Source organism: Malaclemys terrapin, chromosome 16, assembly GCF_027887155.1.
Source record: "Malaclemys terrapin pileata isolate rMalTer1 chromosome 16, rMalTer1.hap1, whole genome shotgun sequence".
NCBI classification, from domain to species: Eukaryota; Metazoa; Chordata; order Testudines; family Emydidae; genus Malaclemys; species Malaclemys terrapin.
Genome location: NC_071520.1, coordinates 6,161,733 through 6,222,680, shown reverse-complemented (window position 1 = coordinate 6,222,680; position 60,948 = coordinate 6,161,733). Strand labels below are relative to the sequence as shown.

At 54.8% G+C, this 60,948-nt stretch overlaps 1 protein-coding gene across 2 annotated transcripts; it reads left to right on the top strand.

Annotated features, from left to right (window-relative positions):
• The first annotated feature begins 13,320 nt into the window (after positions 1-13,320).
• Positions 13,321-31,252, top strand: SLC7A4 (solute carrier family 7 member 4). Of its 2 annotated transcripts, none has more exons than XM_054006600.1 (5): positions 13,321-13,456; positions 22,108-23,180; positions 23,903-24,579; positions 26,280-26,388; positions 27,402-31,252. In XM_054006600.1, exons 2-5 carry the CDS (start codon positions 22,199-22,201, stop codon positions 27,593-27,595), a joined length of 1,962 nt encoding a protein of 653 aa, XP_053862575.1. In that variant the 5' UTR covers positions 13,321-13,456; positions 22,108-22,198; the 3' UTR covers positions 27,596-31,252. The 2 variants fall into 2 exon arrangements, with proteins under 2 accessions (XP_053862575.1, XP_053862576.1); XM_054006601.1 differs by lacking the exon at positions 13,321-13,456 and adding an exon at positions 13,498-13,556.
• The last annotated feature ends 29,696 nt before the right edge of the window (positions 31,253-60,948 follow it).

The following is a 60,948-nucleotide window of genomic DNA, read 5'->3' as shown; positions in this document are numbered from 1 at the left end:
GCCTATAGTGATCCTCGGGGACCCAGCCTACCCGCTAATGCCCTGGCTCATGAAGCCCTATACAGGCGCCCTGGACACTGAAAAAGAACTCTTCAACTACCGGCTGAGCAAGTGCAGAATGGTGGTGGAGTGTGCTTTTGGCCGTCTCAAGAGGAGATGGAGAAGCTTACTGACTCGCTCTGATCTCAGCGAAACCAATATCCCCATTGTTATAGCAGCTTGCTGTGTGCTCCACAATCTCTGTGAGAGCAAGGGGGAGACCTTTATGGCGGGGTGGGGGGTTGAGGCAAATAGCCTGGCTGCTGATTACGCCCAGCCAGACAGCCGGGCGATTAGAAGAGCCCAGCGGGACGCGCTGTGCATCCGGGAGGCTTTGAAAGCTAGTGAGCAGGGTAACCTGTGACTATTAAGTTTGTTTAAAGAGAAGCTGAACCTGCCCCCGTTTCTTTACCCAGTTAATGTTGACTATCCTCTCCAGTTACATACCCCGTTCCCCCCCTTCCAACACACGTTTAAAAATCAAATAAATGGAACTTTGTTAATGAACACCATTTTCTTTATTACTTTTCGGGATTCTGTGTGTGGGGGCTATGACTTTGTGGCGGGCGAGGACGGTTACAAATCCCCTGCTGCGTGGCTCTGTGATCCAGGCTAAGGACCGCTGCATAAGATCTCTAACCGCCCTCCCCCGCCACAAAGTCACATAGCCCCCCCTCTCCCCCCCAAACATGAAAACCACCTCCCAGACTGACCAGGGTGCCTAGTGACAATGTGTGTGTGACCTTGTGCTGAACCTGCCCCCATGTTTGTACCCTGGTAAAGGTGACTGTCCTCTCCAATTACCAATCCCCTTCCCCCCCTTCAAACACACTCTCCTCTAAAAGAACATGACGGAAACAGTAATGAACAGAAACGTATTCTTTATTAGCAACTACACAGTTAGGGGATGACACTGGGACGGGGGCTTGGGTGAGGTGATTTTGGAGTCCTTAAGGAAAGGACTTATCAAAACTTTGGGAACGAGAGCCGTCTGGTACTTGAGCAGTCTGCAGGGGTGGAGTGACAGTTTTCACGGCCCCTGCCGCCCCTCCTTCTTGGGACTTTGGGTGACGGGGGTATGGGACTTTGTGGCGGGGGAGGGCGGTTAGAGAGAGACTGCAGCGGGGCTCTGTCCTCCTGCCTCCGGTCCTGCAGAACATCCACAAGGCACCGGAGCGTGTCCGTTTGCTCCCTCATTAGTCCAAGCAGCGTTTGAGTCGCCTGGTCTTCCTGCCGCCACCTGTCCTCCCGTTCGCTGTGTGATCGCTGGTATTGCGACATGTTCTCCCTCCACTGGGTCTGCTGGGCCGCCTCGACGCGGGAGCAGCCCATAAGTTCGGAGAACATGTCGTCCCGTGTCCTTTTCTTTCTCCGCCTAATCTGAGCCAGCCTCTGGGAGGGGGATGCTGGGGTAGGTCGGGAGACAGTCGCAGCTGTGGGATGGGAAAAAGGGAGTGAATTCCTCACAAAGATAAATTTTTGGTGAACAATGAACATAGTCTTTCTCTGTGAACAAGACCACGCACAGCACCTATCACATGCGCACTCAGGACAAGGTCGAATTTTCGGCCTTCGCATTCAGTGCCTGGGGTCTTGCAGTAGAGATCACACAAGCGGGGCAGGACAGCGGAATTCAGGTAGCAGGCTGACATGGTAAGCCGTAGACTTTTGGCTGCTTAAAACTTAAATTATAGAAGTGCCCTCCTTTCACGTTCAAAGCAATGCTCCTAGCGTTGGCCAGTTCCTGCTGCCGGCAATCTCTCAAGCATGAACTCTGCCCCTGTCGCACCCCCTCACGGCTGTCCCCAGGAAAGATCCCTGTATGCTGCCCCTCTCCCGTCTCCACCATGTGGCTGTAAACCGCCGGTTACAGTTATGCAAAGGAGCAGGCAAGGAGTCCCAATACTAACATTCCCCTAATTCAAAGCAGGTCACCATGAGCGACATCTCTCTTCTGAGGATTTCTGAAACAGAGAAAGACCACATGCTGCATGAAAGCCAGCAAAAACCGGGCTGTATGCCGCCATGCTCTGCAAGGCAATGATCCCAGGGTACTTGATGATAGCCTGGCGCGGAAAAGTGTCCTACCACGGAGGACACAATAAGGCCGCTCTCCCCAGGAACCTCATGCAAAGGCTTTCCAATTACCTCCAGGACAGCTTCGTGGAGATGTCCCATGAGGATTTCAGCTCTATCCCCGGACATAGAGACCGTATTTTCCAGTAGTTGCACTGGCAAGGACTAAAAATTAGAGCGCCTAGGGCAAACTAATCATGATAAACCAGACATTGTTAGATTCTTTTGCAGTAGTTGCACTGCCAAGGATTAAAACGTTAAGCACCTAGGGCAAACTAATCATGAAAACCCCATTGTTAATATTCCTGTTCTGTTCAAAATAAATGTTTACATGTTTAACACACTTACCGACTGATCCTTCCCCTGATTCAGGGTCCGGGTTAACGCAGGGGAGGGTTGGTAGGGGATCTCTGTGAGGGTGATGAAGAGATCCTGGCTGTTGGGGAAATCAGCGTTGTAAGCGCTGTCGACTGCCTCGTCCTCCTCATCTCCTTCCTCATCTTCCCTGTCCGCTAACATCTCCGAGGAAGCGGCCGTCGACAATATGCCATCGTCAGAGTCCACGGTCAGTGGTGGGGTAGTGGTAGCGGCCGCACCGAGGATGGAATGCAGTGCCTCGTAGAAACGGCATGTCTGGAGCTGGGATCCGGAGCGTCCGTTTGACTCTTTGGTCTTCTGGTACCCTTGTCTCAGTGATTTTCACGTGGCACTGCGTTGCATCCTGGCTGTATGCTCTCTCTGTCATTGCTTTTGAGATCTTCTCGTAGATCTTCGCATTCCGTTTCTTGGAGCGCAGCTCCAAAAGCACGGACTCATCACCCCACACAGCGATCAGATCCAAGACTTCCCAATCAGTCCATGCTGGGGCCCTCTTTCTATTCAGCGATTGCATGGTCACCTCTGCTGGAGAGCTCTGCATCGTTGCCAGTGCTGCTGAGCTCGTCACGATGTCCCAACAGGAAATGAGATTCAAACTGGCCAGACAGGAAAAGGAATTCAAATTTTCCCGGGGCTTTTCCTGTGTGGCTGGTCAGAGTATCCGAGCTCGGACTGCTGTCCAGAGCGTCAACAGAGTGGTGCACTGTGGGATAGCTCCCGGAGCTATTAGCGTCGAATTCCATCCACACCTACCCTAATTCGACATGGCCATGTCGAATTTAGCACTACTCCCCTCGTCGGGGAGGAGTACAGAAATGGAATTTAAGAGACCTCTATGTCGAACTAAATCGCTTTGTTGTGTGGACGGGTGCAGGGTTAATTCGATTTAACGCTGCTAAATTCAACATAACCTCCTAGTGTAGACCAGGCCTTAGTAGTAGTTTTCAAACTCTTCATTAGTCCCGAACAGGACTCAGCCGGGGGACGGGGCATGCCCCGTTCCCCAGGCCTTAAGCCCTGCGATTGCTGCAAACGGCCTATGGCTGTCAGCGAGCCACATACCAGCTGCTAAGGTGCTCAGGCGAAGGGCACATAAGTGACAAATGCCGTATCTGCAAGTCCTTCAAGCCTAGGACGAAGGAGCACGATATCCATCTAAGAGTGCTCCTAATGGAGTCGGCACTCACTCGGCACCAGAGCAGCGGTCCAACTCCACACCGATCACCATGGCCTCTGTGAGCAGTGCTCCACTGGCGCTATCCACGAGCCGGCACCGGACTCCCTCCAGTCAAGAATCCGAAAAAGACTGAGGGGAAGATCTCCTACCTCCCATAAGAGAAAGGAGAGGGCTGGGGGCGAGCCAAGACCCCCTTTGGGAAGTGAAATGAAAAGTGCATTCTTATTGGTTGTTATAACCTTAATACATATTCTTCACAACTGGGCAGCTCAACACCCCCTTTGGGAAGTCTGGCCCCTGCTCAAGTCAAGCGGTGCAGCCCATCCCACACTTCGACTGCAACTCCAGATAGCGGTGCAGGGCCTGGCCAGCTTCAGGTGCCGTTGACGCCCAAAACCCTTCAAGCAGCTCAGGAGATCCTAATGCTCTTGGTGCTGCCCACACTGGCTCCAGTGGTACCCCGGTCCCGGGGAAAACCACGTTGGGACTAGAGAGGCAGACTCAGGGGAGCCCTCTTCGGTCTCCACACAGGGAGCACCAATTGAGGGACTTGAGGCGTAACTCGCCGGTAGATTGGCGCAGACCCTCTGAGCAGGGTGGATTTGATTTAAATCATGATTTAAATCACTAGTCAACTCGATTTAATCATGGATTTCTACATAAAAATGCATTCTTATTGGTTGTTATAACCTTAATACATATTCTTCACAACTCAGAGATAGATGTAGGTTTCATTTTTACAAGGTACACACTATACCTTTTTAAAGTGATTTACTTTGAAAACTTTTCAGATTAGTGTGGATTGCCACGGGCACGCAGGGGCGAAAGAAAATGCAGGCCTGTTATTTACCAGGCTGCACGTGGCAATAGACTATATTGGTAAGGGATGCAAGGAGAGTATGGGTCACGATGCAAACTGCAGACACACACACACACACACAACTAAAATTAATCAATTTAAAGTTTTATTGGGGATAATTACAAGGGGTCAGGGAGCAGCGTTTGATTAGCTAATAGAGTTAATGAAACTTAAAACACACAATGTCTAAAATATCTACTAATAATATTTATAAACAAAGATGCAGCATTTAGTAATAACTGATACAAATACAAACCAACGCATAACGACCGGCAAACGTAGAAACTCTGTTTGAAACACGTGAGCTGAGACAGAGGCTTCGAGGTGATCAGGCTCGGTTACGGGTGTACACAGGATACACAGGATTCGTTTTTCTTTCTCCTCTCCCTGCCTGCACATGGCAGGCAGGCCCATAAAGTACCAACTATGACATCATAGAAGTGTCATAGGGGACGGGGCCCAAAACCTGTTTGTGTTCGTTTCTGATTGGCACAAGCAAAGTTTACACCAAGTAGGGGAGCAGGTGCCTCAAAGTCTGGCTTCGCTCCCAAAAGGTGAGGAAATGCATATTGTTTTAGAATGCGTGCAACACTGAATGACAAAAGAAGAGGCCAGGGCAATACCGGTATGGGCAAGTTTTACAGGATGCAGACAGGAACTCATCTCAACAATTAGTTTTACAGCTATATTGGAAAATGAATGATTGTCTGGTTATTTCATTTACCAAAGGTAATTGAAGCAGATATTTATGAAGTTCACCTCCCAATGACTGTCTCCAGTTCAACAGGTTAATCATTAATATTTGGAGGATTTTCTTGCCATGCTGTATTAGGAGGAGAACCTCACCAGACAGACATTTAAATTGTTTTGTTTTAACTAAAACAACAATGTTATGTATTCTGGATTTTTTCTTCAACAGCAAATATATAATATTTTAACAAAACAAGCATATGAATTTTTGAATTTAGTTCAAAACATTCAAGATTTTTTAAAATCAGGTTTATTTTTCTTAAAATTGTTTTTTACTAAAATAGTTAATTTTTTTAAAAATATTTCATTTAAAATTAAAATTGACTGCCAGGTCAACATGAGAAACTTAAAATATTAGTTGCTAACTCAGCCATCTTCACCTTCATTTTCCTGTTTGTTCATAATCTGGAAAAGAAAAACAAGCTTTCCTGCTTTTTCAGGTCCTAAACAATTTCTCAATTTGGAATGAATTAGTCCAAAGGAAGAAAATATTCTTTCTACACCGGCAGAAGAAGCTACTGCTGTTAAAAGTGAGATTATCACTTCAACAGTCTCTGAATCCAAGTGGTTACGTGACTTTCACCAGTTCACTGGTATGACTTTATTTAAAACATCATCAGCAAACATATATTTCTTGAATGGTTCTTATTCCCAAACTGGATCTCTTTTATGGCCTGCTGCCATTATAGGTTTTCCCCTCTACTGAGAGAATGGTATGGTAGATCTCAAATCAATGTATTTATTTAAAAACAATTTTGCTGTTAACAAGCACGTTACCTCTGGAGACCCAAATCCACAGTTTGAGAACTTCAAAACTAAGCATCTCTGATGGTATCTTCTAGACTGAGCACTGAGTCCCATTGGGTAGGTAGAAAGATTAACCTAAATAATCTATACAGAAGCCCCTGGAACTCCATAAAATTAGGTTCCTAATCCATGAACTATTGGAACTCATTTACAAAACCACAGATCGCCGGGCCGTCATCGCCCATCTCCAAGCAGTAGGTCACCCTACTCAGGAAGATCCTCCTGGCAACCGGCCCATATTAGCTCCCGGTTCCATTCGACGTACCGGTCTAGTAGCGTGAAGCATAGATCGCTGGGTGTCCGACGCAGATCCGTCAAACACCGTTGGTCCCAGAGATCCTGACCAAGATGCCCGTCTTGTTCGGACACATCAGCTTCAGGACACAGCCATCGGCACCGGTTGGACATGAGCCACCACTCTGCCCAATCCTGGTCGCCCGGTACCGACCGCTCCGTTTATACATCTGGCATGGAGCGAGGTTCCCTGAAAGCGGGACAAGCCCCGGTACTTGTGGTGCCGGGCGTACATCATTGGCACCGAAACTTGTTCCATGGCCCCAAGCACAGTGGCTGGCGCCATGGTACCCATGGAACTCTTGAGGGTTCACCCAATCTTCCCAGGCTGCCTGGTCAGCATCGGGAGCCTCGGAGAGGCCAGCAGCCTTGGTATCCTTTCCCTCTCCAGTGCCTGAGGCTTCGGGGGGTAAGACCCCACAGGTCCAGGAGGACCCAGGGGAGCAAGCTGCTGGGCCACCAATGGACATGGAGGTTCCCATGGCACCAGCATCATCCTCATCGTCACCAGACGAGGCTGTCACAGGGTCCCCTCACCCGTTCCTCAGGATGACAACGAAGCGCACCAGAAACTTGTGACAAGGGTCGCGTCCAACCTGGAGCTTCAGGCAGAGGAACTGGAAGAGCCCTCGGACTCTGTTTGATGTTCTCTGGTCCTTGGCCCCACCAGGGTGGCTCTACCCCTTCATGAAGGGGTTTCCAAAGTCACTAATGCCCTGTGGCAGACCCCCTCTTCCCTGGCCCCTATCTCTAAGAGGGCTGAATGCAAGTACTTTGTGCCAACTAAGGAAATGCCACCGGTTTTGCTCTCAGCAAGGTCTGGGCAAGGGCTCCCTCTCTGATGCCTTCCTCCTGCCAGGGTCAGGGAGTCTGATGTACGCGTTCCCTCCAATTCCACTCATCGGTGTGGTCCTGGCAAAGGTCAAGAGAGACAAGGTGCAGGTTATCATGATCGCCCTGGCATAGCCTCGCCAGCACTGGTTCGGCACACTCATGAACCTGTCAGCGGCCCCTCCCTGGCCCCTGCCCAACCGACCGGACCTGCTATCACAGAACCACAGTCAGCTCTTACACCCCAACCTCACGTCCCTCCACCTCTCAGCGTGGATGCTGCGTGGCTGAACCTGGAGGAGCGGACCTGTTCGGAAGGAGTCCAATAGGTTCTCCTGGGAAGTAGGAAGCCCTCAACTATACTGACTTACCTGGCCAAGTGGACGAGATTTTCCCGTTGGGCGTCCGAATGTGGCATCTCTCCCTTGCATTCTTCCATACAGGCTGTCCTAGACTACCTGCTCCATTTGAGGAACCAGGGCCTGGCTCACTCTTCCATTAGAGTGCATCTTGTGGCCATCTCCACTTTCCACCTGCCAATCCAAGAGCACACGGTGTTTTCCCATGACATGATGGTCAGATTCTTGAGAGGGCTTGAGAGACTCTTCCCACAGGTACGGACTCCTGTCCTGCAGTGGGATCTTAACTTGGTCCTCTCTAGGCTCACTGGTCCGCCCTTTGAACCACTGGGTTCCTGCTCCCTTTCCCACCTATGATGGATGATCACGTTCTTGATGGCGGTGACATTGGCAAGACGGGTCTCTGAAATTAAAGCCTTGACCTCAGAATCGCTGTAAACAGTCTTCTACAAGGACAAGGTTCAGCTGCAGCCCCACCCGGGCTTCCTGCCGAAGGTGGTCTACATCTTCTTCCCAGTGTCTGTCCCAAACCGCACAAGACCAGTGAAGAGAGGTGTCTTCATGCCCTGGATGACCGGAGGGCCTTGGCTTTCTACTTAGAACATACCAAACCTTTCTGAAAATTGACTCAACTTTTCATCGCTGCAGTGGATAGGATGAAAGGTCACCCGATGTCCTCACGGAGGATTTCCAATTGGATCATCTCGTGCATAAGGAGCTGTTGCGACCTGGCGGGGGTTCCGTCACCGCCAATTGTCAGAGCTCACTCAACGAGAGCCCAGGCATCTTTGGTGGCCTTCCTGGCACACATCCCTATCCAGGATATATGTAGAACCACAACGTGGTCCTCTGTTCACACATTTACCTCTCATTATGCCATCACTCAGCAGGCCAGAGACGATGCAATCTACATGTTCGTGAACTCCTACCCGCCTCCATGGGGTACTGCTTTGGAGTCACCTAATATGGAATGGACGTGAGCAAGCACTCGAAGAAAAGACCGTTACCTTTCTGTACTGGTGCTCTTCGAGATGTGTTGCTCATGTCCATTCCACAACCCGCCCTCCTTCCCCATTGTCGGCAAGAAGGGGGGGAGCCGGCGGCGCCCCTTATACCGGGCCTTGTGGGCATCACTCCAGAAGGTGCCAGAGCCAGTCCCTTACGGATACTGCTGAGGGGAAAACTTCCAGCACCGGTGCATGTGGCGCACGCACACGCCTAATATGGAATGGACATGAGCAACACATCTCTAAGAACACCAGTTACAGAAAAGGTAACTTCAGTTTTCTTAAAAAATTTGAAGAAACACAAATTCATATCGATCTTAGAAATTTGTGATTTTTTTAAATTAGAAAATCAAAATCTGCCAAAACCGTTTTTCTTCTCTTGTTTTTTCCCCCCAACAAAGCAGACTTTTTGGGGGTGCAGGTGGAAAGTCCTAAGTATATTATGTCTACAACCTTTATCATCCAACTTGTGATCTCATCAATAAATGTTATAATGCTTGTTTAACAAGACCTGTTTCCATCCTTTGTTTACCAGGATCAGTGTCAGACTAACCAGCCTAAAGCTTCCATTTACCCTTTAAAAATATTGGCACATTAGTTTTTTCAGTCCTCTGGAACTTACTTTAATTCTTTAAACAATTTTCTTTACAAATCTAAAATTGCTAAATATCATCAATGGTTCAGAGAGCTCCTTCACCAATTCTTTTAAAACTCTTGGGTATAATCTGTCTTGCTTATTTAAAAATGTTTATAGTAGTTGCTGTTTAACATCTGTTGGAATAGAAGCCATTGTATATCAGTGTAAACTGAATGTCATACAGCTTCCTTCCAAATACAGAACTGAAAGTTGTAGTGAACGCTTCAGCCTTTTCTGCATCATTCTTGACAATTTTACCATCCCTATATGGTAGGATATCTTTTATTCCTGATATATTATTAAAATTCCTCATTGTCTTTAACCTTGCTGGCCATGTGTGGTGTGGGTTTTTTTTTTTCTTTTTTTCTTTTTTCCCCACTGATAGCTTCCCTTTAGCTTTCCTTATCATTTGTGTACATTTCATAATCACTCATTTATAGCCATTACTGCCAATCTCGCCTGTTTTCCATTTGCCATATGCTTTATTTTTATCACAGCTTTCACTTCCCTTCTGAAGCAGTATTTTTTAACTGAGGAATCTCTTTCAGAGTTGAGGAATGGTTTGGACCATCTAGCAAAGTTTTGTCTTGTTTAAAATTTCCCACCAATTAATTTTCCACTATTCCATTCTCCGCCCTGTTTGTCAGGATGGGCCAGGCCTAGTGAATCCAAACCACCTCTCCTCACCCTCTGGTTATGCAAATCCACCCTCTCCCACCCCCCCACCCCCCAGCCTTTTGAAGCCATGCCCTGAGGAAGGGACCAGCATCTACTGATTATGAGGTTTATACCAGTGCAATGTACCATGGCTTGAAACTCTCTTTAGGTTCCAATGGTCTATCACCCAGTGTCTTAATTTCTGCTCTAAACCTTTACTAGCAGTAACTAAAATGCTGATAGGAAGAGTAAAATGCTAACAGCAGATTCTGAAATGTGTTCCTTTCTTAATGAAACATGAGGCACCTTTTCTCTCGCAAGTGTAAAGACATTTATTGTTGAAATAAGAACAGGAGTACTTGTGGCACCTTAGAGACTAACAAATTTATTAGAGCATAAGCTTTCGTGGACTACAGCCCAGATTAACACGGCTGCTACTCTGAAACCTGTCATTGTTGAAATAGGCTTCTGGAGCAAAAATCCCCCCTAAAGCTGAATTGGGGGGTGAGGGGGAGGAGGGCTGGTGCCCCTTTGGTATGTGGCTGGAGTCCTTGAGCTGCGGGGATGGTGCCCCATTGTTGTGAGGCTGGAGCCCTCAGTAAGGAAGTCAGTTCCTGGATTACCAAACCGGGGTAGGGCTCGGTCCTGTTGAGGGAAGTATGTGGGCAGCCCTTGACCACAGCATGGAGTGTCTCTGGAGTGAGTGAGTGAGTGAGTGAGTGAAAGGGACATTGCTGCCTCCAGGAGGGACCACTGTGCTTTGCCGTGAACATGCTAATAGCTGTGTGACTGACACCTTCCAGGAGCTGGTGCATGCCCCAGCCTGCGGGATGTCTGCCTCTTTGTGCCTGTGTAGTTGTAGGAGTCATTAGTCACTTGAACCCAAGTTAAAGGAAGTCTTAAACTTCTGAAAGGATTTATCCAACGGCTGCCTCTTGCTGCAGAAAAAGATCAAGGGTAGAATTTCCCAAAACTATTATTATTTAGATGTCTAGGGTTTTTAGATACACAGAAGCCTAAGTTCCATTCCTAAGTCACTTAGGCACTATTCAGAAGGTTTCAAAGTAGCAGCCGTGCTAGTCTGTATCTGCAAAAAGAACAGGAGTACTTGTGGCACCTTAGAGACTAACAAATTTATTTCAGCATAAGCTTTCGTGGGCTGTGTGAAGAACTGGGCCTGTTCTCACTGTGGTCTGTGAATGCTGACAGGGGAGTGTGGCTGGAATAGTCTGCATTGCGGGATGGTAGACTGCCCGAGGGCGCATACCTGAGTGTGTAACATGAGAACCCAGGAAGAGGTTGAAGGCCAGGTGATACCTTGGCCCGGGAAACTGAACAAAGGCTGTGGGAGGGGTCGCTGAAGCGAGAGTGGGGGAAGCAGGCTGGAGAGATGGCTGAGAGGAGAGATGGCTCTGACCTCCCAAGGGGGGCTGGGCTGGGATGCCCTGGGACCCCAAGATGGACCTAACTGAGGGGGTCCTGTTGTCTGTGCCTGCAAGACCTGTCTTGGACTGCATTCCTGTCATCCAAATAAACCTTCTGCTTTACTGGCTGGCTGAGAGTCGCAGTGAATCGCAGGAAGCCGGGGGTGCAGGGCCCTGAGTCCCCCGATACTCCGCGACAGGCTGCAGCCCACTTCTTCAGATGCATAGAGTGAAACACACAGACAGAAGATATTTATCCATACAGAGAACATGAGAAGGTGGAAGTACACATACCAATTGTAAGAGGCCAATCAATTGAGATGAGCTATCAGTAGCAGCAGAAGAAAAAACTTTGAAGTGATAATCGAGATGACTCATAGAAGGTGTGAGGAGAACTTAACATGGGGGAAAAAATTTCAATTAGTGTAATGACCCAACCATTCCCAGTTCTCTGTTTAGACCTAAGTTAATTGTGTCTAATTTGCATATTAATTCGAGTTCCGCAGTCTCTCTTTGGAGTCTGTTTTTGACGTTTTTTTGTTGCAAAACTGACACCTTCAAGTCTGTCACTGAGTGATTAGAGAGGTTGAGTGTTCTCCCACTGGTTTTTTAATGTTATGATTCCTGATGTCAGATTTGTGTCCATTTATTCTTTTGAGTAGAGACTGTCCGGTTTGGCCAATGTACATGACATAGGGGCATTGCTGGCACATGATGGCATATATCACATTGGTAGATGTGCAGGTGAACGAACCCCTGATGGCGTGGCTGATGTGATTAGGCCCTATGATGGTGTCACTTGAATAGATATGTGGACAGAGCTAGCATTGGGCTTTGTTGCAAGGATAGGTTCCTGGGTTAGTGGTTTTGTTGTATGGTGTGCGGTTGCTGGTGAGTATTTGCTTACGGTTGGGAGGCTGTTGCCTCACATCAGCATTCAGAGAGAATTTCTCAGCCAGTGGGTCACGACCCCCAAGGGGATCACAAAAAGCAATTGGGGGAGTGGGAGGTGCTGAAAACTTTATTGCTGGCTGAAGCAAACAAACTCTCACTCCCTGCACCCCCTCCCTCTTTAAGGTCGAGTACTTTGTCTACCTCTCCAAGCACCCACTCCCCCTCAGTTCTATAGGCTGATCACTGTTGGCATTGATCCATTTTTACTCTTACTTTTCTACTCAATGTAAAGGGGTGGGGGGAGTTGTGACAATTGGAGGGAGGGGTCATCAGCCCTCACCAGCGTAAGACAGAGGCTCAGGGGTGTAGTGAACGAGGCAGCAGTGGGAGCCAGGTGGGTCTCCTGGTGCAGGTAACAGAGCTGGGCCGAGCAGAACCACTTCTAGCCTTGTCTCGGTCCCAGACTTTCTTTAACTCCCCCTCCTCTGTCTGTCCTTGGGGCAGGCACTGGCCTTCCTGGTTGGAAAGTGCCAAAAACCAGTGGGAGAACACTTCAACCTCTCTAATCACTCAGTGACAGACTTGAATTGCCTAGGGAGGTTGTGGAATCTCCATCTCTGGAGATATTTAAGAGTAGGTTAGATAAATGTCTATCAGGGATGGTCTAGACAGTATTTGGTCCTGCCATGCGGGCAGGGGACTGGACTCGATGACCTCTCGAGGTCCCTTCCAGTCCTAGAATCTATGAATCTATGTTCCTCACAAGCCGTGCTGTGAAGGGCGGATTCACACCCAGGGCTGCCCACAGGGTGACGACACAGCAAGTGTGAAAAATTGGGGTGGGGGTAATAGGAGCCGCTATAAGAAAAAGACCCCCAAAGCGGGACTGTCCCTATCAAATGGGGGTATCTGGTCAGCCTAGTTGCCCCAAGGGCCAGCGAGCGAGCGCAGCTCGAGGGCTCACCGGGCGCCTTTGCAAGGTTGGCCTTTGTCTCCGAGTCCCCGGGGCTGGGGAAAGGCGCCTGCGTGCGAGGCGCTGATACCGCGGGGACGGGCGCGCCGGGCAGAGACCCCGCCCTGGTCCAGGCGGGGGGCGGGTCGGGGCGCGGTCCCCGGGGGCAGCCGCAGCGAGGCTGCAGAACCAGCCCTGTGCCGAGCCGAGCCGAGCCGAGCCCAGCCCGCGGCGCGATGCCCGGGCGCAGCCTGATCCGGGCCCTGCCGGCCGGCCGCGGGGCGGAGCGAGCACCGGGCGGAGCGCGGCGCGCAGGTAAGTACGGCGGGGGCCGGCCGGGTCCTGCGCGGGGACAGGGGAGCGATGCCCGCGGCCCGCACCGCATCATCCCCTCCGCGGCCCGGCGCCGGGGCAGGTAAGCGCGGCCCGCCCCGCCCCCCTGGCACCTGTGCAGCCCAGGGCCGGAGCCACCCCCCTGGGGTCGCGGCGAGCAGGAGGGGCCGGGGCGAGGTGCCCCCCCGGTCCCCGGCCTTGCACGCACTCCCCTCCCCCACCCTGGCACCGGGCGCTGCGGGGGGTGCGGGCACTGCCGTCTGTCCCTTGCCCCCCCCCCCGGCTCAGTCGTGGCAGGCTGGGTCTGGGAGAACTGCTCCACCCCGAGCCGGACAGGTGGCAAGAGATCTCCCAGCAGCAGTGAGCGGCCAGCTTCCCCCTTGCCTCCCGCAGCTGGCCAGGCCAGGAAGGGAACGGGGAGCCAGTCCCCTTGGGGGCAGGGACTGCCTGTGCCCCCCCAGTCCCTGGATCTGAGCACAACAGTCTCTGTCCAGCTGGCCTGTCTGCCTGGGCCGCAGCCGGGAGCAGGAGGGGCGGCTTGTTCGCTGGCTGGGCTTTGCCCTGGTGCCGGGAGGAGGGTGCCATCCGTTCCCCTGAACATTGGAGTTCCCAGAGGATTTGGGGCTAGCGGTCAAGCTCCGTTGGTGGTGCCTTGGGATAGAGGGAGCTGGCTACCCCTAAAAGATGCAGAATGGGAGAGAAAAACCCCATTCCCCCTCCCCCAGAGGGCAGTGCAGCCAGTGAGGGCAGAGTAACTGGGGCCTGGGGCGGGGAGTGATTGGGGCAGATGAAAGAAAACTGGAGGATGGTGTTACTGATGGGCTGGAGCGAGTGGGGCAGTGGGTAATAGGGGGTGGGGTGGGGAGGAGCTGAGGCCAGAGGAGCAGGAGGCCGGAATTAAGGGACCAATAGCTGGAGCCAGTGGGTATATGAAGGGTGGGGCCTGGGTGAACTAGCACCCAGGTTGAACAAGTGGATTTAGGGTTGCAGCAGCTGGGATCAATGGGTGGAGAGGAGCCATGGTCAGGAAGCTACCAGGTCCAGGGCTCCTGGGAGGAGCTGGGGTCGCTCTGAGAGCCAGGGGAGGGGATAGTTAGACTGGGGGAGCATGGAGGGTTGTTGGGAACTGAGACCCCTCTGGGGCAGAGAGCTTGGGGACAGGTAGTTTGGTCCTGGGAGGTTAAGGAGGCTTCAGGGAGCTGGGAGCCTGACAGGCAAGTGGGACAGCCTGGCCCTGTATAGAGGGAGAAGCTGGTCTCTGGTTGAAGAGTGGGCAGAAGATGTTACACGATTCCCTGAGTGGGTGGCCGACACTGCCGTTACTGGGGCTGTCTGGTTCTAAATGCAGGCACCGCTTCTGTCGGAGCTGAAAGAACCGGCTCTGTTCGCCAAAGCTGTAGCAGGCTCCTCAACCTGTGGATGTGGGCCAGCCGCTACTAGAGAGGGACGGAGCCCCATGGAGTGGGTGTGGGTTGCGCACCAGAGGAGGGCACACAGCAGGAGCTGGGACAGTGAGGGGATGTTTATACTGCAATTACAGGGTACGAATGCAGTATAGACCTACCTCGAGTCTGGTCCTGCACTCACCACCTCAGCAGTATGGTGGAGAAAGGGGCAGCCCTGTCTCCAAGGCCTGGCCAGTGATGATCATCTAGGGAACGTGGCACAGGGCCCCTCCCTGCCTGACTGTACTAGTTTAGGTTTATACAGTCCCTCAGTACGAGGAGCCCACGCACTCCTGACGCTCTGGAAATGTGTGATAAAAGTGGACTAGTCCAGTAGCCACTATTGACCAGTTATTTGCATCAGTAACCCAGTACCTGGGAGGTTTCAAAGTAGCAGCCGTGTTAATCTGTATCCGCAAAAAGAACAGGAGTCCTTGTGGCACCTTAGCGACTAACACATTTATTTCAGCATAAGCTTTCGTGGGCTACAGCCCACTTCATCGGATGCATAGAGTGAAACACACAGACAGAAGATATTTATCCATACAGAGAACATGAGAAGGTGGAAGTACACATACCAATTGTAAGAGGCCAATCAATTGAGATGAGCTATCAGCAGCAGCAGAAGAAAAAACTTTGAAGTGATAATCGAGATGACCCATAGAAGGTGTGAGGAGAACTTAACATGGGGGAAAAAATTTCAATTAGTGTAATGAACCAACCATTCCCAGTTCTCTGTTTAGACCTAAGTTAATTGTGTCTAATTTGCATATTAATTCGAGTTCAGCAGTCTCTCTTTGGAGTCTGTTTTTGAAGTTTTTTTTGTTGCAAAACTGACACCTTCAAGTCTGTCACTGAGTGATTAGAGAGGTTGAGTGTTCTCCCACTGGTTTTTGAATGTTATGATTCCTGATGTCAGATTTGTGTCCATTTATTCTTTTGCGTAGAGACTGTCCGATTTGGCCAATGTACATGGCAGAGGGGCATTGCTGGCACATGATGGCATATATCACGTTGGTAGATGTGCAGGTGAACGAGCCCCTGATGGTGTGGCTGATGTGGTTAGGTCCTATGATGGTGTCACTTAAATAGATATGTGGACAGAGCTGTCATCAGGCTTTGTTGCAAGGATAGGTTCCTGGGTTAGTGTTTTTGCTGTATGGTGTGCGGTTGCTGGTGAGTATTTGCTTCAGGTTTGGGGGCTGTCTGTAAGCGAGGACAGGTCTGTCTCCCAAGATCTGTGAGAGTGAGGGATTGTCTTTCAGGATAGGTTGTAGATCTCTGATGATGCGCTGGAGAGGTTTTAGTTGGGGGCTGAAGGTGGCGGCTAGTGGCGTTCTGTTATTTTCTTTGTTGGGCCTGTCCTGTAGTAGGTGGCTTCTGGGTATTCTTCTGGCTCTGTCAATCTATTTTTTCACTTCAGCAGGTGGGTATTGTAGTGTAAGCAGAGTCAGGATAAGCTCTACCCTGACATCTGGTGGTGAATTATGGTGAGGGTTGAAAAGAACTTCAGGGGCTGACCTTGTTTGCATAGGCACACCTACCCGCCTATTCTGGGACAACAACAACTGAAAGTGGTTACTTTGGCTGGTGCGGGATCCCCAGTTTCTCTGTTGTTGGAGCAGGAAGAATAAAGTGTTGTTACCCTGATTCGGTGAAGCAAGGCCAGTGGAACTGTTGTATGACAGAAAGACTCACCAGTAATTAAGTAGCACTTGCTAGACAGGGGCATGGGTTATAAAACTCAGTGAATTGAGAGAGGGTGGGGGTATTTGTACCTGATGGTATGGGCCCTCTTTGAGGGCTTGAAACACCAATTGCACCACCTCCTCTCTCCACTGTTGAATGTCAGAGCTAACTTTGATGCATTAGGAGTCTAGTTACATAGGGTGCTGAGCTGAATTCACTTTGGACACTTAACACAGCACTCAGTGATCGCAGCTCTTAATAACGTTAGCACTTTTGTAATTTCAGCTCGTAGTAGAGGAGCCCCAGTGCTGGTGCACCATTGGCCCGAAGTGAATTCAGCTCAGCACCCTATGTAACTAGACTCCTAAATCTTGGGAGACAGACCTGTCCTCGCTTACAGACAGCCTCCCAACCAAATACTCACCAGCAACCGCACACCATACAACAAAAACACTAACCCAGGAACCTATCCTTGCAACAAAGCCCAATGCCAGCTCTGTCCACATATCTATTCAAGTGACACCATCATAGGACCTCTAAGGTGACACAAGGACTCCTGTTCTTTTTCCAGTACCTGGGAATGATCCAAGATCTTTGTGACCTGCAGTTCCAAGCGGCTCAGGAACAATGGTCTTTGCAGCGTGCTCAGAAGGTCGATAGACTAGGGCTCTTTGCTGTGCTAGCCAATGCCCTGATTCTGGGCCATGTGCTAACTTCTTTCTTTGATGTGTTTAGCATCAAAGGGGGTGGAGCCCAGGCACAGGAATTCCCCTGGTGAAGGCGGGGGAGTCCACTGATGTTAAAGGGGGGCTTCTCATTGCCCTCAGGTTAGGGGCATGTTGGGAGAGGAGTGTTGGAGGAGGAGGGAAGGGGACTTGCCAGAGCACTGCACTCTGGCTGTCCTGGTCTGCTGGATGGCTCCATAGGCAGTAACCATAAGTTAGGGCAGCCCCTGGACTGCTCTAGTTTACAGCTGTAACAAACCGCGGCCCAAAGACACGCCCAGAATCACGAAGGTGCAAAAGCGGCACCTGGCCACCTTTGTGCTCCTCCCCTCCTTGCCAATTCCAAACCACATCTGAGGTGGCAGCAACACTTTAAGAGCTTAATGTGCTCACGTTGGGGGGACCCAGTAATTTCCATCCCAGGATACTGAAAGAGCTGGCACATGACATTTAAATCCAGTAGCAAGGATGTTAATAAAACGATCAAACTGGGGGTGGTACCATGTGACTGGCAAATCACTAATGTAATACTTAAGAAAGGGGGGCAGGGGAGTGATCTGGGCAATGATAGACCTGTCAGGGTATGTCTACACAGCAAAAGAAACCCTGCAGCTGGCCTGTGCCAGCCGACTCGGGCTCACGGAGCTTGGGCTGCTTCATCGTTGTGCAGACTTCCAGGGCTCTGGGACCCTCCCACCTTGCAGGATCCCAGAGCCCGATCTCCAGCCTGAGCCTGGACATCTACACTGCACTGAAACCACCCCACAGCCTGAGCCCTGTGAACCCGAGTTGGCTGGCACGGGCCAGCTGCAGGTGTCCAGTTGTGGAGAAACACACTTAGTCTGACCTCAATAGATACATAAGGCTTTAAAATAAACTGAGAAGGAAAGAATAATTAAATACATGGAAGTAAATGGAAAAAGGAAGGTAATGCAGCATGCGCTGACCAAAGGAAGACAGTGCCAAGCTAACCCAATGTCTTTTTGTGATAATTGATATTTTAGGTGAGGGAAATGCCATAGATCTACTATCAGTAAAGCATTTGATACAGTACTACATTATCAGGGAAGCAGGAGAAGATGGGAGTTGGTACAAGAATTGTAAGGTGGTAAGGAACTGGCTAAAGGAGAGGACCACGGGTTGTGCTGAAAAGTGAATGATGGACTGGCAGAAGGCTACTCAAGGATCAGTCTTGAATATTTTTATTAAGGACCTTGGCACAAGAAATAGGACGAGTGCAAACGAAATTTGCTGATGACACAAAGTTGAGGGGCACCATCAGTACAGAGGGGGATCAGACTAGGTACACAAGAAGAACCGAATGACCTAGAGGATGGGGGGAAGGGCAGTGGGATGAAATTTCATAGTACAAGGTTCAAGATCATGCAGCTAGGGACTAATAACAAGAATTTCTGCTACAAGCTGGAGGCTCCTCAGTTGGAAGTGATGAAGAGGAAAGAGACCTGGGTATGTGGGTTGATCGTAGGATGACTATGAGCCGCCAATGTGACGTGACTGTGAAAAAGCAAATGTGACCCTTGGATGGATCAGGTGAGGCATTTCCTGTAAAGCTATTGAAGTATTAATGCCATTGTACAAGGCACTGGTAAGACCTCCTCTGGAATACTGCGTATGCTTCTGGTCACCCATGTTAAAACCCAACACTCCCCCACACACCAACTGGAACTGATGCAGAGAAGGGCTACTAGGTTAATCAGGGGAATGGAGAGCCTGTCTTAGTAGAGGAAATTAAGAGCTTGGCTTTTTTAGCCTTGCAAAAAGAAGGCTGAGAGGGATCTGAATGCGCTCTATAATTACATCGGGGAGGAAGAGGGGAGTGGAAGTGGGTAAACTTTATGGAGGGTGAAGAGCTATTTAAGCTAAAGCACAATGTTGGCACAAGAACAAATGGGGATAAATTGGCTATGAACAAATTTAGGTCTGAAATTAGAAGAAGCTATGTGGGCAAAAAAACCTAACCAGTTTTAAGATAGAGCTTGACAAATTTATGAGTGGGATTGTATGATGGTGTTACGTGTGGTATGGGGGGCAGGACTCAGCAGCCATGGAGGTCTCTTCCAGTTCATGTCTTATGTTCCTAAAATCTTGTGCGTCAGGACTTCAGCTGGTCACCTGTAGGGACCAGAAAGGAATGTACTTCCGGTGTTTTGGGTGGGAAAGATCCTTCCTCTGAAGCATCAGAGATGGCCAAAGCTGGAGAGGGGACCCTAGATGGGATGGGCCAGTGCTCTCAGGTGGTTCTGTAAATCCTCTCTCAGGACTTGGCTATTGAGTCTTGCTCACATGCTCAGGGTCTAACTGATCACCATATTTGGGATCGGGAAGGAATTTTCCCCCAGGACAGATTAGCAGTGACCTTGGGGCATTTTCATCTTCCTCAGCAGCACTGGGTGTGGGTCAGTTGCTAGAGTGATCTCAGCATATCTCACTAAATTGATTCCCTGCCCTTGCCTGGGGCATTGGTTCACCCTTAGTCCCTCCTCTTCTCTGCCTTTGGCACATCACAGTCTAGTCTTCTGGGGTCTGTATTATGTTGGTCTAATTCTGGTTGTTGGGTTTGGTGTGGGGGTGGCTGGAAGGGTTGGTGGCCCGTGCTATACAGAAGGTCAGATGAGATGATCCGGGGGTCCATTCTAACCTTAAACCTGTGATTCTGTCTACCTGGAATGTTGATACATTTTCTGCTTAGACACAGCGGGGCCTAATTCATCCCTTATCCGTTCTCCCTGCACCCAGCCACCATCTGTAGATTGTCTTCTCCTTTCCTGAATTGTGCTTTGCCCAGGAAGATCTCTGAGATATCCTTGTGTAACAGAGCCCGGTTGTCGGGCAGGTGGGATCGAACTGGGGTTTCTGGAGCTTAGTGCATAAGCCTCTACTGCGAGAGCTAAAAGCCATATGGCTGTTAGCTGAGGCCGTCGAGCAGACTCATTAATCTCTCTCTCTGTGGTCTCTGTGCCACTCGATGGGACAGACCCCACCCCCAGGAGGTGTGTGGGTTACACACGTCATAGCACATAGCACAACTCCCCCCCCTAGGACCGGGCTAGCCAGAGGCCCTCAGCATCTGTTCGGGAGCTGATCCCGCTCGTTGCTGTAAATCACCAATTCCAAGGCTGGTTGTTTTACTCAGCTGCAGTTTTAAAAAAATGGAGGAACAAACATACACTAAACATTCAGCATGGGAGAAACTGACTGACCCCGTGTATTGAAACAGCATTTTTTAAAATGTAATTTCATAATTTTTTTAAAAGCCACAATAACGTTTCTGTTTGTTCCTTTTGGACCATATGTCTCTGCACGTGGGTCCCCAGCAGAGGTGGAACCTTTAGATGCACAGCACAGACCTCTGAGCATTAACAGACTTCGCTTCTGGGGGACCAGCCACTAACGAGGGATGAGGCAGGCACTTTGCCAGTGGGTTTCACAGCTGCTGGCTAACAGCAGAGGAATGAAATCCTGGGTTCAGTTACAGGTTCTGGGGGGGAGTGTCCTGTAATGATTGAGGCCCTTTCTGCCCCATCCCCTCTGCTCCTTCTCCTCCCCTCCAGCCCCTGCCCCTCTGCTCCTCCACCCTTTGTATTGGAGCCAGGCTGCTGCCTTGTCCTGACCCTGTCCCCACAGCATCTGGGAGGATGGATTAGAGGGAAAGTCCTGCTGAGCCCCCACTGTCCTGGGATGGAGCATGCTCTGTGGGAACAGAATATGATCAGTCTGGTCAGCACGTAGGAGGCGGGAGGGAACGGTGCATGCTCAGTGCAGTTGGTCTCTGATACTAATGCTGCCAGTCTCTACTGAGCATTGTTGTGTGAACCGAAATCTTAAAGGCTTAAAATGGGACCAAATTTGGGCAGGTTTTCAAGGGGACACCAAAAGGCACATCCCTGACTATAGGGTAACCTCCCTGCCAAATGTCAGGCCCTGCTTCAGAGCCTGGAGGGGCTAGAGTTTCGCAGTGAAATAGTTGTAGGGGTTTTTGTGCACATAGGCAAAACAGTGTATTTTTTTTGCCTCTTAACCTTGTGCTCAGAAACAGCTGAACAGGTTCTGATAACCTCTAAAAAGAGTCAGGCCGAGGTAGACACCCAGCACTGGGAATTTCAGCCCAAGCCCTTAATGTTTGGCAAAGTGATATGCAACTGAAAATGGTCTTATCATTGAAAGTGTCAGTCAGCCTTCACTAGAGGTGATACTACCAGCTCTGCCTAAAATACCCATTTCAAAGAAGTGATGGGCTCCCGTGTAAATGCTTTGTGGGTACACATATGGACTCAATTCTGTGGCCTGTTAACAAAGGACAGGGGCACTCCTGGGTGAGCAGGAATCCTCCTGGGAAGGGACTTTCCGATGGAACACCGGTACATCTTAATAGATCATTGCTTCTTCCCTACTTCTCCTGGATTCCCTGGCTGCAGTGTGCAGCCGTAACACACAATTCCCCATAACCGGTGAGGTTCCTCGAGGAACAGCCAAGGCAGGCCTGAGTCTGGGAACGTAGGGGCTCGGCTGGAAACCTTCCTGAGCCCTTGCCACCCGCCTGCCCCCTGCTGGTAATTGTTGGGAGTTTGGAGAGAAGTATCCTTGGTCAGGTGATGTGTGTGTTACGCAATTGAGAGCCAGGCTAGTGCTTGCTGGACCTGAGTTAGTTAAAGTGTGGCCGTGGGGAGCAGGGAGGGAGAGGGGCTGGCTCGTGTTTGGGCCACGTGTGTAGTGGGGAGAGGAGCTGGTTCATGGTTTCTTTATTCCTCGCTAGGTTTTTGACTTGGAGACTTCTGCGCGACACGCTGCTCTGACCCTCCCTGTCCTTCTGCCATCCCTGCTGCGGGCGGGGCTGTCTGTCTGAGATGGCGGGCCGGCTGCCTCGCTCTGCGGACCTAACCCGCTTCTGCCAGAAACTCAACCGGGTGAAAACTCTGGAGGATGACATGATGGAGACGACCTTCAACAGATGCCTCTCCACCGTTGACCTGACGCTGCTGGGCATAGGGGGAATGGTTGGCTCTGGCCTGTACGTCCTCACGGGCACAGTAGCCAAGGAGATCGCTGGCCCTGCTGTCGTTGTCTCTTTCATCATTGCTGGCTTTGCCTCTCTGCTGGCAGCTCTCTGTTATGCCGAGTTCGGTGCCCGGGTGCCTAAGACAGGCTCCGCGTACATGTTCACCTACGTCTCCATGGGCGAGATCTGGGCCTTCCTGATTGGCTGGAATGTGCTCCTGGAGTACATGATCGGGGGCGCTGCGGTGGCAAGGGCATGGAGTGCCTATCTGGATTCCATATTTAGTCATAAAATAAAAAATTTCACCGAGACCCACGTTGGCACATGGCAGGTACCGTTCCTGGCACATTACCCAGACTTCCTGGCAGCAGGTGTCCTGCTGATAGCCACCGCATTCATCTCCTTTGGGGCCAAAGTATCTTCCTGGCTTAACCACGTGTTCTCGGCCATCAGCTTGGGTGTGATCCTCTTCATCCTCATTATGGGATTCATTCTCGCAGAACCCAAGAACTGGAGTGCCCAGGAAGGCGGCTTTGCTCCGTATGGACTGTCGGGCATCATGGCAGGCACGGCCACCTGCTTCTATGCCTTTGTAGGCTTTGACGTCATAGCAGCCTCCAGTGAAGAAGCCCGAAACCCCCAGAAGGCTGTTCCCAGAGCAATAGCCATCTCCTTGGGCCTGGCCGCGGGGGCCTATATACTGGTGTCCATGGTGCTGACGCTGATGGTGCCCTGGCACACTCTGGATCCCGACTCTGCCTTGGCAGATGCGTTTTACAGAAGAGGTTACTCGTGGGCAGGGTTTATAGTAGCTGCTGGTTCCATTTGTGGTAAGTATGGACAGGCTGAAAGCTCAGGTCCAGACTCCCAGTGCCCCAGTCCCTGGGCTAACAGCTAGGCCTGCGTCCTCTGGCAGGGTACGTGAAAGAAATGACCTCTCGGGTTATGCACTGCACGTTTCCAGGGCCTGAGTCATAGCTGCCAGGCTACTGGTTAGTGCTCAGAGTCCTGGGTGCCATCTCCAGGTTTGCCACTGACTCGCAGCATGACCTTGGCCAAGTCACTTAACCGCTCTGCTCCGTTTCCCCGGCTGTACTATGGGGATAGTAAATGCTGGGTGCTAACTCCATCTCCTTGGAGGCTGCCTCCCCTCTGAGTTGCTCCCATTGTCTGCGGTGCCTGTTGGTCTGTCCCGGGGCTGAGGGACCCTGGGAATGAAGCAGAGTCCTGGATGGAGTTCCTACTCCCAGGCAATCTCTCCCGATGGCAAAGTATTCTCTCGGGCTGCAGGGTCCTGGATCTGCCATGTGCCTGCTCCCTGGAAAACCACTGAGGAGCGATGGCCTCCACTGGAGTGAGCAGATGAGCCTGACCGGGGCCTCCTCATGGGAGAGATCCCCACACTCACTGGCAGGTGCACATGAGCTCAGGAACTGCACTGCTGCCTTGTCTCTGAGCCAGCTCTGGTCCCTGGGGTGGTGTGGGCAGGTTCGGGTGCGTGACTCTGACCCTGTGGCCTCTCTCTCTTTCTTTATCCTTCCCTCCCCCCCAGCGATGAACACGGTTCTGCTGAGCAACCTCTTCTCCCTCCCCAGAATTGTTTACGCCATGGCGGAGGATGGGCTTTTTTTCCGGGTGTTCTCCAGAGTGCACCCCCGCACGCAGGTGCCCGTGATCGGGATTGTGGTGTTTGGGGTGCTCATGGCTCTGATGGCCCTCGTCTTCGACCTGGAGGCCCTGGTGCAGTTCCTGTCCATTGGCACTCTGCAAGCTTACACCTTCGTTGCAGCCAGCATCATTGTGCTGCGCTTTCAGCAGGAGAAGTCGGCCGCTCCCCCGCAGCCTGCCGGGAGCCAGCCCAGTCCTGGGCCCAACGAGGGGGCTGGCCCCAGCGAGCTAAAGGAATACGAATCCTTCTCGGACAAGCTGCAGCTGGTGGGCACAGACAAAGCCAAAGTGCACCGGGAGCCAGGGCAGCTGAAGGCAGCGTTCGAGCCCTACCTGGAGTTCCTCAGCGACTTCTACCCTGGGGAGGTGGTCACCATTGCCGTGGTTACCTTGATGGTGTCTGCCATATGCCTGTGCTCCATCTTGGTATTTGGCAACACCCATCTTCACCTGCCCACCTGGAGCTACTCCCTGCTGCTGCTGCTCTTCAGCCTGGGATTTCTGCTCAGCTTGCTTCTCATTTGGGTCCATGAGCAACAGGAGAGCACCAAGACCTTTCAGGTAGCCACCTGCCCCCTTCATTCTCATGGGTTGCTGTGGCCTGGGGGAGGTTGGAATGGCCCTGGCACAATGTCTGCAGTAGAGGAAGGCTGGGCTTGTGGCTAAAGTGCAGGCTTTTCTTTTATTGGACCAACTTCTACTGGCGAGAGAGACCAGCTTTTGAGTTACACAGATCTCTTCTTCATCTATGACACCTTCGTCTCCATCGGTGGCACTCTGAATGTCCAAAATTAATATTATGTAGTTAACTCAAGCGATTAACTCAAAACAAATTAACTTGATTAAAAAAATTAATCGTGATTAATCACCGGTTTAATCACACCGGTAAACAATAATAGAATACCAATTTAAATTGTTTGATGCTTTTCTACATTTGTCAAATATATTGATTTCAATGACAAGTCAGAACACAAAGTGTACAGTCCTCACTTTGTATTTTTATTAAATATTTGCATTGTAAAAAAAGATAAACACAAGATAGTATTTTTCAATTCACCTCCTACAAGTACAGTAGTGCAATCTCTTTATCATGAAAGTGCAACTTACAAATGTAGTAGTTTTTTTAAATAACTGCACTCAAAAATAAAACAACGTAAAACTTTAGAGCCCACAAGTCCACTCAGTCCTACTTCTTGTTCAGCCAATTGCTCAGACAAATGAGCTTGTTTACATTTACAGGAGATAATGCTGCGCAATTCTTATTTACGTCACCTGAAAGTAAGAACAGATGTTCGTGTGGCACAATTGTAGCCAGTGTTGCAAGGTATTTACGTGCCAGATATGCTAAACATTCGCATGCCCCTTAGTACAGTCTACAAGCTGAAGGAAGATCTTTTGTTTATCTCTTTCCAGTGCAAATATTTGTAATAAAAAATAACCAAGTGAGCAGAGTACACTTTGTATTCTGTGTAATTGAAATCGATATGTTTGAAAATGTTGAAAAACATTCAAAATGTTTATAATACATTTAAATTGGTATTCTGTTGTTTCACAGTGTGATTAAAACTGCAATTGCAATTAATATTTTTAATCATTTGACGGCCCTAAAGAGATAAAGAGATTGCACTACTGTACTTGTAGGAGGTGAGTTATTATTATTAACCATTTGCATCAATCCTCTCCGTTATTTCCTAACAATTCCTATGCATCAATGTGGTCTAACTACCTACATAGTGCCTGGTAACCTAAAGACCAAACCCACCCTGAACTCCCTTCTTCAGAAGTCTTGCCCTGTCCCTTTCATGGTCTCCTGCTTACCTTCTGTGAATAAGAGTGCAAAATTATGACCGAAAGTTATATTCCTCTAGGCCTATACTATCATAAATAAAACCCGGCCTTTAGCATAACTACTACTACTATTAGGCCTCCTACAACAAATCCTTAATATAGCAAATCTGGTAACCCAATTGCTTATGTTCACCTGCTTGCCCCCCAGGTCTGTTTCAACCTAGTAAGCAAAACATCAAGACAAGGAGGCATTAAGTATCAATGTTTTGATACTCAAAACATTAAGGTCAATCCTATACCCCTATATCATTATACTCACTGCAAGCAGGGGAAAGGTCATAGGTCAATATCATTTGAAGAATTGTTCTCAGCAGTTGTCCACCCTTCCCTGGCCTTCGAATGTGTGCGCTCAGCCTTAGTGGTGACTGTCGTAGGCGTGTTCTCTCCTTATCACTGGCTGCTCTTCCTTGCAGATACCACTTGTGCCGCTCACTCCTGCGCTGAGTATTCTCCTGAACGTCTATCTCATGCTAAAGCTGAGCTACATGACGTGGCTTCGATTCTCCGTCTGGCTGATCCTAGGTGAGTTCAGGCGGGGGCCAATCAGTGAGGTTGCCTCCCCTGAGAAGCAGGCCCATTCGAAGCTGAGGAGCTGGTGCCATCCATGGTGATGCTGGGCTGGGTCATACAATCCCTCTAACAAAGCCTGGAGAACGATGTTTGAATGACTAGGGAGTCGGACGCAGACAAAGATATCCTTGGGGGGAAAGCGGAGCAGTTGATTTGCCCCCGATGCTGCCAAGCCGCTCGCTAAAGAACTTCTCCGACAACTGGCAGCTCTCACCAACTAGCCAAAGGCTGTTGAGGAGATGAGGAAGGGACAAAAGCAAGTGCAGAGCTGATCTCCCAAAAGAAATGTATGACCCTGGCAATCGCCAAACCACAGCCTAACTTGCATCGCTCAGAACAGAGCGGCACAAAGGGTAAGAGCATCAGTAGCCGCCCAGGGGGCGTCGGCGCCAAGGGAGCGATCGGCTGCTAGAGCAGAGAATCGAGAATCTACTGCTGTTTATTATAAAAAGCCTTGGCGGAGTGGAATGCAGCTTGGCTAGGGAGTTGTAGGCCAAGTGTTTGATAAAATGCATCTCGCTGTCAGTGGGGAAATGAATTAAAATTGTCTTGGGTTAAAAAAATAAAAATCAGTGAAATGGCCCTGGCTGGTCTGGGGAAGTAAGGAGGGAAATCGGGCCAACGGCCTGTTAAGGCTTTGGTTTTAACTCTCCGGCAGGGGGTGTGGATACTACGATGGTCACGGCCGTTATAAAGAGATGGGAAGTGATACTGTCACATGGTCTGAAACTGGTGGAAGGCCCATAGACAATGGGCCATGGCGAATGCCAGCTGGTTGAGTGGGCGGGTGGGAGCTGGTGGGGGGCCTGCTTTCATTTCCCTCCCTTTCCTAGTCAGAGCCTCCATCGCATGGGTGTCTCCCTCCCACCCTCGCTGAGTCAGATACTGCTCAGTTCTGCTCTTCTCCTCCAAGCTCCTTTGCCTTGCTGCTAAAGCAAACTCTCTCTCTCTCTCTGCTGCAACAGGCCTCCTGGTGTACTTCGGTTACGGCATCTGGCACAGCAAAGAGAACCTGCGTGAGCCCACGTCCCGCAATGTGAGCGCCCGCTACGTGGTGTTCCCTAGCAGCAGCCTGGAGGAGACGGTGCAGGCGGTTCAACCCAACCCCCAGCCCTTGACGGAGCTGCCCGACATGGTGACTGAGGAAGCCAAGCGATGATGCGGCAATGGCGTAGCAGCCTCCCTGCGTGAAAAAGGACACCCCCCCCCCCCATCCCCACTTTCCTCTGCCGAAACAGCTGCCAGGGCTGGGTCTTCCCTGAGCAAACTCTGGGCTCTGGAGACAGGACGGTGATACACACGCTTCTCCATCCGCACTCACAGCAAAAGCACTAGGGAGGTGATGGCTGCCTCCTTTCCCATACCCTGGCACACAGGGATCTGGCTTTTATCCCTACCTCTAGCTCGTAGTAACGTGTAAGCCGTGTCTTCCCCAACTGCTCCACCCGAATCCCCTGCCAAACCCAGCACAACCCTCATAGCAACAGAGGAAAAAGAACGAGGAGTACCTGTGGCACCCTAGAGACTAACAAATTTATTTGAGCATAAGCTTTTGTGGGCTAAAACTCACTTTGTCAGATGCATGCAGTGAAAAATACAGTAAGAAGATAAATATACACACACAGAGAACATGAAAAAATGGGTGTTTCCATACCAACTATAATGAGACTAATCAATTAAGATGGGCTATTATCAGCAGGAGAAAAAAAAATTTTGTAGTGATAATCAGGATGGCCCATTTCCAACAGTTGAGAAGAAGGTGTGAGTAACAGTAGGGGAAAAAATTAGCATGGGGAAATAGGTTTTACTTTGTGTAATGACCTATCCACTCCCAGTCTTTATTCAGGCCTAATTTAATGGTGTCCAGTTTGCAAATTAATTCCAATTCAGCAGTTTCTTGTTGGAGTCTGTTTTTGAAACTTTTTTGTTGAAGAATTGCCACTTTTAGGTCTGTAATTGAGTGATCAGAGAGGTTGAAATGTTCTCCCACTGGCTTTTGAATGTTGTAATTCTTGACGTCTGATTTGTGTCCATTTATTCTTTTGCGTAGAGACTGTCTGGTTTGGCCACTGTACATGGCAGAGGGGCATTGCTGGCACACGATGGCATATATCACATTGGTAGATGTGCAGGTGAATGAGCCCCTGATGGTGTGGCTGATGTGATTAGGTTCTATGATGGTGTCACTTGAATAGATATGTGGACAGAGTTGGCAACGGGCTTTGTTGCAAGGATACGTTCCTGGGTTAGTGTTTTTGTTGTGTGGTGTGTGGTTGCTGGTGAGTATTTGCTTCAGGCTAGGGGACTGTCTGTAAGCAAGGACTGGCCTGTCTCCCAAGGTCTGTGAGAGTGAGGGATCATCCTTCAGGATAGGTTGTAGATCCTTGATGATGCGCTGGAGAGGTTTCAGTTGGGGGCTGAAGGTGACAGCTAGTGGCGTTCTGTTATTTTCTTTGTTGGGTCTGTCCTGAAGTAGGTGACTTCCTGGGTATTCTTCTGGCTCTGTCAATCTGTTTCTTCACTTCAGCAGGTGGGTATTGTAGTTTTAAGAACACTTGATAGAGATCTTGTAGGTGTTTGTTTCTGTCTGAAGGATTGGAGCAAATGCGGTTGTATCTTAAGGCTTGGCTGTAGACAATGGATCGTGTGATGTGGTCTGGATGAAAGATGGAGGCATGTAGGTAAGTATAGCGGTCAGTAGGTGTTAGCTCACAAAAGCTTATGCCCAAATAAATTTGTTAGTCTCTAAGGTGCCACAAGTACTCCTGTTCTTTTTGCTGATACTGACTAACATGGCTACCCCTCTGAAACATAGCAACAGAGGGGTCACGTTTCTTTTCTACAGCTCCACTGCTCTGTGCCCTGCCTGTCCTGAAATGTTAGGGGGCAGCAGAGCCAATGTGGCCATTCCCACCAGAGCCCACTGTCTTTTCCCATGGCCCAGGGTGTATGATGAAGGGTCTTTGGCAAACAGGTGAGAGGTGCCACCCAGGTCGTGCAGGGCTGGGAGTCAGGACTTTATCCTGGCTCTCACATGGACTCCTGGCCTCGGCTGAGTCCCTTCTCCCTAAACCTCATCCCCGTCAGTAACATGAGGGTGATGCTTAATTAGATGATGTGTGTAAAGCACTTGGAATGTGCAAAGCACTGTAAGTGCCCAGTGTCAAGGCATTTCTACGCTAGCTTTCCTGGCGTTCTTGGCACAGACCATCGGGTGCTGATCAGGCGCCTGCTGGCATTCCCTGCCCTGGCCCTGGTCAGCATGAAGCTGCATGTTCAAGAACCCAGTTCAGTGGGGTCACCCCCAGGGCACATTCGTGTGGTTCCATTATTCTAAAAGGCACAGAAATGAGTGTGGGGCTGGGGGGCGGCCCAGGCCTTTGTACTGAGTGGGGCTGGCAAAGGTGAGGTGCTCGGGTTGTAAATCCATGGCCGCAGAGGGAGTAGAAATTCCCCCCGCCCTTCGTTAGCTATTCCCATGCGAATGGTTTCTAGACAATCAATCACTTTCCTAGTGCATTACCCTGGCTGGGCCGCCGCTCACTCCTCCCAAGCGGCTGGGCTGCCTGACCACCAGCCTGACCCTCCTGTCCCCCCAGCCTCCCAGGCGTGTCAGTTTGCAGCGCTCAGCCCTGTACGACACACAGGCCAGCAAGGCCCGGCCCGGCCCGGCAGCTAGCGCACTCTGACAGTGAGAGGCAGGACCGGTGCAAGCTGTGCGGAACTAGGCCCCCTCTATGTGACTGCTGCCTGTTCAAACCTACAGCAGCCCTCCTGCGGCTGCCTCTCAATCCCATCCCACCGCTGAGACCGGGCCCCGCCAGGGGCTGCTTGGGGCTCAGGCTCTTGTGCCCCTAGCCCTTCGCAGTTTCCTTGTGGCCCTACAGGCTGCTCTCATGGCACACCGGGATGGGGGCAGGCCCTCGTGTCCCCGACGCCCTGGCAGGCTCTAGCCTCTAGGCTGTCCCTGCTCTGTTGCCAGCTTTCCTGGAAATTGGGCTGCGGCCTCCCCTCGCAAAGCCAGCTTTTGGGCTCCCCTCTGCCTGGTGTCAGGGTGAGGCCTTGCCCTGCAGATCAGTTCATCTCTGAGGCACCTTTGCCCATTTTCTCCTCTTGGCTGCTGTGCTGTGAGCTACTGCGCCCAGCTCTGACGTTAGGCCAGGGCCCCGGGGGAGCGTGAAAGTGGCTGTTGTTTACTGTACATCTCCCCCACCCTCCGCAGCTGCATACCGGGAGTGGGCCTGTCAGCTGTCCCCCGCCCTCCAGGCTGTGCTGTGGCCCCCGTGAGGTGCAGGTAGGCCTTGGGCCAGGTGTGAGTACGGCATTGGTACTGGGTGAGCTGCCGGCTCAGGCCTAGTTACTGGTATTTATTAGGAGGAAACGTGCAGCGACAACACGAGCACCACGGAAAGCACAATGGCCAGGCCCTGCAGCAAAGCCCCCCCCTCCCCAGCCTTGTGGAGCACTGGGAGGGGTTTGTATAAGGCAGGGACGCTGGGCTTACGGTCTGACAGCCTGGCTGTTTGCCCGCTGCAGCTGAGGGCTGCGCCTGGAGCCCACCGGAGGCAGCTGTGCAGGTTGGGCAGGAGATTGTGAATTGGCTGCGACTGCCTGAGGTGATGTATTTAGCACACGTTGTTCTGGGTCCTGGCTGCTCTGTGCTCTGTTGGTGCCGTCTTGCCCTGCACTGGCACTTGTGTTGTGTGAAATGTACCACCCGGGGGCTGCTATTGCCAATGGAGTTGTGTGTCCCTGCTGTGCTGTGCTCGGTGCCGCTGTGTAACAGCTTGTAATAAAGGTGCTGACACTAGCCCTACTTATAAATTATGGTCCTGCAATTGCTCTGCCTGGGCGGGAGTCTGTCTGCTCTGTAGTCCGTCTACCTGAAAGTGGAGTCAGCCTGGTGCAAGTCGGAGGCCAGCCCTGCTGGCCCTACAAAAAAGCCCCTTCTGAGGCACCCCACTGCCCCAGCAGGGATTAGGGCACAACTCTTCTTCCAAATCTCCAACAGCTTTGCTGCATTGTGCCCAAGTCCTGCAAAGACGGCACCCAGCCAGAAGCACCAGGGCAGAAAGGCTGGCTGCTGGCTCTGTGTGTTGGCCAACTCCATATGGAGATGAGTTTGAGACTTCCCTTTGAGGAGCAAGTCTACACAGCAGCAGGGGTATAGTGTCTGCGCTCCTGTGTCACCAGCCCCAGCCTTTAATAGGCCCCAGGGCTGAATTAACACACAGGCACTATAGATCCATGCCTAGGGCCCCAGCTGCTGGAGTCATGTGATGAGGTCAGAACCCTTAAAAATGGTCAGTGTCTGGCTGTAGTGGTTGCATAGAAAAGGTGGAAGACCCAAACTCAATGTAATCAGTGCACTGACCCCTCCTGAGGAGTTACCCTGATTCACTGCCTTGCACTGCCCCATCAGCCCCAGGCCACCAAGGGACTCTGTGAGTAGCTGGAGGAAAGAAGAGGGCTGGCCCGCCCACCTACCCCCGCAGATACTCCCCAGCTGCTGGGGCATGCACTGGAGGGGTCCCTGCTGCCACAGCTGTCTGTCTGAAAAGGAGGGGGGGGGGGACCATGCCACTACCACTTCAGGCAGTGAAGGCATGATGGGGAGCAGTTGTGTTGGACCAGGCCTAAGGCTCTGCTACGCCTCAGCCCATCCCTCCAGCTTTCTTTGCCATAGCTCTCTCCCCTCCCCCTTGTTCTCCTGCCTGTCACATTGTCAGGGTACCCCCCCTACCCATAGTCCACTCCCGGAGTGCCCAGGCAGGTCTCAGAGCTCCAGCTGTCACATGTCTCTGGGCAGTGACCCTTGGTCCCCCTCCCTCCTGCCTTACAGTGTGATGTCCCCAGCAAGCCAGCGTGCACTTGTGTGTTGTCCGGTCTCCGAGGGCTCTGCACCGTGTATTGCCAGTAGTTATAAGTTACAGTGCAGCTCTTTCTAAGTAGGCACTTCTATTTTTAAGGTAAAAACAATAAAAGTTCCTATGCAGATGCTTAAAGATTACAAGAGGGACCCCCCCCCCCATTTGGAGGGTTGCAGTCTGTCATAGGGCAGCCTTACCTGGGGAGTCCTCCAACATCAGGGTGTGGCCCAATTAGTGCACCGGCCTCAGTTTCCCTCCTTCAGAGTCCCCAGTAACTCCACCAGAGCTCTCTTGTCTCAGTTAATATCCCTCGTTGGGACTGGTTTATTACAGTCAGTTCAAATAATCCACAACATAAGTCCCCAAATATAGCCCAGTGCACGTAGTACTTAAAATACCACATCTAGTCCCTCAGTGCCCCACATACGAGACCCTGACATCTGCCACAGCCAGGCTCTTCAATCCTTTCCTGTCCTTTTGCCAGGACAGCTACCACAGCCCTTCCAACTGGTGTGCAACTCTGCTCTTCCCAGCAGGAACCTCCACAACCTCTCTGCTGGGAGATCCTCCTCACCTGGGGAGCAACCCTCATTCACCATGACCCTCAGCCCTCTGGCTCCAGCTCTCCAGTTTGACATCAACGGGCAGGTCCTGCCACTGCTCTCCTGCCTTCAGCCCTCTCTGGCCCTTGGCTTTGGCCTCCCGGGCTTACAAGTCTGGCTTAGGAAGGTCAACGAGCATTCCTCCCTGCTGCTTTCCTGCCTTCAGCCTTTCCCCAGAATCACCTACAGCTCCCACCTGCCCCTTTTCTTCTCTTAAAATCCAAGTTGGAGGCAGCTGATCAGTCACCGGAGCACTGGCTCTTTTTCTCTTAAATGGCCAGTGCCATCTTTTGACAATACCAAAAGATGGGAACGTCTGTTAGAGGCATCGGGTAGCAGGAAATGAAAGCCAAGAGCCAGACATGAATTGCAGATGAATTATTTATTTCTAAACATTCCGAGGCTGGCATTTTAAAGTAGGATGCAGTAACGTAACCCTTAGCATCCCCCTGCTAGGCTCCTCTCAGACAAAGTGCACATCTGCCTTCAAAGCCCCAGAGTAGGCAGGCACAGGCTTGACTTTCTCCTGCAGGTGGGAGAAGAGACGTGACAGCTCACACTGAAGGGAAACCTGTGTTGTCATCTGCCCAGAGACTGCTTTGGGAAGGAGAGCAAACTCCAGCCAGATGTCTGCTTTTAAAAAGGCCAGTTCCTGCCTTTGGTACCAGAAGCTGTTAAACGCCGGCCCGTCATTTGCAGTTCTTTACCTGCGACACATGCCCCCCCCCTCAGAGGAGCAAGGCAAGGCTGCATTTGAGATGGAGCAGCAAATACTGCTCACTAAGCCGGACTGATCCACTCAGACATACGCACGTCACTAAGATGTTGCAGCCATTTCCCTGCTCTCCAGAAGGACCCACTCAGCTGGGCACTCTGACAGCACCTCCAGGGCACTACATGGCTGCCAAGGTCACATCGAGCATGGTCTGGTCTCTGGTGTGTTGGTAAAACCATGCCAATGCGGCACATGGAAGAGTGTAGATCTACAGCGTAGAACTTTGTATGCCACCCCAGAGCCCATTACAGAAGGAGACAGATTGGGTATGATCTTTCTCCCATCCTATGGGGTAGGACGACTTGCTCAATTTTATTGTAGGTGCTCTGTGTTTCTCACCAAGTATGCCAGTGAGACCTTGGCCTTAACTCAGAGCTTTACCAGCTCCGGTTGCTGTCCCTGCAAAACAGACAGGCCTTAGATTATGTTTTAGCCTCCCAGGGCGGGGTGTGTTTCCTTATTGGGAGTGAATGTTGTACTTATGTCCCAGAAAACTCACAGGACATTAACAAGCACGTCCTGTCAGCCGAACAGGCTTTCGAGCAGTGGAAGGCTCAGGAAAGGGAACCCACAGTTTTTGATTCCCTTTGGAGTTGGTTGCCCAACCTGGGAGGACTGGGAAATAGCCTTGTGCATCTCCTCCTCACAGGTGTGGTACTGTGCCTGGTCACCCTCCTCCTGATCGCTTGTTTTAAATTGCTCCTCCGTAAGCTCTATGCCCCCCGTTCCCCAGAAATCCCAGCATACCCTCTCATTGAGAACCCCAGCTCCATGGCACTCAATCGTATCTTGTCTACAGAATATGAGAAAATTCAGTCAAAAGCTTGTTGAGTATTCTCAAAGGAGGGAACTGTTGGGGTCACTAGGCCTGCCTTAGCCAGAGTTCTTCCATGTTTAACTCTGATCGACCTCAAAAGCCAAGGGCAGAAATTGGAATGTGTAAACAGGCAATTATCAGTTACAACCCCTCTCCCCTCATACCAGGTACCAAGCGATAATGATGAGGTTTGCATGTTTCTAGCTGGAGAAGGGGTAATAAACCAAGGGTAAACAAGACCAAGTAACAGTTTAGAGAGAAGTTACTAACAAGCTAGATTTATAGCCCCAGAATGATTTAACGGCTTAAATGTATAAACATGCCTTCGGTAGGGAGGGGAGGGGGAGTAGAGGGAGATACAGAGGGGGGGTGGTAGAGAGGGGTGGGTGGTAGGGGGGGGGGTTAGTTGTAAAATGTATAAGAAGAGAGAAACTGTTTTTGCTGGTGTGCTTGATTTGAGACTTGCCTGTCTCCTTGCACCACTTTGAGATCTCAAATAAACTTTGTTTGTTTCTCCACCCCGATATGTTTATTGGCCCGAAGCACACCGGGCAAGGAACCGCACTGTTGCTGTCCTCGGGCCTCTGTGCCGGCAACAATGGGGCGGGGGGTTGCAATGGGGGGAGGGGGAGTCATGCCATGGGGCAGGGGTTGCAATGGGGCCGGTCCCCAGCTGACGGAGGGGCTCAGGTCGCACACGGCCAGGTACCCGGGTCCCGCTCCCGCGAGCTCTCCACGTGCAGCGCGTACACGGAGAGCGCCAGCCCCAGCGCGCACAGCACGAGCCGCAGCGCCCGCTCCCAGCCCGGCGCCGCCATCTCCTACTGCCACTGCACGCCGGGCACGGGCTCGCCCCCACTGGCCCGCACACCTGCCAATCAGCAAACGGCTCCAGCCCATTGGCTGCCCCTTCAGGAGGTGGGATGGCAGAAGCAAGGGATTCTGGGACTTGTAGTTTTATGTACCAGTGGAGGAGAAGGGGGAGCTATGGTGCTTATGGGGAGGAGTCTAGTGCTTGGACCAGAGCCCTGCGGTAGCAGGGGGCTCCGGGGGCTATTTAAAGTGCCGGGGCTCCAGCTACCTCTGCTGCCTCGGTCCTCTAAATAGCCACGAGAGCCCCACAGCTTCCCCAGGGCTCCGGCAGCTATTTAAAGGGCCAAGGTGGTAGAAGCAGGGGGGCCCCTGCCCTGCCTGCAGCCAGCCCCTGCTGCACCCCCTGCCCTGCCTCCAGCCCCGCACCCCCTGCCCCCACCAGCCCGTCTCCAGCCAGCCCCTGCCTGCAGCCAGCCCCTGCTGCACCCCCTGCCCGCACCAGCCCCGCACCCCCTACCCTGCCTGCAGCCAGCCCCTGTCTCCAGCCAGACGCGCACCCCCTGCCTGCAGCCAGCCCCTGCTGCACCCCCTGCCCACAGCCAGCCCCTGCTGCACCCCCTGCCCACACCAGCCCCGCACCCCCTACCCTGCCTGCAGCCAGCCCCTGTCTCCAGCCAGACCCGCACCCCCTGCCTGCAGCCAGCCCCTGCTGCACCCCCTGCCTGCAGCCAGCCCCTGCTGCACCCCCTGCCCTGCCTGCAGCCAGTCCCTGTCTCCAACCAGACCCGCACTCCCTACCCACAGCCAGCCCCTGCTGCACCCCCTGCCCGCAGCCAGCCCCTGCTGCACTCCCTGTCTCCAGCCAGCCCCTGCCCGCAGCCAGCCCCTGCTGCACCCCCTGCCCTGCCCGCAGCCAGCCCCTGTATCCAGCCAGCCCCATACCCCCTGCCCGCAGCCAGCCCCACACGCCTTGCCCTGCCTCCAGGCAGACCCTACCTCCAGTCAGCCCCTGCCCTGCCCCTGCCCTGCCTCCGGCTAGCAATGTATGTAATATATAATTTTAATTTTATTTATATAGTTATGGAAAGTAAATAATACATGGAAGAAATGAAGGGGGGGGTTACGTGTTTTTTTTAAATCATCCCTGTCGGGGCCCCGCCTAAAATGTTCAAATTGGGCCCCACACTTCCTAAAGCCAGCCCTGCATACAGTAATGGCAAAGTTCTTGGTTCAGGCTTGTAGCAGTGATAGAATAAACTGCAGGTTCAAATCAAGTCTCCGGAGTACATCCACAGCTGGGATGGGTCATTCAGTCCTTTGTATAGAGCTTCCTTTTGTAGCAAAGTCCCTCCAGAGCTATGAAGCAGGATTGAAGACAAGATGGAGACGAGGCATCAGCCTTTTATAGTCTCTTGCCGTGTGGTCTTTGCTTTCTTTGTCCCAAGAACACTCTATCCAGCATGTGGCATAGAAAAACCTTAGAGTTCTGTCCATAGGCAGGTCCCTGCATGCCTTGCTGAGTCACAAGGTGTATCCACCTTCTCTCAATGGGTCAATTGTATAGCTCATGGTCCTTAGTGGGCCATCAAGCAGGCTAGGCAGAACTAACACCAACTTGTCTGGGGTGTTCCCCGGAAGCATAGCACAAGCTTGAAATACAGACAGTATAGAGCCAATATTCAGAACGTCAACTACAAAACTGATATACATATACAGATAGCATAATTATAATCAGCCAATCAGAACCTCTCCATAGACCCCTTCCATGACAACCTTTATACAATATTGGCTGCAAATATATAACAGTGGTCACAACGGTGATCTATACAGTTACCGATTATGTCAATAGCGTCACAGGAGGTGACACGGCATCAGTGAGACTGATATTGGAATACTGCATCCAGTTTTGGTGTCCTCCTTTGAAAAAGATGTTGTGAAATTGGAGCTGGGGCAGCAAAGAGCCACCAAATGTTCTGAGGGCTGGAGAAAAATGCCTTCTAGTGAGCGATTGAAAGAGCTCAACCTGTTTAGCTTATCAAAAGAAGATTGAAAGGTGACTTCATTGAAGTGTTGAAGTGCCTTAATGGAGAGAAAAGATTGGGTATTAAAGGGCTCTTTAATCGAGCAGAGAAAGGCAGAACAAGACCCAGTGGCTGGAAGGTGAAAAGAGACAAATTCATATTACAAATAAAGCACAAATATTCAACAGCGAGAATGATTCACCACAGGAACAAGCTACCAAGGAAAGTGGTGGATTCGCCCTCTCTTGCTGTCATTGAATGAAGACTAGATGCATTTCTGGAATGTGTTTGCCCCCAAAGTAGCTATTGTGTCATACAGGAGGCCTGTGACATGCTGGGGGTCAGATTAGATGCTCTAATGGTCTCTTCTGGCCATCAAGTCTACTAATTTCTGAAAAACGGAGTGTAGCATTGGGAGCAGCGTCTGAGGTTTTACTGTCTAGTCGGCTTGCTTCCTAAAATGAACACGCCTTGAGTGGGGTGATCCACAGGGAGTAGCTCAAAGCTCCCAAGTGCCTGGCCAGGGGCAGGACATTAGCACCGCAAGGGAGGGGCGTGGCAGTGACATCACAAAGGCCTTTTGCAGGACCTCAGACTATTGGTCAAAGGTGGTGACCTCACAGAGAGATGCTGACATCAGCCAGGCAGGACAGAGGCGAGTGGCCCGGGAAAGCTCAGAGACCCCTGGGGCTTTGCTTCAGCACGTCTCTGTCTCGAGGTCTCTCTTTGAGGACTGAGAGAACATTCGGGTTCACGTACGTGAGCGGCAGGAGGAACCTCTGTCGAGTTTTCTCCTTCCCTTTTCGTGATTGTACTAGAAAGCAGACGTCCCTGTGTAGACGGTAAGAGCCTCCTCCAGGTGTGAAACCTGTTCAGTCTGATCCATCGGGTGAGAGTTGAATTCTAGGCATGGAAAACACGAGCTTGAGGAGGCAGAATTTTATTCCGCACCCGGGATTTTGTCCCTTAGAATCACTGGGGACATTGGGGTTTGTCCGTTTTGTTTAATCTTTTCCTCCAACCCTCCCTCCTTTCTCTTCTTCTCTTGCTTCTTTTGTCCTTTCCCCTGTTCCCCTCCCAACACCAGGGTGTGTGTGTTTGTGTGTGGCGGGGGAGGGCTCTGCAGCTCCCACGGTGAGAGGTCCACCCAAAAATGTGGGGCTGAAATAGTGCCCCGGCAGTGACCCCCACCAGTAGCGTAGCTAGGAGCGGTGCAGGGGAAGCAGCCACTTCCCCTCAGCACATTTTCCAAAAGTGTCGCCTTAGTCAGAAGTTTCCATGGCGCCAGCGGGCGGGGCCCACGCTCCGCTCTGAAGCTTGGCCTGCCCTGACCTCCTGCACGCAAAGGGGGGGGCAGCACGGCCGGAGGAGCCATGGGAGGGGGGGCCGCGGGGGCGGAAAGGCATGGCCGGAGGAGCCATGAGGTGGGGGCCGGCACGGTGCTGGGCGGGGGCCGGCGCGGTGCTGGGCCAGGGGCCGGGCCAGGGGCCGGCGGTGCGGGCACTTCGCCGGGGACCGGCGTGGTGGTGGGCCGGGGGCAGGGGCCAGCGCGGTGCTGGGCCGAGGGCCGGGGACGGCACGGTGCTGGGCGGTGGCCGGCACGGTGCTGGGCGGGGGCCGGCGCGGTGCTGGGCCAGGGGCCGGGCCAGGGGCTGGCGGTGCGGGCACTTCGCCGGGGACCGGCGCGGTGCTGGGCCGGGGGCCAGGCCAGGGGCCGGTGTGGTGCTCAGCCGGGGGCCGGGGCCAGCACGGTGCTGGGCCAGGGGCCGGGCTGGGGGCCGGCACAGTGCTCGGCCGGGGGCCGGCGCGGTGCTGGGCTGGGGGCTGTGGCCGGTGTGGTGCTGGGCCGGGGGCCGGGGCCGGTGCGGTGCTGAGCCGGGGTTCGGGGCCGATGCGGTGCTTAGCCGGGGGCCGGCACGGTGCTGGGCCGGGGGCCGTGCCGGGAGCACGGGGCCAGGGGCCGGCGTGGTGCTGGGCCGGAGGCAGGGGCCAGCGCGGTGCTGGGCCGGGGGCCATGCCGGGGGCCGGCGCGGTGCTGGGCCGGGGTCCGGTGCATTGCTCGGCCGGGGGCCGGGCCGGGGGCCGACGCGGGCACTTGGCCGGGGGCCGGCGCGGTGCTCGGCCGAGCGGCTGGCGCGGTGCTCCTCCGGGGTCCGGTGCGGTGCTGGGCCGGGGGCCGGCACGGTGCTCGGCCGGGGGCTGGGGCCGGGGCCGGCGCGGTGCTCGGCGGGAGCTGGCGCGGTGCTGGGCCGGGGGCCGGGGGCGCGGGCACTTGGCCGTGGGCCGGTGCTGTGCTCGGCCAGGGGCCGGGCCGGGGGCCGGTGCGGGCACTTGGCTGGGGGCCGGCGCGGTGCTCGGCCGGGGGCTGGCGCGGTGCTCGGCCGGGGGCTGGCGCGGTGCTGCTCCGGGGGCTGGTGCGGTGCTGGGCCGGGGGCCGGTGCGGTGCTCGGCTGGGTGCTGGGCCGGGGGCCGGCGCGGGCACTTGGCCGGGGGCCGGCGCGGTGCTCGGCCGAGCGGCTGGCGCGGTGCTCCTCCGGGGTCCGGTGCAGTGCTGGGCCGGGGGCCGGCACGGTGCTCGGCCGGGGGCTGGGGCCGGGGCCGGCGCGGTGCTCGGCGGGAGCTGGCGCGGTGCTGGGCCGGGGGCCGGGGGCGCGGGCACTTGGCCGTGGGCCGGTGCTGTGCTCGGCCAGGGGCCGGGCCGGGGGCCGGCGCGGGCACTTGGCTGGGGGCCGGCGCGGTGCTCGGCCGGGGGCTGGCGCGGTGCTGCTCCGGGGGCCGGTGCGGTGCTGGGCCGGGGGCCGGTGCGGTGCTCGGCTGGGTGCTGGGCCGGGGGCCGGCGTGGTGCTGGGCGGGGGCTGGCGCGATGCTGGGCCGGGGGCCGGGGGCGCGGTCACTTGGCCGTGGGCCGGTGCGGTGCTCAGCTGGGGCCCGAGCCGGGGGCCGGGCCAGGGGCCGGTGCGGGCACTTGGCCGGGGGCCGGCGCGGTGCTGGGCGGGGGCCGGCGCGGTGCGGGGCCGGGGGCGCGGTGTGGTGCTCGGCCGGGGGCGGGAGCACTTGGCCGGGAGGCCGGCATGGTGCTCGGCTGGGGGCCGGGGGCGCGGGCTCTTGGCCGAGGGCCAGCGCCCCAGGGCCCGAGCCGGGCGGGAGACGCCGGGGCCAGAGCCTCTTGGCCTGGGCCGGTCGGCCGCCAGAGGGAGCCGCTCGGCCAGGGGGGCCTGACTGAGCTGCGCCGCACCCCGCCCCAGCCTATCTGCTGCCTCCCTGTTTCAGGCTTCCCGCGAACATTTGATTCGCGGGAAGCAGGGGAGGGGGAGGAGCAGGGGGCGGAGCGTTCAGGGGAGGGGGCAGAGTTGGGGCGGGGCTGGGGGCGGGGAAGGGGCGGAGTTGGGGCAGGGCCCCATGGAGTGTCCTCCTTTTTAAAAATTAAAATATGGTAACCCTACTAGTGAGCATGGACTTGTCAAGAACAGATCATTCCAAACCAATCCTAGCTCCTTCTTTGCCAGGGTTATAGGCCTAGTGGAGATGGGTAAACAGTAGATGTGATCTCTCTTGGTGTTTCTACAGCTTTTGACACAGTCCCATGGGACATTCTCACAAGCGAACGAGGGAAATGTGGTCTAGATGTAATCAGTGAAATGTGAGTGCAGAGCTGGTTGAAAGCCCAGACTCCAAGAGCCCTTCTCCATGTCTGGCTGTCCAACGGAGAGGGTGTACCTAGTGGGTCCGGCAGGGATCAGTCCGGGGGCCGGTAGTATTCAATATTTTCCTTCAGGATTTGGAAAATGGAGTGGAGAGCATGCTTCTACAATTTGCAAATGACACCAAGCACTTTGGAGCACAGGATTGGAATTCAAAACGCCCTTAACAAATTGGAGACTTGGTCTTCTTGAGCCAAAGTCCATGGCTGGGCCCCACTCTCTAGACTGGGCTGAAGTGAAACCCCAGAGCCAAACCCTCCTCCTCCTGGGCAGTGCGCTCCCACCTTCAATGGCCAGGAAGGTGTGTAAAGTGCTGGGATGTCGGGATCCCGGACACGCTGTCACCCCTGCACTAGGGCGGTGTTCTGCACCCCCTGCTGCTGGCCGAGTTTCTCCGTCCCTTGACAATAAGACAGACTCTTGTTTTCACAGCCAGCCGATCGCCCCGTGCCATCACCCTGCCTGCTTCCTGGGCAGGGTAACTCCTCAGCTCACCACCACCCTCTCCAGCCTGCCTTGGGCTTGGAGAGTGAGGAGAAGGGCGAGGGACGACCCTGAACATCCTCCATCCATCGCTCCGTCACCAGAGCAAGTGAGTGGCATTAGGGTTCCTCGGGGGCATCCCCTGTCTGTCTGGGGAGAGGCAGAAAGAGGGGAAGAGAATCTCTCCCAAAGGAGATTGGATTTGCAAACAGCCCCCAGGACCCCCTCGCTCTCAGACCGGGAAGGGGCTTCTCCAGAGCCGTCTCCAGTGTTTTTGGCAAGGTCCCAGCAATGGGGCTCCCAGCCCTTCCCTTGTGGGAGACTGTTCCCCAGGCTGAGAGTCTGTGAGCTGGGCCAGACCCGGTGAGCTGCTGAGCATGGAAATCAATGGGAACCGAGGGGGCCCTGGCCTTGCTACGCCTAGGGACTTTGAAGTGGGGAATGGTTTCCCAGGAGAAGTCCGGACTCCTGGGTTCAGGGCCGGCTTTAGCAAGTGCGGGGCTCGATTCCTGGGGCGGCACTTCGGATTGCCAGCTGGGGGAGGTGGCCCCGCGGGGCTGCCGCACTCTGGACAGCACTCTGGCCAGGAATGCAGGGCCATGGGGCTTGCCGCGGTCCGGCCGACGGTCCGGCCGGGGTCGTGGAGCTGCAGGGCTGCTGCAGTCCGGCTGGGGCTGCGGGGCCGCGGGCCTGGCCGGAGCTGCAGCCAGGGTCGCAGGGCCGTGGGGCAGCCATGTTCTGGCCGGAGCTGCAGCCGGGGTCGCGGAGCTGCCATGGTCCGGCCGGAGCTCCAGCCAGGAGAGCGGGACTGCAGGCGCTCCGCCGGAGCTCCAGCCGGGGTCACGGGGTCACAGGGCTGCCGCGCTCCGGCCTGGGTCACGGGGCCGCGGGTCTGGGGAATCGGGCGAATCGGCCTAAAGTCAGCCCTGCCTGGGTTCTGTTCCTTCTCTAGCCTGGGCGGGAGGTGGGGGGGTGTGAGTGTGGTCTGGGGTGGCAGGAGGGAGCTGCTTGTCCAAAGTGACCAGTTTCTTTGTGACTGACCCCAGTGTTCGAAAAGGACGAGACTCCCCAGTTCTTGCAGCCCCAGCGATGACGAGGGGGAGCGATGAGGGGGAGCAGAGTATGCAATGAACTCCTGCCAGTGGGGGTAGCTTGCCCTCCCTGTACCCCTGTGGGGGGAGCAGGAGCTGCTCTGGCTGGGGCAGGGATGGGGAGGGACCAAACAGGCTGGTTAGTGAGAGGCTGCCTTGACCCCAGACTCACGCCTGCTCTCTGCTGGGTTCCAGGATGGCCAGGCTCCTGAGGATGTTCAGGAAGAAGGCTCTGCAGGTGGCCCCAGAGCCTGAGGGAAGCAGCCACCATCTTCCCCAGGAGCGAAGCGGCCCCTCCGTCCCCGCTGGGGGGGAAGCAGATCCCGGCCGCGCCAGGAGGTGGAAGCGCCCAGCCTTCTGGCGGAGGAAACCCACTCCCGGCACAGGTGCCGAGGTGGGAGCATCACCTCCCAGGCCAAAATGGAGCTGGGCCAGGCTGCGGCTGGGCAGGCAGGACCCAGCCCAGGGGCGGAACCGGGCAGGGTGGCTCTGGGGCTTGTTGTTGTGTGGGCAGCAGCGGCCCCAGGCGCCCAGCCCCAACTTCCAACAGGGACCATCGCCCTGCTCGGTCAGTGAGGACCTTCCAGCCTCCCCAGGGCAGGAGGTGGAGGATCCCTCTGCCAGCCCCAGCAGCTCGGGCCGCTCCCCATCCGACAGCAGCAGCACCTGCAACTCGGACAGCAGCCTGGCCGACGGACGCGTCTGCTTTGTTCCAGGTGAGGAGCCAGGCTGGGTTCCGGGAGGGGTGAGGAGGGGGCTGTGAACACCCTGGGCCCAGGCCCTCGAGCAGTGCTATGGGGGCGGGTCTCCAGCCCAGGTGTCTGGCCTGAGCCATGTGAACCCCACGGACACTAGATGCTGCCACTTTGGTCCTTGGTGCTCCATTGGGCGGGGGTGGGGGGAGGCACCTCCAAGGGAGTCCAGGACAGTGGGGAGGGTCTCTTTGCTATGGGCTCCTGAAGGAGTTGGGGGCTGATGCCATCACTGAGAGGGGGGAGTGTGAGGCCCAATCTGCCCTATGTCCCGGAGGTGGGAAGGGGACACATTGTCCCACCATGCCCCTGTCCTTCCCCCGCGTGGCAGCAGGAGTCACCTTGTCCTAGGGTTACCATTCGTCCGGATTTACCCGGACATGTCCTCCTTTTTGTGCTAAAAATAGCGTCCGGGGGGAATTTGTAAAGCACTCACAATGTCCGGGATTTCCCCCTCCCCCGGCAGAGCAGAGCGAGCGGCTGGGAGGGCTGCAGGAAAGTCCCGGGCTGGACTCCGGAGCAGCTGTAGAGGAGCCGGATCCGCCCTGCATTCTGAGCAAGTGTCTCAGCACAAAGTGCAGCCCTCCCCTTTTGCAACTGGGAGCGGTTTCTGCCATGCAGCGTATCAAAACGGGAGCGAGAGCACTTTGTGCTGATACAAGGGCAGCTCTCCCCTGCAGCCCGGTCCGGCAGCACTGTGCAGGGCCAGGGACCGGGTTTTGTTGTGCTGGGGAGCTCAGCCACGTGTCCGGCTGGCACAGAGCCCAACACCCTGTTCTGAGCAGCAGGGTAAGGGGGCCAGGGGGCAGGAGAAGGGGCAGGGAGGTTCTGGAGGGGGCAATCAAGAAACGGGGGGGGGCTTTTTGGGGGGAGTGGAGAAAGTTTTGGGCAGTCAGGGTACAGGTAGGGGGTAGGGTCCTGGGGGGCAGTTGGGGGGGGTCTTAGGAGGGGGCAGTTAGGGGACAAGGAACAGGGAGGCTTAGGTAGGGGGTGGGGTTCTGGAGGGCAGTTAGGAGCAGGGGTCCCAGGAGGGGGCAGTCAGGGGACAAGGAGCGGGAGGGTGGGGGGCTGGGAGTTCTGGGGGGGGGCTGTCAGGGGGCAGGAGTGGGGAGAGGGATCGGAGCAGTCAGGGGACAGGGAGCAGAGGGGTTTAGATGGGTTGGGAGTTCTGGGGGGGGCTGTCAGGGGACGGGGGTGTGGATAAGGGTTGGGGCAGTCAGGGGACAAGAGGAAGGGAGGCTTAGGTAGGGCGTGGAGTCCTGGGGGGTAGTTAGGGGCAGGGGTCCCAGGAGGGGGCAGTCAGGGGACAAGGAACGGGGGGAGGGTTGGGGGTTCTGGGGGGGCGGGAAGTGGGAGGGGCAGGAGCGGGGCTAGGGCGGGGCTCCTCCCGTCCTCTTTTTTGCTTGCTGAAATATGGTAACCCTACCTTGTCCCCTTCTCTCCCTGGTGCAGCGTCCGCCAGGGACTCCGAGGACGACGAGGAGCAAGAACAACGGGTAGACTTGGTAACAGAGGAGGCTGCTCTCATGAACATCCGAGAGCAGCTCCATGCCCGAGAAAAGGTACAAACGTTCCCCAGCTGTGCTGGAACTGAGATTGTCCTGCTCCTTCCCAGCATCCTGACCCCCTGCAGAAGGTCTTGGCCCTAATCGGGACCCTTCTCCTTCATGATCTGGGACCCCCAAGATGGGGGTGTTTGTCATACACCAGCTGGGGTCTCCTCCCCCCACAGGCACTGTCCCAGTTCCTGACCCTGATTGTGGAGGAGTCGTGGGTGATTTGGACAATAGGCAGGTCCCCACTATCCCCCATTCAGGCCTAAGTCCTGCAGCTGGTGTGGCTGGGGCAGGGAGGTCCCTGGCTAACTGGCTCTCTCTCCCCTAACCCCACTCCTGGTGGGCGCAGGACGAGGCGCAGCAGCTCGAGTTCCTGCACGCCATCTACCCTGCGTGCCTCGCTGCCCAGCAGAGAGGGGAGGACACATTGGAGCCACACTGCTCGAAGGCGGCTGTGGCGGAGAGGATTGTGGTGAGTGAGACACGGCGCCCGGCAGCTGGAGGGTGGATAGAGACATGGGAGGGGCAGGGGTCTCCCCGGGCCGAGGGTTGGGGGATGGCTGGTGCTGGAGGGCAGCTGAGGGCAGGGATTGCTGGGGCTGAAGATTGGGGAGAGGAGACGGGAGAACTAGTGGGCAGGAATCGGAGGAGTGGGAGGCAGCTGGGGGGATCCTGCTGGCTGTGTAATCTCCTCCTTGGGGAGTGTCCGTGAGGCCCGAATCTCACACGCTCCTTTGTCTCCTTTGCATCTCACAGGAGATCATTGAGGAGCTTCCTCCTAACTCTCCACCCGACGCCGTCCTGGCCAACTCTCTCGTTGCTGTGGCCAACCTCAGGTACCGAGACCCTCCTGCCCGGTTCCCCTAACCCCGGTGCTGCTCAGGCCCGTGGCTGGGAGTCACTGCCCCTCCCACTCCCAGCTCACCTCCCAAGGGGGACTCCTCTGGCAGAGGTGGCAGGAAGGTTCACTCCCTCTCCTGGCTGCTCTGTTCTTTTCACTCCAGTCACATTGCAATGGCTTTGGGGAGAGGCTGACTCCCAGGATCAGATACAGGAGGGGCAGCAGGGTCCAGGGAACAGGCGCCATTCCTGCCCTGCCACTGTCGGTCTGGGAAACCTCGGCCTTATCATTCCCTCGCTCGGTGCATCAGTTTCCATTCTCGCCAGCCTCTGCCTATTTCCCTGCAGTGTCACGTCCGTGTTGGTGCCAGTCCCACCCCCGCACTGCACAGTCTAATACCGGCTCCTCTCTCTTGCCAGCACCATGACACCTGCCCTGGAGCCGGAGCTGGAGACCCACCTCCTCCGAGCCACGCTGCACGCCGTGTTCACCCTGGGCACGCAGACAGACACCAACCAAGTCCAGGTAGATCAGCCAGCTGTTATCCTGCCCGAATCCTTGCTAATTGCCTGCAGTGGGATGTGAATGAGAGAGGCCAGGATATGTGTTTGGGGGTCTCACCAGTGCTTCCCAGAGACTCCTCTTCCCATCCTGTGGCAGGTGTAGCCCCAGTTTCCCTAACTCTGACCCATGGCTCTCCCTTGCTTTGCAGGATCTGCATAGGGTCATACCAGACCTCCTGGACGCCATGCTGGGGAACCTGCTGGAAAAGACCCCAGACACGGACAAGCTCCACTACATCTTGGAGGTGAGCCCGATGAGGGGGTGGGGGCAATTTTACCTTAACTCTTAGATCCATTTTCCAGTCTGTCCTCCTAGCTGGGCCCCCAGTGGCCGTCCTTGGTCAGGGCAGTCAGTGCAATGCAGGGTCAGGCCCTTCCTCCTTGAAGGACAGAGGAAGGAGCTGGGACTTCAAGCCAGAGCTCTGCCTGGTTGTGTCGAGCACTAACCACAGGGCCCCCGGCTGGCTTGGGGAGTGAGAGTCTGAACCCCTCCTGGGAGATCCAGAAGATGGTCCTCAGAGAAGAGCCACAGCCTCATTCCTAGAGAAACAGGAGGGCCCCAGAGAATAAGCCCTTGTCTCTGACGGGCCCCGAGATTCCTGGGGGGATTGTGCTCACACTCAATCCCTTCACCCAGCCAAGGACTTGAGAGCCAGGGAGGGGGGAGGGGTCTGTCTCCTTCCTGGGGAGCTGTTCAGGAATCAGCAGTTCAGGGAGGATGGGACCAGCCCCGACACTGAGCATTGTCCCAATCTAGAGAGACAATGACAAGTTGTGACCTGCAGGATACAAGCATTGTCCTGGGGGCAAGAATCCCCTTTTAAAGCTCTGCAGTCAATGAATCAGATATTCCACCCCCACCGCATGCAATGTCTCAGCCCCCTTGGGATGGGGGGGGGGCATTAGCACTACACATGCACCCCCTGGTCAATCCTGAGCTGCCTCCTTTCCCCACAGCACATTAACTACTGGACGGTGTCCAGGGTGCCACGAGAGAGAGCCAGGGCCATCAGGAGCAGCGCGGCCCTGCTCACGTCCGTCATCTCCCTCCCTGACTTTGACGTAAGTGGCCTCTGAGCCCAGCTTCCTGATTCCAGGCGTAGGGGGGCCGGCTCCAACGGGCTGGAGGATCTGCTGCTGCAGGGGCTGTGGGCTAGGAGTGATCCTCTTGGGGAGGCAGAGTCAGAGCAGAGAATGAGCCTGGCTTGAGTCAAGTTCTTCTTGTCCTGGTTAAGTGGCGACTCTCGCTTGTAAGGGGAGCAGGCTCCAGGTTCTTGCCTTCTTGTCATCCTGGAGCAGCTGGGGAAGCAAATCCTCCTGGAGGGCCCTGCCCACATCTCTGTCCTCCGGGCTCCCTTGCGGGCAGAGATAACTAAGGATTCAGCTCTAGCTCCTATCCTCTAGCATCTCCTGCAGAGGGGCTGAGGGGAAGGAGAGTCCTGGCCCAGGCAGGGACTGGGAGCTGACAGGAAAATGCTGATGGAGTCCCCTCTCCCTCTCCCTTCCATTAGAACTCAGCCGAATTCCCCAGGATGGGCCACCACGTGGCCCAGCTGGCTCTGTCCATCAGTGACCCAGACGAGGACATCAGCCGGCAGGCCAGGGAGGGGGTTTACCGGCTCTACCAGCTCCTGCTGCGCCAGAGGGGTAAGGAACCCGGCTAGACGAGTGAGACTGGGACCCCAGCCAATTTCTCTCCGAGTGACCCCGGCTGGCGGATCAGTCTCTCTCTCTCTCTCTTTCTGTGTTCTCCACCATCCCCGCAGTTCTGTTGGGCTCTGCCCACCGTGCAGCCACCAATGGGATTGGAAGGACACAAGCCCTGCAACCAGAATGACCAATGTGTATGTGTCTCTCTCTTTCCCAGAGCTGACCATCCGTGAGGTCGAAGACCTTTGGTGCTGGGACTGGCACCAGGACAGCCGGCTCCTCGGCTATAAGAACACCGCCAGGGTGGGGGAGGTAAGGACACTCTGCCAGGGCATGGCACAGCTCTGCAGGCAGGTGGCTGCCTCCTGGAGCCACGCGACGGAGTTGCCGTTCTAGGCCAGGATTTGGAGCCTGGTTCGGGGCAATCTGCTGAAGCCTCACATCTGGTTGGTTTCAGGTTTTTGGCAAATTCTTCTGCGAGGGGCAGAGAAGATTCTTCCTGCAGACAGCAGTGCTGGCCGTGCACGACCCCCTGCTGCGTGTCAGCCAGGCTGGGCTGCTCCTCACTTACTCCCTCCTGGGGCAAACCGAGCAGCTGATGGGGAGCAAGGTGAGCAGCTGCATTAGACTCAGGAGATTGGGGCGGGGCCCAGGCCTCATTCCCATCCTCTGGCCATTCGCCGGCCTGGCAGCAAGGCGACTGGTGGGGAATGAGAGTGAGAGCAGGTGCTCCTGGGAAGGGAGATGAATTCACCTCCATGAGCAGGAGGGAGGAGGTTGTCCCCGGAGCAGCTCCAGCCCAGCTCGTTAGCAAGGCTAATGAATGACAAGCATTGCCTCAGCACGGACTTCTGTTCTTGGGAAGGGCAGCAGAGTCCTCTACGTGCCCTCTGCGAGCCTCTCCTGTCACCCGCGCCACCACCCAGAGTTGTTCCCGTCACTGGCAGCCTGGGAGGCCAAGGACTGAGGGGTGATGGCGACTGACCGGGCAGGTCTGAGGCACATGGGTGGGGGAAGTTCGTCCTGCTGCCGGCAGGGCTGGACTCGCTCTAGAGAGAACGGGAGAATTCACTCAGCAGGGGCTGCTGATCTGCCCCATTCACCAGGGCTGCCATCCTGCGGCTTCAGCCTCAGTGGCTGGGATGACTTGGGGAAGGGTCTCAAGCTCCCCACATCCCACTTCACTGCTGCCAGAATCCCTCCCCCCCCCCGCTAGAGCCCCCTCCCTGCCCAACCTGGGTGGGGGTGGAGGAGAGGGGTCAGAGAACTTGAGCTGTGTATTGGAGGTGGAACAGCTGTCAGGGGCACTGGGTGGGAGGTGGCAGGAGCTCCCCCTACAAGGAGGTTGTTGGCACTGGAGGTCCCTTGAAAGGAAAACAAGACTCCATTCTGGGGGTCAGGAGGGGGACTCCATCCCTCAGAGGTGCGCGGGTGCTGGGTGGAATTGCTGCTGGTCCCAGGGGCCCTTAATTCCCCCTGATTCCACGGGGGCATCTGAGTCTCTGACAGGTCCTCGTTCCCTTGCAGCACGAGGTCGTCACGGCCAAAATAATGAACGAACTTCACATCATCCGGCACTTGCGCCAAGTGCCGGAGGCGCTGCAGGAATTCTGCCTCCAAGGCCACCAGCAACTCCTGCTCCCTCTAAACGGGGAGTGTAGTGAGACTGAGTGGCCTCCCTCCGAGCAGGAGAGCGAGGGCCCCTCTACACGCCCCTTGGAGGGCAGAGCCTATATCGCCCCACCCCCCTTGCCTGTTGGCTGGCCACCGGGGCCTCTGGTAGACTCTGTTTCAACTGAGCGGCCTCCCTCCGAGCAGGAGAGCGAGGGCCCCTCTACACGCCCCTTGGATGGCAGAGCCTATATCGCCCCACCCCCCTCGCCTGTTGGCTGGCCACCGGGGCCTCTGGTAGACTCTGTTGCAACTGAGCGGCCTCCCTCCGAGCGGGAGAGCGAGGGCCCCCCTACACGCCCCTTGGAGGGCGGAGCCTATATCGCCCCGCCCTCCTCGCCATAAGGACCGGGGCGTGGGGTCGGAAATATAAAAGGCCGGCCCTTCACCACAGTTGGGGGACAGCCTGCAACAGAGGAGGACACTTGGCCTGTTCTCCAGAGGCCCCTAACCCTAACCCCAGACATGGACGAGGACTGGCCCCGAGTACCCGCTGCGGTTTACCCCAAGGAGCCGGAAGAGGCCTGGAGGCCGCAGGTACCAAACCCCGGGGAGGCAGGAAGTAGCCCAGGGGCAGCCCGGGAGCTGCTGGCTGCAGAGCCCGGCGCGGCTCAGTCGGCGTGTTGCGGCTGGATCCCCGCCGACGCAGGGGCAACCAATCCTGCCCCTGCCAGCGCCTTGGGCTGGGACGCGGGGGAGGAGGGTGGGACCGCGTCCCCCTGCCACCCCACCCCGGGTGGCTGACCCCCTACACGGTGCAAGGAGGCTCTAGCCCAGGACAGGAACTGTTTGTTGGCTGGCCACCGGGGCCCCGCCCAGAATAGAGCCAGCCCTGTCAAGTCTGTCTGTTTGCTGGCTGCCAGGGTTCCACCCAGGCCAGGGCCCGCCCTTGAAGTCTGGTTGTTTGTGGGGTGCTTGGGCCCCGCCCAGGCCTGAGCCACCCCCGATACAATGTGTTGAGGGGCTGACCACTTGAGCGACCTCAGCCCAGCAGCGCCGGCTCTACCATTTTTGCTGCCCCAAGCAAAAAAAAAAAATACAACAACGCTCGGACTGCCAAAGTGAGCAAAAAGAAAACCAAAAAAACCCCAACCACTTGGACTGCCACCACCCGAACTGCCAAAGCAGAAAAAAACCCAACAACAACGCTCGTACTGCCGCCGCCCGAACTGCTGAAGTACAAAAAACAAAAAAGTCGCCCGGCCTGTGCTGCCCCAAGAATGGACGGAATGCCGCCCCAGGCATGTGCTTCCTCCGCTGGTGCCTGGAGCCGGCCCCGCAGCCCAGGCCACAGCCTGGTTGCGACAGCTGATCACTGAGGTGGGGCAGCTGCTCCACCCCCATGCAAGAGGGCGCTAGAGTAGGCCAGAGCGGCTGCAGAGGCTGGCAGCCAATCAGAGAAGGGCCAACTGAGAGCCAATCAGGGCCGAGATTAGAGCCATCCAATCAGGGCTAAGCTAGACCCTATATAAAGGCTGCCCAGGCAAGCAGCAGGCAGTATCCCCCAAACCTTGATGGGAGAAGGTCTGTCCGCAGAGCAGGAGACCAGCATCTCCAAAAGAGCAGTGCTGGGCAGGCTCAAGGAAGCATACTATAGCTCCGGCCCAAGACCTGCCCCACTGCTGGCCCTGATAGAAAGGGCCCAGAGGGGAAGTGGCCCAGGGACAGTTGGACAAGGGGAGAGCAACTAGAGGATCCCTGGGTTTGGACCCAGGATAGTTGGTGGGCCTGGGTCCCCCCGTTCCCTCTTGTACTGCAGCTGGCCATGCGATGGCTGAGTCAAACTGCAACCGGCCCTTGAGACAAGGGGCTAGACTTTGGGGGTTTTGGTTGGCCACTGAGGCAGGTGCAAGGACTGTTGCTAACCTACTTCCCCCTCTTCCCGCCGGAAGGAGATGAGGATGGATTAGGGGGCACTGCTGGAGGGAAGTGGCCTGAAAAAGGACACCATCAAGCGGACTAGGCAGATTGTGCCACATGGAGAGACCAAAATAGTGGAGAAAAGAGACTTCTATTGGAGGGCCTGGGTGGCTCGGCTTGCCGAACAGCAGAGGGAGTTGTTCTGGCTGCTGTGGAGGTCGGCACCCAGACCAAACAAGAGATCCGGCACCGAGGGCGAGAGGCCAGGAACGCTGAACTGCTTCACCTGTAGGTGACAGGGACACTAAAGGAGGGAGTGTCCCTCCTGGGAGGGGGCAGAGAGGCCCCACCCAGAAAAGGCATCCCCTGTGAGAGTAACAGGGGGGCCCCCAGCTTGTTGGGTCTGTGGGGAGCCAGGGCACCTGAAGAGAGAGTGCCCCTACAGGACTCCCAAGGCCCGGGCAAGCCCAGAAGGAAGGGCTAGGGCCCAAACAAGCAGGAGTAGGGATGTGTAGGGGGAAGACCCAGAAAGTGCTTCCACTACCACCAACGGGGACATTTAAAGAGGCACCGCCCCCTGAGGCAGAAAGGGGGAGTGTCCGAGACGAGGGCTCGGTCAGAGACCAGCCACAGAGAAGAGGTGGTGAAGACGGAGGCCCCTAGAGAGAAAGGGGCTGGGGCAGAGAGGCCCCACCGAAATGAGGGAACCCACATAGGAGCCAGGAGGGCCCATGTGGGAACCCAAAGAGAAGTAGGAACCCACGTAGGACCAGGGCGTTCTGCAGGGGGAACCCAGACCCTACAGGTGGGAAGCAGCTGGCTCCAGACTTTGGAGGGCCTGCGAGAGGAAAGGGACGCCCTGCAGGCCCCACTACGAAGGAAGCTGGGGCGATAGGGACCCCTTTCCTCCCCTCCCCCGTGAGCATTTTTTAAGGGGGAGGGTTTGTGGTGGGGACGGCTGCCCCACCCCCATGTGAGAGGGAACTAGAGTAGGCCAGAATGGCCGTGCAAGCCGTCAGCCAATCAGGGAAGGGCCTACTGAGAGCCAATCAGGGCCGAGATTAGAGCCAGCCAATCAGGGCTAGGCTAGGCCCTATATAATGGCTGCCCAGTAGAGCAGCAGGTAGTCTGTCCCAGAATTTCATGGGGGAAGGTCTGTCTTCAGAGCAGGAGACCAGCATCTCGGGCTGGGCAGTACTGTATCTGGCCATCCGGTGGCCGAGACAAATTGTAACCGGCCCTTGAGACAAGGGGCTAGACTTTGGGGGTTGCAGTCGGCCTCCGAGGCAGGTGCAAGGACTGTTGCTAACCCCTGCCCCTGGAATGGGGTGAGGATGGACTAGTGGGTACTGCTGGAGGGGCAGTGGCCTGAAGGGCAGTGTCAAGCAGTAAGCAACGCGGCTCCAGATGCCAACGGAGGACAAGAGATGGATGGGACGCTGCCAACAGAGGGCGTTTCCCATCAACTGAGCTAATTCCCAGAGCGACCAGCGGGAGGCGCCATGCTGGTGAGTCCCAACCCCGTCAAAACCGCCCAGCCCTATTGTGGGCCCACTGCTACCCTGCAGACTCTGGTCAGGACCAGACTGGGCCAGCTGGAGTGGCCTCCCTCTGATTGGGAGAGCGAGAAGGGGAAATGGAGCCCTCTGGCACTCACAGAAACTCTCTCCCCTCTCTGTGGAGCAGGGTTCTTCCCTCTGCCCCCCAAATTCCTTCATATGGGGCAGGACCTCTTTCCTTTGCACCCACTCCCCTCGGTCTACCCCCCCTCATTCCCGCTGCGCCCAGGCACAGCTCTTCCTGCCCCATATGGTGCAGAAAAGCCCTTGTGTCAGGGCCACAGCCCCACTGGAGCTCGGAAAGCTCCACTTTTGAGGAGGTGGGGGTGGGGGTGGGACAGAGGCTCAGGGCTAGCTTCACCTTCTGCCCTTTATTCTCCCCTTGGCCCTTCTATGGGGTCTCTGGGTGTGACCGGAATAGGAGCCTCCTTCCAGCTGTCTTCCAGGCCCTGGGATCTGGCACAGCCTCCAGGACGGGCGCTTCCTGTAGCTGAGCCATGTCAGGGAGCAGTGGGGACAGGTCACCTCGTCCCAGCAATGCCGGCTCTCAAAGACGCTTAGATGGAAGACCCCAGTCCCTCATGGAGGTAAGAGCCATTTACTGCTTGGGGCGTGTGGGTCTCTTGGGGGAGAAATGGTATCCCCGATGAATAGCCTGGCTGGGAGCTTTCCCTGTCCCTGGATCCCAGCCCTGGTACAGAGCCCTATTTCTCATCATGATATCCTCCTTTTATTCTCAGAGGCGGTGTCCAGGATCCTGGAGACTGTTTCCTGCTGCAGGAGGTTTGAGCCGGGAGAGATCACTCACTGTCACGCCCCAGGGGTCTCCAACCCGGGTCTGCAGGGTTCATGGGAGCAGCCACTCCAACCCTCCACCTGGAAGCCTGCCGAAAATTGTTTACCTCGGACCCATGAAGTTCAGCCCCAGTTTGAGGCTCCACTACTGAGGTCCTATTGGAGGAGTCCCAGGAAAGCTCCCTGGCTCTGCGTAAGACAGCAGCAGGAACACGAAGCTGACTGAACACCAGGCCTGCTCCCGGTTCTGGACCGTGCGCTGCCTGGTTCTGCTGCCACTCCCCTGGCTTGATTTCCTGGCATCTGAGTTGTGGTGGTGATCGCACGTTTGTCTTTTGCTGCTGATCTTCCAGTCTCCTGACCTGGCTGACTCTCCACTCCTGTCATGTGAGTGTGGACTCTGGCTCTGACCAGTAGGTCTGGCTGCCCTTGACCCAGCCGTGACATGGACTTTGGTACAACTTCTCCAATGCCCCTTTCTGATCTCCAGCAAGATACACAAGTCCCTTGGCTCCCAAAGTCCCAGTTGCCCGCTATTCAAGGGCTGAGGGGTAGTGCTTGTATCGCCCCACCCCAGCTGCTTTTCCTAGGGGAATCTCCCTAGAGCAGAGGAGAAATCTGCTCTTCACTTAGGATCAGTCCCACCCTGGCCTCAGCTCGGCTATTTTGTTAACCTGGGGTCAGGCACCACTTTTGAAGCCCTCAGCGTGGGGGTGGAGGTGGGAGCAGAGGCTGAAGCTCCAGCAGTTTCCACCAAAGAACACCCCCTGTCTTTCTATGGCCTGACTAGGGCTCCCCATCCATCCTGGAGCTGAACACCAGATGGGAGCTGATGGATTGTCCTTGGTGGGCCATCTTGTGTCTGAGAGGGCCAGGAGCAGATGCACCACGCCTGGCCAGGACCGGGCTAAACAGCCTGTAATGCTAGGTGAGTCAAACCAGGGCCACAATACAGACCCCCTGGGCATCCATGGCGACTGAATCTGGGCCCTTCATAACCAAGAGCACAACTCATTCCAACTTGAGTCATGATGCTGGTGACCCCTGCCAGCCCCTCTGAGGGGGGTCAGTATTATCCCTGTTCGCTGCGGCATAGGGATAGAAAGCAACCGGCTGCAAGGTCACACACGACGTCCCTGACAGAGGCAGGAAGGAAGCGTGGGACTGATACCAGTCCAGCTCCAACCACTAGACTCCACCCATTTCCAAAGTCAGAGAACCCAGGAGCCCTGATTCTGACACTAGGCCTTAAATGACAAGACCAACCTCCCTCCCACTCAGGAAGCCATAGAAGGGACCATCTGCTGAGCTCCCCTTGGCAATGCTGCTGTCAGAGACCATTGCTAGTGGGTGCCAAGTGCCTGAGCAGGGAACTGCTTGAGAGCCTCCTAGAGACTCGCAGGTGTTTGACTGTGACCCTCAGGGAGCCGTGGCAAGAGACTCTCCGGCTCTAGCAAAGGGTTTCTGTTCTCCTAGACAGTCAGCCCGTGAGGCCAGTTTGCAGAATGTGGAAGAGCCCTTTGGCGAGGCGTTGGAGGATTCACCATGAAGGTAGCAGCAGCGGCAGTGCCTGGGTCCCCATGGGCCAAGCCTCAACTCCTGCCAATCCAGGCTAATCTCCCGCTGCTCTCAGTGGGGCCTGGCTTTAGCTGCTGGGCCTGTGAGCCTAGCCCAGGGGTCTCAAACTCCAATGACCACGAGGGCTGCATGAGGACTAGTTCATTGGCCCGAGGGCCGCATCACTGACACCCCTCCCCCCTCGCTGCCCGAGTGCCTGCCCCCAGAGGGAGCAGGAGGGGTGTGGCAGGGGCTCAGGGCGGGAGTTGAGGTGCAGGGGGCTCAGGGCAGGGAGTTGGAGGGGTGAGGCAGGGGGTGCAGGGTGCAGTAGGGGGCTCTGCGCAGGGGGTTGGGGTGTGGGGTGCAGTAGGGGTGAGGGGTTCAGACGGGGCTCAGGGTAGAGAGTTAGGGTGCAGAAAGGGTGTGGGATGTGGCTGGAGGCTGAGCGCAGGGAGTTGGGGTGCAGAAGGGGGTTGAGGTGCAGGCAGGGGGCTCAGGGCAGGGGGTTGGCGTGTGGGGTGCAGGCGGGAGTGTGAGGTGTGGCAGAGCGTTGGGGTGCAGCAGGGGGTTGAGGTGCAGGCAGGGGGCTCAGGGCAGGGAGTTGGAGGGGTGAGGTAGGGGGTTGGGGTGCAGGCAGGAGGTTCAGGGCAGGGAGTTGGAGGGGTGCAGCAGGGGGTTGGGGTGCAGGCAGGGGGCTCAGGGCAGGGGGTTGGGATGTGGGGTGCAGGAGGGAGTGCGAGGTGTGGCAGAGGGTTGGGGTGCAGGCAGGGGGCTCAGGGCAGGAGGTTGGGGTGCAGGATGGCATTGGGCTGTGGCCTGGAGCCGCTTACCTAGAGAAATAGCCCCGCAGGCCGCGTGTTGGAGACCCCTGGCCTAGGCTGAGCACTCAGGGATTTCCATCAGCCTGCTCAATGGAAAATGCAGCCCCCCGAAGAAGAGTGGAAGTGAAAGAGTAAAGCTGGACCATCCGCTGAGCTGCTGCACTCAAGTGAGCAGAGCCGGGGCGAGAAGAGGGAGAACTCGAAGGTGGCTGGCGGCAGTAGGGAGGAGAAGCAGTTTGGGAGCAAGGAAAGGAGAAATAAATAATTAATGACAAATGCTGCCGGCTCTCTCTTGTGTGCTGAAGGGTTGAAAAGGGGTCTCTTTACTATCAGGCTAAACTTTAAAATAGCTGTGTATGGGGCGGGGGGCCTATAAAGGTAAAAGGTCGCTCTAGGGGCTTGAAGTCCCAGATTCTGGGGCTATTGCCTCCTTCTACTAGCTGATCTCAACCCAGCAACTCCCTCAGGTGGTAGCAGTAGTGAGCTCTTGTCCTCCTTTTCTGGGCTAGCCACCAGAAAAAGGACACGATCCATGTGGCCAAGGAAAGAGAGAGGCAGTGTTGCCTGTTACCATGGCTCTTGTGAGGGAACATGGCAGGTTACGCTGGACTAGGTAGGCACCACATGTCTCCAGACCTGCACCTCCCGAGGCTCTAGAGACTTCGCTCCCGATCCCAGAGCGTCCTCAGAGTCCTAAAGCACCAGATGGGTTCTGGCCTCTCCCCCCACCTCAGCAGTCCAGAAAAAGTGATTTGTAGACATGTTCTGTGTCCTCTCCCGCCACACTCCCCTGTTGGCAACTAATGCAGTCACCGAGTCCAGGCTCGGTGACAGGCATTGCTCTGGGCTGGGACAAGCACGAGGACGTGAGCTACAATCGATCCCCCTGTGCGTGGGCTGAATGGGCAACCTCTCTCCTGCCATCTCTGCTTTCCAGCCCACAGGCACTAAGGAGAAGGTGATGCACTTACCCCAAAGGTGGGGGTGGGAAGAAGCAGAGTGAAGAGGAGATCAGAGCGCCATCCCCTAGCATTCCTCCTAGAGTCTCTCCAACCACCACCTGGCTCCTTCCTGCCGTAGGCCGCGGCCCCTAGGTTCCACAGGGACTTTCTGAATTAACCCTCTAGAAAGCTGCCTCTGGCTTCCTACAAGCTCTCACGCGGCCCTGTCACGGGAGGTAAGGAATAAGGTCCTGCCTCCCCCAACTGCTCGGGGGAATCCTCTCCGAGAATCAGTGCAGGGCTTTATGCAGCTCAACAAACAGATCCCATTGTGTGGTGTTGTCAAGAAGCTTCACCCCCCGCTTGGCAGCTCTTTTTAGAGCAACATTAACTCCCCCAGGGATTTCTGCCCTAAATGCTCCAGGCCTGAGGGAAGGATTCTGTGGAAAACAGGCCTTTCCCTTGCTCCAATCCAGGCTCTGCTGTTCTGATGCTGCAGAGGCTTGAGGGTTCCTGGAGAGCATGCTGCAACGCCAGCAATCCCATGGGGCCTCAGCCCTCGGGACATGTTCTCTTTCTCCCCCAGCACTGTGCAATGGAGGGAAGAAAGGGACACGGGAGATGGTGTCTCTCACTGCAGGATGGGTTATCCGTAAGCCAGGAACACCAGTGTGGACGCAGGGGAATGCTGTGCTGTGGTGTATGTGCCCTGCAGGATATCACTCGTGAAGGGAAGCAACACTGCTCTTGGCAGTGGAATCTGGGCAATAAGGAAGAGGAGATGGAAATTCTCCCTGGGGAGGGGAAATGGGGAAACCCGGGGGGACGATGGGTATGTCGCTGGTTACAGCCCACTGAGGTAGGGGAGAGAGGGTACAAAAAGTGGTGGGCAGGGAGGTGGTTCTCAAACTCTGGGTCAGGACCCCAAAGTGAGTTACAACCCCATTGTAATGGGGTCACCAGGGCTGGCTTAGACTTGCTGGGGTCTGGGGCCAAAGCTGAAGTCCGAGCCCCCCTGACTGAGGCCGAAGCCAAAGCCTGAGGGCCTCGGCCCTAGGCAGTCAAGCTCGGGTTGCAAGCCCCTTGTCTGGGGCTGAAGCCCTTGGGCTTCAATTTTGGCCTCCCCACGCAGGGTGGGGGGATTTGGGCTTTGGCTTTCCCCCCACACCCAGGGTCGGGAGGGCTCAGACTTCGGTCCCCCCTCCTGGGGTCGTGTAGTAATTTTTGTTGTCAGAAGGGGGTCGGAGTGCAATGAAGTTTGAGAGCCCCTGCATTAGACACATCATTACCTGTTTTACGTTCTTGGTTATTGAGAACCCCGGACCTCGAATGGACAGGGATCAAGCTGCTACTGACACAGCCCAGCAGATGAACCGGTGGGGGGCTGGCACAGTTCACTGAATCCAAACCAGAGAGCAGGAAATGTTTCTCCTTTTGCACCTGTCTATGACTTGTGGGAAGAAATTAGGTTAGCCTGGGGGACTTCCTACTGGGAGACAGACAGGGGCGGTCTCACGTAGCCAGGAGTAAATCGTCCTTGGCCATTTTAAAAAATTATAGATACTTTTCTAATGCAAAGTTTTGTGCCCAACTAGGAGTGACTCTATTGTGGGCCTCCTTGTGTTGGATAAAGATGAACTGATCACTGGACTGGATGTCCGTGGTTGCTCTGGGGCCAGTGATCATGACTTGACTATTCAGTAAGGACCAGTATCCTTACTGGTTTTGGAACAAATTGATAAATTAAACAGCAATAAGTCACCTGTCCTTTAAATCAGCTTCCACACCAGATGCCTGGAGGAGAGCTAATATGACACCAATGCATAAAAAAGGCTCCAGAGATGCTCCTGGCAATTACAGGCATCTAAGGCTAACTTCAGTACCAGGCAAATTGGGTGAAATTATAAAGAGCACAATTATTAGACACAGAGATAAACATAATTTGTTGGGGAAGAGTGAACATGGTTTTTGTAAAGGGAAATCATGCCTCACGAATTGACTAGAATTCTTTGAGGGAGTCAACAAGCATGTAGATAAAGGTGATCCCGTGGATATAGTGTACTTAGATTTTCAGAAAACATTTGAGAAGGGCCCTCCCTTGGCTCTGAAGCAAAATGGGATAAGATGGAAGGTCCTCTCTGGGATATGTAACTGGTTCAAAGGCAAGAAAGAAAGGGTCTGACTAAGTGGTCAGTTTTCAGAATGGAGAGAGGTAAATAGTGGTGTCCCCTGGGGCTCTGTACTGGGACCAGTTCTGTTCAACATACTCCTAAGTGATCTGGAAAAAGGGGTAAACAGTGAGGTGGCAACATTTGCAGCTGATACAAACCAACTCAAGTTAGTTAAGTCCAAAAGAGAGTGCAAAGTGTGACAAAGGGATCTCACCAAACTGAGTGACTGGGCAACAAAAAGGCAGATGAAATTCAATGTTGATAAATGCAAAGTAATCAATTACAACATGTCAGGGAAGATTCTAGGCATCAATGATCTGATCTTTGGGTTGATGGCAGTAAACAGATTCCCATAAGGCTCCCTCTCTCCCTCTTCCCAAGAGCCACCCTCATCCTCTCTCCCCTTTCTGCTCCCGCATCCTCTGCAAACTTTCGAAGATGGATGCCTCGTGATGGCCTTCGCTCATGGGGATGTTGCCTAGTGGTCAGGGTTTCGGCCTTTTTGGGGGGAAGGGCGCAGCAGATGGTGGGGGAGCCCAGAGCCTCCCACTGGGCTCTGACCCAGGCTACTCTGGGGCAACTGTGACGTTACTGACATAAACTGGGACCGTATAGATCATTGTTGCAACCAAGGTCCTGTAGTGGCACCCAAATCTTGTATAAAGGGGGTCAAATGGGGTGTCTAGGACAAGGTTATGGTTTACTGGTTATGATCATGCTGTCTATATGTGTGTATCAGTTTTGTAGTTGAAGTTATGAATATTGGCTCTATACTGTCTGTATGGCAAACTTATGCTATGCTTCTGGGTGACATCCCAGACAAGCTGAGATTAGCTCTGCCTAGCCTGCTTGATGGCCCATTAAGGACCATCAGCTATACAATGGACCCATTGAGAGAAGACAGATACGCCTTGTAACTCAGCAAAGTATGCAGGGACTGGCCCATGTGACTCCAGACTCCATTTTGCTGTAATTTTCCACAGTAAGAACAAAGAGGTGTTCTTACACCTGGAAAAGACTATATAAGGCTGATGCCTCATCTCCATCTTGTCTTCAATCCTGCTTCATACCTCTGGAGGAACTTTGCTACAAACTGAAGCTCTGAACAAAGGACTGAGGACCCATCCCAGCGGGGGATGTATTCCAGAGACTTGATTTGAACCTGCAGTTTATTCCATCGCTGCTGCAAGCCTGAACCAAGAACTTTGCCATTACTGTATATAATTGATTCCATTTAACCAATTCTAACTCTCATCTCTATCTTTTTCCTTTTATGAAGAAACCTTTAGATTTTAGATTCTAAAGGATCGGCAGCAGCGTGATTTGTGGATAAGATCTGACTTGTATATTGACCTGGGTCTGGGGCTTGGTCCTTTGGGATCAGGAGAACCTTTTTCTTTTATTGGGGTATTGGTTTTCATAACCATTTGTCCCCATAACGTGTGGCCCTGGTGGTTATACTGGGAAACTGGAGTGTCTAAGGAGATTGCTTGTGAGACTTGCGGTTAGCCAGTGGGACGAGACCGAAGTCCTCCTGGTCTGGCTGGTTTGGTTTGCCTTAGAGGTGGAAAAACCCCAGCCTTGGGCTGTAACTGCCCTGTT

Bases quoted from the DNA above. Each gene is read 5' to 3' on its own strand.
- SLC7A4 (XM_054006600.1), top strand. From the start codon at position 22,199: ATGGCGGGCCGGCTGCCTCGCTCTGCGGACCTAACCCGCTTCTGCCAG. The intron at 23,181-23,902 runs GTAAGTATGGAC...CCTCCCCCCCAG, and splicing joins AGCTGCTGGTTCCATTTGTG to CGATGAACACGGTTCTGCTG. The intron at 24,580-26,279 runs GTAGCCACCTGC...TCTTCCTTGCAG, and splicing joins AGAGCACCAAGACCTTTCAG to ATACCACTTGTGCCGCTCAC.